At 37.5% G+C, this 72089-nt stretch overlaps 3 protein-coding genes, 1 long non-coding RNA gene and 1 pseudogene across 5 annotated transcripts in view; 3 read left to right on the forward strand and 2 right to left on the reverse strand.

Moving 5' to 3' along the window:
- LOC109836447 (WD repeat-containing protein 70) overlaps positions 1–2325 on the forward strand; it is a 9279-nt gene extending 6954 nt beyond the window's left edge. The window contains exons 6-9 of the mRNA XM_020404341.1: positions 321–572; positions 1056–1376; positions 1463–1683; positions 2040–2325. Coding sequence (XP_020259930.1) covers positions 321–572; positions 1056–1376; positions 1463–1627 — 738 coding nt within the window. The 3' untranslated portion in view covers positions 1628–1683; positions 2040–2325. The remainder of the gene's footprint in view (positions 1–320; positions 573–1055; positions 1377–1462; positions 1684–2039) is intronic.
- On the forward strand, positions 6767–9691 carry LOC109838109 (annotated as a pseudogene).
- Positions 9697–10725, forward strand: LOC109836448. The gene is made up of 2 exons (XR_002245963.1): positions 9697–10386; positions 10519–10725. It is a non-coding gene; the product is annotated as an uncharacterized LOC109836448 (long non-coding RNA).
- Positions 11639–20749, reverse strand: LOC109836449 (probable folate-biopterin transporter 8, chloroplastic). Of its 2 annotated transcripts, none has more exons than XM_020404342.1 (2): positions 20729–20749; positions 11639–12748 (listed from the first exon to the last, which is right to left on the reverse strand). In XM_020404342.1, the coding sequence occupies exon 2, from the start codon at positions 12675–12677 to the stop codon at positions 11688–11690; it is 990 nt and encodes a 329-aa protein (XP_020259931.1). In that variant the 5' UTR covers positions 12678–12748; positions 20729–20749; the 3' UTR covers positions 11639–11687. The 2 variants fall into 2 exon arrangements, with proteins under 2 accessions (XP_020259931.1, XP_020259932.1); XM_020404343.1 differs by lacking the exon at positions 20729–20749 and adding an exon at positions 18921–19007.
- Positions 35816–51447, reverse strand: LOC109836451. Its single transcript, XM_020404344.1, has 12 exons — positions 51351–51447; positions 51209–51270; positions 51079–51129; positions 50959–50991; positions 41530–41634; positions 40142–40249; positions 39935–40006; positions 39802–39852; positions 39428–39490; positions 39217–39341; positions 37981–38164; positions 35816–36698 (listed from the first exon to the last, which is right to left on the reverse strand). Exons 1-12 carry the CDS (start codon positions 51439–51441, stop codon positions 36003–36005), a joined length of 1641 nt encoding a protein of 546 aa, XP_020259933.1. The 5' UTR covers positions 51442–51447; the 3' UTR covers positions 35816–36002.

Here is a 72089-nt window from a genome sequence, read left to right on the forward strand (position 1 = left end):
AAAACGTGAGGGAACGTTATAGTTGAATGTCAAGGAAATACTTGAGTGCTTTTTCAAGTTGGATCTCTTTTTCAATTTATCTAACTCAAGCATTTTCAAATGTTAGGCTATTCACGTTTAATTTTTTTTTCAAGCGTGGGAGCATTTTTGTTGTTTTTTTCAAAGTGTGAGGGCATTTACATTGATTTTTCTAGGTGCAAGGGCATTTCTGGAATTTTAAAAATGTTGCTGACAAAGACCAAAAGGGTGGCTTTCTTAATATATAGTATAGATAATTAAAGGATAGAACATAGAATAATGTATTTCTAACTTATGCATAGGTCTGGGATTTGCGGCAAATGAAAAGCCCTCTTAAAGTTTTCGCAGACCTGCCAAATCATTATGCTCAGACAAATGCTGCTTTTAGTCCCGATGAGCAATTGATTTTCACTGGAACCTCTGTTGAAAGAGAGGGCACAAGTGGCGGGTTGATGTGCTTTTTCCACCGAAGGAGACTTGAGCTTGTATCAAGGGTGGGAATTTCCCAAACACACAGTGTAATTCGCTGTGCTTGGCATCCAAAGATCAATCAGGTAATTTCAACTTTCCAGCTTTATTTTTTTTCACACGTACCTCAAGTTCTTATGTAATCTGAGGGTGTGTGGAGGGGTTTATTTTTAGAATCTTTTAAGTTATGTTAGCTTTTGGTGGCATTTTGCTTTTATGAAAAGAATTTTATAAAACCTGTATGGATAGAATGGTCATTTGCTTTGTCACAACTAGCTTGTAAGCTAGTTTTTAAAAAGATTTCTAACTTTTGTAAATGCGACTTAACAGTTAGCTTACTTGGGGCGTTACTAAACAAATATTAAAGGAAAAGCTAGCATAAAAGCTACTATCACAAAAGAAAAAGCCTTCCAAACACCCTGTATATCTTGCAATCTAAAGCTTCTTGTAGTGTAATGATTCTTAATTTTTCTGAGTTTTATGTTCGAACTGCTGATTCCGCATATTCCGTGTTACTGGATTTGAGGGTAGAAGATTGTAATTCATGCTATGATATCTTTTTTGTGAAGGTTTTTGCAACAGTGGGGGATAAGAAGGAAGGAGGAACTCACATACTCTATGATCCATCAATAAGTCAAAGAGGAGCACTCGTATGTGTTGCTAAAGCACCACGAAGCAAGTCTGTTGATGATTTTGAAGTGCAACCGGTGATTCATAACCCGCATGCATTGCCGTTATTTAGAGACCAGCCTAGCCGTAAACGCCAACGAGAAAAGGCTTTGAAGGATCCGATGAAGTCTCATAAGCCTGAACTCCCTATGACTGGTCCAGGCTTTGGAGGAAGAGTTGGTACCACTAAAGGAAGCTTACTGACTCAGTATCTTCTCAAGGTACGCAGTTGTTTTATACAATTCTACTAAAATTTATTTAATTTGAGAAGTTAATGGCATTTAATTACTTAATGATGGATTTGCAGCAAGGAGGGTTAATGAAGGAGACTTGGATGGAAGAAGACCCAAGAGAAGCAATACTTAAGTACGCTGATGCTGCTGCAAAGGAACCGAAGTTCATTGCACCTGCATATGCTGATACTCAGCCGGAGCCTGTTTTTGAAAAATCAGATTCCGAGGAAGACAAATGATTCAAGTATTTTTAGTATTGACATAGTAAGCGAACAAACCCTGGGATGCATGCAAGGTATTGATGTTACACACAAGTTTTTTCTTACATATTGCTCATAATTGAGTCTAGACTTCTTACATATTTGTTTCACAAATAATTCATAACTGATTTGGTGACGCTTGGTCTTTAAGTTAATCTAATAAATATTATTTTAAGTTATAATTTCTCTAGACTCTTTGCAGCATTGCTTTACAAATAATTCATATCCAAATTCATTACTTTTTTAAGAATGCGTCTAATGAGGATTCTATAAATTAGTTTCTCTAGACTTGTTGCATTTTTTTAAACAAATAATTCATAACTAATTTCATGAACCATGATTATAGCTTTTATTGCAATATCTTTTACATTATCCTCTGTGATATACGCAGGTTGGATTATCAATTGCGAGGCGATGAAGCCATGTGAAGGCAGAAAAGAAGAGGGTTGAAACTTGGACAGAAGTGTGGAGAGGCTTTAGGACACTCGCTGCTTGTAATGCCCAGTTTTCTGAAACACGAACAATATTATCAATTTTCTGAATGCAGCTTGTATTTCTTGTTGATATACAGGTTATGCTGTAAACCATGCAAAATTGAGGAGGAGAAATGAGATGGTTTTGTACAAAAGTACCAAAAAAGACTAGAATAAATTTAGTTGTTGCTCATTCAGAATCAATGATCCAGCTTGTATCTTGTACAAATGACGTGAAGGTTTTACTTAGATCCGCCACGAGCTGTTCCGATAGAGAAGTAGCTCCTTAAAAGCTAAATCTACTATGTTTACCCACTATTTCTTGAAAACAAAAATGAAAGATAAAAGATACGGAGTTCCTTTAATTTGTCTGGAAATTAGAGCTGAGATTAAGGCTCTGTTTGGAAAAACTAGCTGAAACCTGTAATATTATATCTGAAAGCTGTTAAGCTAGCTGAAAGCTGTTAAATTGTAGCTAAAAGCTGATAGCTGTGTAGCTAGCTGATTGAAATAGAACTGTTTGGTAAAAGTAGCTGTACAACTAGCTTAAATTTGTTAAATAACTAAAAAGGACATGCAATATTATTGTGTACTTACCTTGATATGATGAGTTGGACAAACAAAGGAAGTCCAATGGGAGGGTCGAAACTACCTTGACAATGACCTTCAATGGAGATGAAGGAGAAACATGGTCAGGAGAAGCAGAATGGGTGTCAGGCGTGAAATGAAAAAGAGCTAGGGTTTTTTGGGTGGGGTAGACGGAAGGAATTTTTTTTTTGGGTGGGGTAGACGGAAGAAAAAAAAATTGACAGATCATTCCCAAAGACAAACGCTACTTGAGATAGTTTTCCAAAAGCTACTTGTAAAAGACACAATCTCCAAAATAATCTCTTCAGATTTTTTATCACCAAACAGCTCTACTAGCTTATTAACCAAGTCAATAAAACACAATCTCTTAGATAAGATACAATCTCTTGTTGCCAAATAGTGCCTAAGTGATTCATCTTAATGTTCCGATATTAGCATCAAAACTGTATCATTTGTGGCGAAATAATTCTTTAGGTCGGCAGATTTAAATCATACTCCCTTTAAAAGCACGAGTTCAGGAAAATCTTTCTATGGTCAGTATTACCCTTAGTTTTTTTGAATATTACATTGTTATCCTAATCTATTCTAATTTTAATCATATATTATCTAATTCCACATCAACTATCTATAAGTCAACAATTTAAAAAAAAATTATTTAGAATATTTTACTTAAATCTTAATCTATCCAAATACTAATTATATCCTATATTAACTCCATATGAACTACTATCCAAATACTAATTATATCCTATATTAACTCCATATGAACTACCTATAACTCAAAAATATAGAAAAAATAAGATTAAGAAATTATACGTAGATAACATATTATAATACATGAAGTATTATAAAAAAACCCAAAAGTTTTAAAAATTACATATAATAGCCTTAAAAGTTTAAAATTACACAAAACACTTTGACTTTTTTAAACTTAAAAACAAACATGATATCTAAAAATTTAAAAACTTGTAATTAACACCCTCAACATTTCAAAAATTATAGAAACAACCTAAAAAGTTTAAATGCTAAATTACATTTATATACTCTGTGTTTCGCTCTTGAAGCAGTTATATACTCTAAGTTACAAAATATAGCAAAAAAATACCCTGAGTTGGCAAAAATTTGCAAGTTAGTACCTTCTGTTAACCAGCTGTGAGAATATTCTCTGGAATATTAATACCCTCAACATTTTAAAAATTATAGAAACAACCTCAAAAATTTAAATGCTAAATTACATTTATATACACTATGTGTTTCGCTCTTGAAGCAGTTATATACCCTAAGTTACAAAATATAGTAAAAAAATACCCTAAGTTGACAAAAATTTACAAGTTAGTACCTTCTGTTAACCAGCTGTGAGAATATTCTCTGGAATATTTCCACGTGCTGGACCTATGACCAACTTGAATACTTCTTACCCTCATTTATTGTATTATTTACTGTATTACCTACACCCCCACCACCTCCCCCACCCGCAAATTAGATTATTTTCATCATCATCATCTTCTTTTTGTGGCCTCCAACTTCTTCTTCCTCTTTAATATGGATAGCAGTAGAAAATAAGAGCTTTCACTATGTTGGGGGGGGGGGGGGGGTTAATTCTTAAGGAGTGACATTATTGTCCTTTCATGTATTTTTTAACACTGTTAACTAAATTTAAATAGTTACCAACTCAGGGTATTTTTTTGCTATGTTTTGTATTAGGGTATATAACTACTACAATAGCAAAACAATAGGGTATATAAGTGTCATTTAGCCATGTTTAAATTACAAAAAAATATTCTAAAATTCAGAGATTTCAAAACTTAGAAACAACATAGATGGATTCTCGGGATTACCATTAGGCACATAGAAATTTAAAATTAGTAAAAAAAATAACCTCAAAGGTACAAAAATTACAAAAACTCTCTCAAAAGTAAAAAAATATTAAAAAAATTCTAAAATTTAAAACTTATAACTGATACACATCAAATTTAGAAATTATCAGCAGATTTCTAAAAATTTAAGTTTTTTAAAAACAACCCAAAATTTTAGTAATTATAAAAATACCTTCAAAATTTTGGAGTTACGAGAAATATTCTAACATTTAAAAACTTGTCACTAATACATGAAACATAAAAATTATAAGCACCAAACTTAAAATTTTCATAAAATACTATCAAAGTTTAAAAATTGTAAAATACACCCTCAAAAGTTTAAATCACAAAAAGGCTGAAATTTGGCAAAGAAAAGAAAAAATGTTTGATATTATTACATTAAGATATAATAGGTTAGCATTAATTTATTGTAATGTATAAATATTTATCTCTAATGTTGATAATATTTATTTATAAAGTAAAAAAAAATACAAGGAGCTATGTATAGAGAAACTATTAGAAAGTTCAGAGATATCCTTTAAAAGAACTAAGTTGTTTTCATTTCAAATGGAGAAGTGAAGGAAATAAACTCAAAATTCAGAAACATTTATGAATCACCTGAATTGACATTGATAAAAAGCATATCGAGCAAAGAAGCACTAACCAAGTTCTCTTTGAAGAACATATTGAACAATTATGTCCTAATTTTTTGAATAAAATCTTTCGAAGTGATTTTCATGAACTCTTTTAAATTTTTTTATATGGTTATGCGGATACTTTTATCATATAAAAGTGTAATAGAGTTAGCATTAATATTTATGTTATGATTTTTTTCTAAAGTCTATCAGTGATTAGCAACAAAATTTATATTCTCTTTAGTTTCATTCTAGCCCACTTTTAATTAATCATCTTGTCTTATTGGCTTTAACTATTCATCCTTTTTTTTATAACATTATCTTTTCAAGTGTTTTTCACTTTTACAACGTTATACCTTCTTAAGTCAAGCTTGGTTTCATGCCGGTCTAAATAATGCGAAAATTCAAATTAGGTTTAGATTATAGTTATTTCTTATCAATTCAATTATTACATAAAAATTTTAAATTTGGTGTAGCCCATTCAAACAAACATTAAAAAAAATCACAATAGTAAAATTTGAAAACATAAGTGAGAAAAACAATCAAGGTGGAATTGAGAAATAAATTTTAGTAAAGAAATAAGTCAAAAATACTTAATCATAATATTTAATCACGTGCATTGCACGTGCATAAATCCAAGTAATGTAAATAACCTCGACACCTATTCTTTAGGATGGCAGATTTAAATAATGTAAATAACCTCGACACCTAATTACAGTGCCGGAGTAGGTGGTTCAGTTGGTTGGTACATTGAGCCTCAGAGTGGGGACGAACTTCAATAGCGGCGAGTCATGTGCTCGAGTTCCTCTCTCAGGTAATTAACCCCCCCTCCCCCCCCTCCCCCCGCCAACACTCGCAGCGTGAACCAGGATTGGTCCCATCCAATTGGATGGGGATGCTTCGTGGCTCAGACCCAAAAAAATTATGGTATAAGAGTGCATATGCAAATAGTACCTGTGAGATGCATTCTAGGTTGGCCAAAGTTGGGCTTGGAGCGTTTTATATTTGGACTGCCTTTCCATGCGATCTACTTGACTCCAGCCCATTAAAAGCCCTTTTGTATTCACATCTGAAACGGTTTCACAAAGGACATCTCTACAAAATCCGACCCGAAACGTAATACCCGATCTAGTATTGTATTACCCTCAATCTAGGGTTTTTTAGCTTCCTCTTTCCTCCCGCCTCCTCTCCTGGAACCTAGGGTTTTTAACTCGAGAAGAAATTTTCAAAATTGTCTCAACAGTTTTTTTTATTAAAAAAAATAGATCTCATTCATTTTTAATTATAGAAATCGATCAACTTTGAGTTAAGTATGGCACTAATTAGTCGGGTTGCCAATCCTGATTAATTAGTAGGTTAATTACAAGCGGGGTTAAGAAACAAGGAATATTTATACTGCTAATTAGGCTACTAATTAGTCGGTGTTCGCTGCCCGACTAATTAGTATCGTAGTTAACTCAAATGGATGGATTTCTATGAATAGGGTGGATTTCTTAAAAAAAAAATTCCGTTGAGGCGATTTTGAAAATTTATTCTCTCATAAAATCCGTCGATTTTCATGAAATTTTTGCTCCAATAACAATGACAGTAGTCATATCCATGGAAGATATCGAAACCAGCGCCCAGCGGGCGGGCATCGATATCTCTTCCGTCGATCTCGACTCCATCACTCTTCCTCGTGGTGAAGATTTCGGAATCGAAAGGTAAAGATTCAAACTTTATTCATTTCAAAATTTGAAGTTCTATTCACAGTTTCTTTTCAACATTTGCAGTGATGACGATGAGGATTTGTATCAAGAGGATCCTCTTGAATTTGAGGGAGGATTTAGAAACATCATCGTTGTTGATAATCTACCAGTTGTCTAGAATTGAGTTGTCTAGAATTGAGAAGGCCTGGGATCAGTTTGTTATTCATGCTGGTGCTTTGACCAAGGTTTTCTAGAATGATCCTCGGCAGATGATGCCTGAGCTTGTTTACAGGCGCCAGAGGTAAGCAATGACTGTCACCTCTGATGAAGTAAATTGAGTTGTACGTTCACTTTCTCAGTTGAACTTGAAGTATGAAAATATATCCATCTAGTGAAATGAATGGATACTTGTGATATCATTAACTATCTATATGTAGCAATTCGCTGGGAAAACTTGTATGGGACATAGGTTTTAATGAAATGATTTGCTTTCATTCTTGAATGATAAGGAATCTCTCTTCTTGTTCGCCATGTCTTTTCTGACCTACCCAAAATGTTACAACCAATGCTTGCAGTTTAAGAAATCCTAATTTCTAACCTTGAAAGTTTAATCCCAATACTAAGCTATCTCGTTAAAAATCTAACAGCCAACTGTTACAGTTGGTCTTAATTCTTTTCAGTGCACAAGTTGCATCCTTCTGTGAATATGAAAATTCATTTTTTTATCGTGACAAAGCCTGGTAGGAGGTGGTCTTCACAGAAGTTCTTGATATTGGCTCTTGTACTCAAGGTCCATCGTGATTTACTATGATGTGAACAGTTGCCAAAGCAATAAACTATGCGGTCAGTGGAAGACCAGGATTCTAATCTGTGGAGCAGATTGCTGTGTTGAATATTATTCTCTTCATATTGCTGTTGTTATAGGTCATCATGTTGTTGATATTATTATTTATTAGACTTCCTATTTTTGTTCATTAAAATTTTGCTTATGAGTTATGCTTAAGTTAGCAAATGACTCTTCCCTTTGTAGATTGTTTCTTAATTTTATTGTGGCCACCATGTGATGTTGGCATTTTCGCTACATCGTTCTCCCTTTGTAGATTGTTTCTTAATTTTATTGTGGCCACCATGTGATGTTGGCATTTTCGCTACATCGTTTTCCTCATGTTGGAACTCTAAAATATCTATTGTGGCCACCATGTGATGTTGGCATTTTCGCTACATCGTTTTCCTCATGTTGGAACTCTAAAATATCTGCTTTGTTGTGGACATCTGAGTTAGTAGCTATTATATTACTCTGGCATCTTGAATCACATGCATTTTCTATCTCATGTTTCTTGTGAGTATATATGGAGTAGTAGTTATTTTACTATGCTTCAAAGTTTGGTAAATTCATATTATTTATTTTTATTATTGCCCTTGATCACTCTAAAGCGACAATAACTAATAATGGGCTTCTCATTTTGCAGTATTGGACTGAGAGTTTTGTCCAGTGGTCTCCTCTTGGGACATACTTGGTTACAGTCCACAGGTAGGGTGCTGCTATCTGGGGAGGTGCTGCTACTTTTAATCGCTTGATGCGCATCCACAGGTTAGCTCTGTTTCTAATAATGTCTTCTTCATGAGTTTTGATTGTATGTATAAACTATACCACATTTTTTTTACGTAAAACAGGTGAAATTGATTGATTTCTCACCTGGGGAGAAATATCTGGTTACATGCGCAGCCATGAGCCCAGTAACCCACGAGATACTCATGTAAGTAGCTTTAATTGTATTAGTCATTTAGTCCGGCCTTTTTCTTGTTTCTCCCTTTTGTATCTCATGATTTCATGGTTTGTTTGACTCAGAGGGTTGTACTGAATATTTTCAATGTTCGAACTGGGTAAATGTTGCGAGACTTAATAGGAAATGCAGATGAGTTTACTACTGGTGGAAGTGGGGTGTTTCTGGAGTTTCCTGGCCCATATTCAGGTAAAATTAACAGTATATCCCTGTCCAAATGCAATATCCTTAGTTTACACTCCCTTATTCCTTGTGTATGTATTCATATATACTTCAGGTGGGGTGGCGTAAAAGAAGACAAGTATTTTGCTAGAATTGGAAAGAATATCACATCTGTGTATGAAACTGGGACTTTCACTCTGATTGATAAGAAGTCTCTCAAGGTTGAGAATGTCGTGGACTTCAGTTGGTCTCCTGCTGACCCTATACTAGCTCTGTTTGTTCCTGAGCTAGGCGGTGGAATCCAACCTGCAAGAGTAAGCTGGAAGTTTTTTTTGTAAGTTATTGTTTTTGCAATAGAATTATCTAATTCTTTTTACCTTCTATAGGTAAGCCTTGTTCAAATTCCTGGTAAAGAGGAACTAAGGCAGAAAAACCTCCTCAGTGTCAGTGATTGCAAAATGTATTGGCAAAGCATGGAGAATCAAGGAAAGAGACATTCCCATTGAGGTCCTAGAGCTCGAGACCAAGACTGAGAAGATTGTTGCATTTGCCTGGGAACCCAAAGGACACAGATTTGCCATTATCCACGGAGATGGCCCACGACCTGACATAAGCTTTTATACTATGAGGACTGCACAGAATGTAGGCCGTGTCCAGAAGCTTACAACTCTCAAGTCCAAGCAGGCTAATGCTCTTTACTGGTTCCCTGGTGGCCGATTTATTGTTCTTGCAGGGCTGAAGGGTTTTTAATGGCCAGTTGGAGTTTTACAATGTTGACGAGCTAGAGACTATGGCCACTGCCCACTGGTGAACATTTTATGGCCACTGACATTGAATGGGACCCTACTGGCCGGTAAAGACTGTTATTTAAAGATTTCTAATTTCCTCCCATAGCCTCGATGCTCTTCTTTTGCAGATGTTGATTTTTGAGTTAATATTTGCGTTTACAGTATCCTTATGCCTCACTTTTCTCATTTATGCCCCTACTGTTCTTGTACTTTTTAAGCACATTTCTTAAGAAAAATTTCGATCAGAATTTGCGAATATGATTAGTGGCCGGCTTGCATCTTTTCTGCACTACATAAATGTTGAAGCTGAGAGGTCTGAGGAAGGGCCATTGTCCTTCCTTACCATACAATCAGCTTTATAATGTTTGGATGACATTAAAAATTTCATGAATGGTGCTAGATTCCTTGTTAGTGAATTGTTACAAAATCCAGAAGACCTATAAGAGATGGATTAACACCTGTCCTCATTTAGGGGTTGATGTTTCGCAGTATGTGGGCTTAAGTTGTAAGCCCAGTTGGAGGTCGCTATGTCTTTGCAGCTGTTTAGGTTATGGCTTTTATAACTGACAGCTTCAGCTTAAACTGAAAAAAAAGGAAGCATTGTGCAGCAGTACTACGAATTGCGACTCACTTTTAAGTTTTAACAATGTAACATAGGGAAACCTGCTCTCTTGGTTCATGCCAGGGGACAGCCTTCATATAAACTTCAGATGAAAGGGAAATGCATCAAAGCTTTCAATAAGGAACTGCAGTTCAAAAGCTGGGTAATCAAGTCAATATGACATTTTTAAGCACTTCGTAATTTAAAATTTTAACACTAGGTTGTTATAACCTCTTTTGTGAAACTTATTTGTTATCATGTGAATCATATACTATAAACACCTTTGCATCTATAGGTATGTTGCAACCTCTGTTGAGCGAACAAGACAGGAAGAAGAGGAAGATGCTGCAAGAAGAATGGGTTGCCAAATGGAAGAAAACGCACGAGGAAGACAGAACTGAGGATACAGCTTAGAGATGGAGAGGCGAGCAATGAAGAGGAAGAGTATGAAGCTAAAGAAGTGGAAGTTGAGGAGGTTTTGGAGGTTCAAGAGGAAGTCAGATAGCAGGAGTTTGAGTAGGACCACTATTTGTTTTAATGTTTTCTTTGGAAGTTAAAAATCGAGATATGGCAATATTTTACTTGAACTATTTCTTTTTCGAGGCCAGGTGATGCAGTCTTTTTGTTCTGTTGCTGATGCATATTGTCCTGTTTATCTAATGTGTGTGGATCTCTACCTTTCATAAAAATGATTGCCTCGCCATCATGTTCATGTTTACTATATTCAAGTATTTTCAATTCTTAAGTATAGTTTATGACGATTACCTGCTATACTGTTCTGATTATTGGTTAATCTGTTTGATCCGTAGTATCGCCCAATTGTGCGTAGGCGCCTTTTGTTGTTGCGGATTGATCCCTTGTATTGTTGCGTATAATCGTGCGGCTCGAACCCCACAATTGCATCGAAACGGCGCAAACAAACACTCGGAAACAAAGGGGCGGTCGACCGAACTGCAGGCGATGATCAGTCAGAATATCAAGTACAAGCTGTCTACGTTCATCCAGAAATATGTTTATCTGCTGATATGCTCTCACATGCCAGAGTTTTACTCTCGATGTTTTTAACACCTAAACCTTGTAAATATGCTGCTGCGAACATGACTTTTTTTTCCCAACAATGAATGCCAAAATCCTTACCTTTTCCTTTCGAGTGGAAACTAGAAACTTGAAAGTCCACAGTAGCTAATAAAAGAGCTATTTTCACAAGAAAAGTGAATTACAAAACATCAACTAGAAGTGATTCAGAAAAGACTTCTCTGAATGATTGCAAAAACACGCCTCAACGGACATCTTAACAAATTTGGTCTCTAAAATCGACAAAATTCACTATCAAGAATTTACAATCTGAATGATCAGAAAAAAAAAAAAAAAAAAAATTCTCTGGTCACAGTTTTCACCCCGCCAGCGGAAAAAAAAAAAAAAAAAAAAAAAAATTCTCTGGTCACAGTTTTCACCCCGCCAGCGTCAACCACCTTTTAACCTCCTCGCCCCTTTCTTCGTTACGTCACAATTCCTGACATTTGGAACACAAGAAATCCACCCTAAAGGAACCAATGCAGCTAAAATTTGCACTATAATCCCCAAAGGCAAGCTCGAATAATCCCCAGAACTTACTCCAATGAAAGAAGCCAGTCCAACACCAAAAATACCACTGAATATCGATGATAAACACAACACCGAAGCAAAAAATGCAAACAAAGACCCCTCACACCCAGATGGACATAATCTCGAGAAAAGTACTGTAAAAGGAAGGATCTTAAACTGCGCTATAGCCTCTGCTAAAGCCGAGAAACACAAGACATATATTTCATTAGAAATCCCCAATATAAGGTTGAATTGCTTCGCTAAACACAAGTCCAATAGGAAGGAGAGAGCATACACTGTTTGTACTCCAAATATAAGACTCCTCATAGGTATCCTCTTTAAATATCGGTTATAGATAACAGTGGCTGAGAGAACCATGAGCTGACCCATAACTTTAGAAAGACCAATAATCGAAGGATCAAGATTTAGACATTGGGTCTGAAAACAAAACGAGGATCCAGATAGAAGAGGAACAAGGGCAGTAGAGGCCACAATCCATAAGAGAGGATAGAAAATCCTCTCCTCGTTGATAGCTGTGACCAATTCGGAGAACTGTTTGCTGAGATTTTCTGATATTGACCTTTGAACGAGATCTGGGGAGGGAAGTGAAATTTCTTTGGTGTTTAAAGATAGAGCTAATTGGATGGTGAGCAGAAGAGCAAAGGTGAAGAACATGGATTTTGGTTCTTGGGTTTTTAGTAGGAAAAATCCACCAGAGAGATTGCCTAATAGTGCTCCAGCTGCTAGTGCTATGAAAGCATAGGATTGAAGCTCGCCTGCCTTCTGGGTTTTGCTGAACTCAGCAACAAGGGCGTCCCCCACTACCTCTGTTACTGATGCTCCGAGATTGCTCAGCAAAATGCATGCCATCTGAGTGGGAAAAGTCTCTCCCGTGGTTGGAATTAATGCAAGTGTGCCCCAAGATAAAGCCTGTAAAAGTACTGGAAAATGCATTGAAGTTAGCACAGGATTTTAATACTGCAAATACATATTTCTTCATTTAGTCGTTTTGAATGGAAATTCTCAAATTATTACTTGACGTTCTTAAATGATTTGGAGTCGCGGACAACTTAAATGAGTAGTGACAATTTTGGATGTTAAGGGGAACTGATGGTATAGATGGAAGAAGTAATGTACAATTTACCCTTGCAGAAAAACAATAGGAGCTTAGCAACACCAGGTTCTCTTTAATTATTAGAAGCATGAAGTTGTAGGAAGAAGATTAAAATTCCATCTTGATGCCTTTTCACACTGAATCAAGAGAAGACAGTATCGAGTAAAATCTATTTGCCTTTCCATTTTTAGTTCATGTCAAAAAAAGAAAGACAGGCAATACCACTGACGGTTTCTGCACTAACATAGACAAACTAGAAACAAATCCCAGAAATCATGGTGAAGAGAACCATTCAGAATGTGAACTTGACCCTTTGTTCAATGTTCACAGACTGGGGTATTTAACGTATAAAATCTTGATATCAAAAAAAATGATATTGATAGTAAGTTCTTAAATAGATTTTACCGTATAAGATTTGAGCTCATTGGAAACTCATATGACAATTGTAACCATAACTTCAAGTCACATTCCAACTTTAACAGGATAATTTTTTCTGTTGAAGGTGATTTAGCTACCACAAAAAGAATTGAAGATTATAACTGCAACTATTATATTCTTACTATTTGCTCTCTGACATGCACGTAAAATTTTTAACACTGGCTCGTCGAGAAATCTTCATATTTGTACAGCCCCAGTTGACTTTCTACAACGTTGCCTCTCATCTCTTCCATTCAAAGGCTTCTCCTCGTAGTCATTTACTACCTTACGTTTTTACCTTTCTTAGTTCTACCACTTCATTAATATTCTTTCTCCCTCTCAAGATGCCATTCGTGCATGTATGACAGTTTCATTTATCCCAACCATTTAATTTCCTGTAGGCTTATAGTCAATGTACCACCATTTAGTCCCAAATGCACATACTGATAATATAACATTCAAAAAGAACCTCCAGTTACATCATCAAGACTCCGATTCCATCCATCTAGTTTTCATTTGACTTTTGTAAGTCTACTCAAATAAAATGGCCATGCCTAGGTACCTATAATCAAAATTGATTACTCTGAATACCAAGAATGAGAAGATGCTACTAGCATCAATCATTTTTTATTTTTTATTTTATTTTTTGAAAAAAGGGATGGAGTCAAAAAAACTCCAGCCCAATTCATTACATTAGCAATTTTTATTACTATTTTTTTTAGTATCAGTCAATTTTAGCCTTTAACTTCGTCAATGTTGTGCTTTATTTTTATTGCCAGTACTGCCTGCTCCAAGCTAGGATAAGGAACGAGGGTTGCATTTGTGAAAACGGCGAAGGAATTGAGGAAAAGAATTGAGAAAAATGTGTAAAATAAGCAAGACAGACTTCACCACCTGGGGTAGTGTCTGCCACACCCAGGTGGCAGAATCTGCCCTGTTTGTCATAGGTGTGGTGTCTGCCACACCCTAGTGTGACAGAATCTGTCATGTTTACCATGAGTGTGGTGTGTGCCACAACAGAGTGTGACAGACTCGTTTTTAGAATCCTAATATGTTTGGGATTGTGTTTTGTTATAAATAGAGACATTTTTAGGGTTTCTTTGACTTTGATTGGGCTTTGATTAAGCATTGATTGGGGGATATTTGGAACACAGAAAAGAGATATTTTTGAGCTATTGGTTAGCATTTTATTTTGAAGAGAATTAGAGATTTGTTGGTGAGATTAGTTACTTGTTTTGAGTGATTTGTAATCTCAGTTTGTACTATTCTTCACTATTAGTAAAAATTCATCCCCTTCTTGCCCCGTGGACGTAGGCAACTTGTAATAGCCAACAAAAATATAAATAAATAAATAAATAAAATAATTAAAAAAAATCTTGTGGCGGAGATTTTCTCCACCGCTTTACCAAGTTGGTAAAAGTTCACCGCACTCCCAACAGTATTTAAGGGAGGAAAATGTGATAAATTCGGGTAAAAAAAGAAGAAGAAGAAGAAGAAGAAGAAGGAGGAGACAGTGAAGGAAAAAGGAAAAATCTAAGGTAATTTAATTTCTATTTCCTTTTATCTAATTAGTTTCTAATAGGATAGTGATTATGATCAACAAGTTTAATTTTTGAAATACCTATTAAGATGGTATGGAAAAAGGAAATAACTAACCCCTAGATCCGGCAAGGACCTCGTCGTCGGTCGCTCTTGGTCGCCGACGGTTTCCTCGTCGCCGTCCTGCAGCCATGGCGAGAGCGAGAGAGAGAGAGAGAGAGGAGAAGAAAACCGAATGAAAAAAAGAAGAAGAACAGAGGAAGAGGAACGGAAAAAAAAAGAAGAAGAACAGAGGAAGAGGAACGGAAAAAAAAAGAAGAAAAAAAAAGAAAAGGAACGAAGAAAGGAGGAGGAGGAAGATGATCAGTTGGGTTAATATTAAAGGAATGAATTTTATAAAAAGACCCTTAGTTATTTTTGACTTTGCTTATAAAACCCTCTTGAGTGGAAAATAGAATTTTGTGACCTAAGAATTCATTCTAAGTCCCTAAAAGCCACAAAATTTTGTAAGTAAACCCTAACAGAGAAAGCTAAAATCATATGTGAATAGAATAATTACATATAAACCCCTGTCTTATCATAAATTACTAGAAAGTCCAAAAGCTAGTATATGAGAGTTATAAAATTTTGATAAATTGCTAAAATTAACAATAAGCTCATATGTACTGTAGAATTTAATCATTATTGATTATATTTGAATTTATTAGACTCTAGATTATGAATTGATTTACCTATAATATATGTTTGTTCTGAATTAATAATTAGTCATATATCTTACATTATAGGTTCTGGTTGATATTCGGGAGACTAATATTTTGAGAAAGTCGTGACCACTAAATGTGAGTTCATTTCTCACTAGTATTTTTATAATATGAAATTGCATGAGTTTTATATTTGATTTATCTTGTGATGAAATAAATAAATAAATAATATGTCTTTTCATGTATATTAAAGATTTGACCTATGTCTATTGTGGTCTATCCTAAAATACGATGTTAGCCTCGTACGATATATGAAAAGCAAATTTGATTTCTATATAAAATATGAAAAAATAAATTTGGCTCTCATGTAATTTTCAAATACTTGTGGACTTTGTTTTATCTAAAAGTTTTTGATAAAATATTTGGAATGTATTTCAACAGTTTAACGGATTCAAAGATTTTATGTGACTTAGTATCTGATAAAAGAAAAGTAGATATCCATAAACTGTTTTAACTGAAATGAGAAGCTTTACTTTGTCAAGTTCATTTGTAAATGTTTGTAAATTCTGATATGCAAAGTATTACTCATTTGACATGTGATCTCGATGTTTTCAAACCCTCAAATAGTCCACTATGGATTGTTTCTGCCTGTCATATGGTGAATGCACTTTTATTTGGCTCTTCTGTATTGACCCTTTTGTATTGTCCCTTCTGAAATTTATTCTGACCCATCTGTATTTGGCCAGTAACCTATGACAGTGTTAGGTGCATTCGATTCCCGAGAATTATCTGTTATCTGATGCGGTTTACGCATTCCCTTGCTACTGGTCTAAAATTCGTAGCCTTAGTGTGACCTATGTGGTGACTTTTACATTCATGAATAACTCATCGAGAAATAAGATTTTTGATAATTGTTTGTGAAATTGAGAAAACAACAATTCTCTGATTTTGTACAAATTAGTAGTTCTTTTCCTTCTTAATGTTTACCTTGATTCAAAAAAGGTTTGATTCCAAGAAATTTCACAGTTTATTCAGTTGCATATAAGAAAGAAAATATAATTGTTGTATTCTTTCTTAAAGACGACAATATTATGATATTTGGATCGTATTCTGCTATCTGTGAATTTCTCATGCAAAACTTAAAATTTGTTAATTTCTGAGAACTATTCTTATAACTATTTTGTTAGTTATCTAGGAACTCTAGTGAGAAATGTTCTCACTGAGCACTAGCTCATTCCGTTGTTTTTAAATTTTTTCAGATCCGGCGTAGCTTCATAGTAGCCGAACTTTTGGTTTGAGCTTTTGGCTGAGAGACGTTATATGGATAGCCTTTTCTTGTTGATGTTACCTTCAGCACATTTTGTTTTGTTTTGTAAAAATGCTTATAACGGTGAGCTTGTGGGCTGTAAGTACCGATCATATATATATAGTTGCTCTGATTTTTATCATTAGCAGGTTTATGAATATTTTGAAAATAAACTATGTGATATGAGTTGATAGGCTTAACTCGTGCATAAGACTTCTCTCGTGCACGGGTCGCTGCTGTCGCGTACCCCGTATTTTATGAATTTTCGCTGCAGATTTCGGGGCGTGACAGTAAGGTGGTATCATAGCATTGGTTTTGACGTTAGAAACCTTGTAGGACACGCTATCATAGAATATATGCGCTAGATGAGTGTTAGCGTATGGATCAATTATGTGATATATATGTCTGTATACATATGTATATACATGTATGCATATAAATATTTTATAGTAAAGCCTTTTAGGTTCATTAAGGAGTGTTTAGATGTTTTTTATAGTAAAGCCTTTTAGGTTCATTAAGGAGTGTTTAGATGTTTATTTTGTTTTACTTTGTCCTTTTCTTTAGTGAACTAATGGATGGTTCCCTTTTTTGTAGGATGACGGGAACCGATTCATCTTCCAGTTCGTCATCTACCCTGTACAGCCCTGTGATTTCTGTAGATAGCTCCTGGGAACGCAGCTTAAGAGACTGGGGATACACTTCTGATGAAACTGATCCGAACTTGATAATGGCTAACCATATGATCCCCGACTCACCGGAGGTCGAACCCGTAGAAGTTGTTATGATAGATTCATCTGAGTCTGAGCTTGATCATGCTGAGGATGAAGATCTCGTGGTAGAAGTTGTTCCAATTGATTCATCACCTTCAGAAATTATTATGATTTCATCCGACCCCTCTGACATGAGGTCCCTTGTAGCTCAGATTCCTAGTGTCGACCAAAGATTTGCCCCCTCTGAGGGTGAGTCGAGTAACCTAGGCATTGGTTCAGAGCTCGACCTTGAAAGATGGGGGACTAGTGACATAGATCCAGATCCAATGTCCGATTCTGTTGATGGCCAAGACTCAGAGAAGACTGAACCAACTGAGGAGAAGTCTAGTTCCAGTAGCTCCTCTTCATCAGGGAAATAGAGCATAACTGTTAGGGTAATTTTGTAATATCAGTATATGGGTTCTCATAGTCACTCTTTTGATTTATGTAGGACAGTTTGGTAGAAAATATGTATATATAAACCCATATACTCAGATATATGTATGGACTAAAAAAGTTAAATATTAATAATATACTTTTGGTTTGTAAATACTGACTTGTGATATTATGTTGAGCAATGATTGAGTTCCTAATTACTTAAATTACATATATGTGACTGACTTAGGAATTTTTCCTTGTATAATAGTTGACTGAAATATTTTATTATTTATAGGAAGCTATGACTTCAGGTAATGAGCAAACCCTCCTAACGGAGATAGGGATCTAAATCAGACGATAGGTGAAATGATGAGATCTAGAATTGCTCGTGCATCCACCTCCGGAAACTCAATAGACAATAATGCATTGATGGATCTGCTGCAAGCGGTGACATCTGTAGTCACCAGACAACAAGATCAAATTGATCGTAATCGGACGAATGGTCAAAATGAGGAGCACCCAAAATTAAGAAGTGACATGGGAGAATTCAAGAAACTATCTCCACCCAGTTTTGAGGGAACAACTGATCCTATGATTGCTGAGCACCGGATCACAGAAACGGAAAAGGTCTTCACATACATGAGATGCCCTGAAGAGGAGAAGGTTGATTATGCAGTATACATGTTAAAAGACCGCGCTTACGGGTGGTGGCAAATGCAGATCAGGACGTTGGGACAGAAAGCATACAAGTTATCAAGGGAGGAGTTTAAAAAGATTTTTTATGAAAAGTATTTTCCTTCAACTGTTCGCAAACAAAAAGAACAAGAGTTTCAAAAATTAGAGCAAGGTGACAAGACAGTAGCTGAATATAAAGAAAAGTTCACTTATTTATCAAAATTTGCCACTCACTTGTTGGGTGAGGAGGAGGATCGAGCACGTCGCTTCGAAGAAGGGCTTCGACCGGACATTCGGAAGACGGTCAGTGCATTTGAACTCCCTACATATGAAGAAGTATTAAAGAAGGCCTTATTAATTGAGAAAAATAAAATTGATACAAAACCAAAGAATAAGGCGAGCAGCTCCTACCCAAAGAAGCGGTTCTGGCAAGATAATTGCGGTGGAAGATAAAAAAATTGGAAAAATAAAAAACAGAATTTTGGACGTAGAGAGGAGCAATATCCTAACCAGAAAACTTTGAGATGTGATGTTTGTCATAAACTGGGGCATGAAGTGAAAAATTGTTAGAGAAATACCGAAGCTTGTTTGAGATGTGGTCAGAAAGATCACAAAATAGCAAATTGTCCCCTACAACAATCATCTCGGAATACCTTCCAGTCTGGCCAGTCCAGTGGTTGTTTTCAGCAAAAGTTGAATTTGTTGTCGAATTCATTATATCTTCGGTTGATTACAATAAATTAAAAAAAAACAGCTTTTTTATAAGACTCTTTTACACAACAAAAAGAAAACTACAACTCTTGAGAAAATAAACGCATGATCGTTGTTTGGATCACTGCTTTCGTGGATTCTTTGCCTGTGCCGGGAGCGCGTTAGCTCGTGGACCACCGAATCACAAATCGTGAAGAGGGGTTTACTGATTCTTCCTTCGTTATCGAAGTTAGAAATTGAAACGATATCTTATCGAAGTAAGATAGTCGTTCTTCTTGACTTAGATCTCTGCTCTCTCTGCTCTGGAATGCTCTAACAAATGCTCGATCTGATCACCCCCCTGGAAAAATGGCCTTAGGAGGGTATTTATAACCTCCAAGAACAGTTGGTAGAAAACAGGTTCGCGAGACAGTGTTTGCTGTCTCGCTGGGCGAGACAGTGTTTGCTGTCTCGCTGGGCGAGACAGTGTTTGCTGTCTCGCTGGGCGAGACAATGTTTGCTGTCTCGACCCGCGAAACAGTAAATACTGTCTCGGAAACAGTAACCGCAGGCAGTTTTCGTTTTAACTGCCTTCCCACGTTTCAAACTCCGTTATTTTGGCAGTTATCCACGTGATTCTCGCCCACGACGTTTCCCACGTTCTTGAACAGTTAGTGGCCACATGTAGGACAGTTGCAAAGGTAGGTTTGACCATCTGAAAGCTGTCTCACGTGCGAGACAGTAAATTCTGTCTCGCACGGCGAGACAGCAAAGACTGTCTCGCGTGGGCGAGACAGCAAAGACTGGCTCGCGTGGGCGAGACAGAAAGTCTGTCTCGGCCCGCGAGACAGTAAAGACTGGTCTCGCACGGCGAGACAGTAAAGACTGTCTTCGCACGGCGAGACAGTCAAGTCTGTCTCGCGTGCGAGACAGTAAAGACTTGTGTTCTTCTGCCTTTTTGGATGATTTCCTCTTGAGCTGTATTTGGATATCTTTCAGCATTTTTTGACGCCTACAGTGGTGGGAACAAGCATCCTCAACCCAATGCCCGAGTTTATTCTCTAACTGAGAAGGAAGCAGAAGCAAACAAAGATGTGGTGACAGGTACGCTAACTTTTGCGTCGGTTCATGCTCGAGTACTATTTGATTCTGGTGCATCGCATTCCTTTATTGTTGCACAGTTTGTTAAGAGAAACAAATTACCATGTGATACCCTACAACAAGAATTGCTTGGTAGTACAACTGGGGCATGAAGTGAAAAATTGTTAGAGAAATACCGGAGCTTGTTTGAGATGTGGTCAGAAAGATCACAAAATAGCAAATTGTCCCCTACAACAATCATCTCGGAATACCTTCCAGTCTGGCCAGTCCAGTGGTGGGAACAAGCATCCTCAACCCAAGGCCCGAGTTTATTCTCTAACTGAGAAGGAAGCAGAAGCAAACAAAGATGTGGTGACAGGTACGCTAACTTTTGCGTCGGTTCATGCTCGAGTACTATTTGATTCTGGTGCATCGCATTCCTTTATTGCTGCACAGTTTGTTAAGAGAAACAAATTATCATGTGATACCCTACAACAAGAATTGCTTGTTAGTACACCTGGGGGTAGTATATTGGTATCAAATCAAGGTTGTAGGGGTAAAATTTATATTCTCGACAAGGAACTTCCCGTAGAATTAGTGATGCTAGAAATGCATGATTTCAATATCATATTGGGGATGGATTGGTTATCCTTAAATCATGCTTCTATTTTATGTCGAGAAAAGAAAGTAGTATTTAAATTTCCTGGTCAACCAAAATTTTGTTTTGAGGGCGAAAAGTCTCAACCACCCTTAAAAATCATCTCAGCCCTTAAAGCACATCGAGCGCTGAGGAGTGGATGTATGAGTTATTTGGCTTCAGTTGAGATGGTTGATGATGGAAAACCAAGCTTGGAAGAGATACCAATTGTCCGAGAATTTCCAGAGGTATTTCTAGAAGAACTTCCAGGAATACCCCCAGATAGAGAAATTGAATTTTCAATTGACCTAGTACCTGGTATGAGTCCCATTTCTAAGGCTCCTTATCGAATGGCACCTGCTGAATTGAGAGAACTCAAGACACAACTGCAAGAACTTTTAGATAAAGGCTTTATTTGGCCGAGTGTATTACCCTGGGATACACCAGTGTTATTTGTAAAGAAGAAAGATGAAAGTATGAGATTGTGTATTGATTTCCGTGAATTGAATAAGGTAACCATTCGGAACAAGTATCCATTACCAAGAATTGATGATCTATTTGATCAACTGCAAGGAGCTCAAGTATTTTCCAAAATTGATCTCCGTTCTGGTTACTATCAGTTAAAGATCAAGCCAGAAGATGTGTCAAAAACTGTATTTCGAACCCGCTATGGTCATTATGAATTTTTGGTTTTACCATTCGGGCTTACAAATGCACCTGCAGCATTTATGGATCTTATGAACAGGGTATTTAAACCTTTCTTGGATCAGTTTGTTGTGGTATTTATTGATGATATTCTGATATACTCAAGAAGTAAAGAAGAACATGAAGAACACTTGAGACAGGTGTTGCACACATTAAAAAAAGAACAACTGTATGCGAAACTTAAGAAATGTGAATTCTGGTTGGAGGAAGTAGCATTTCTTGGGCATGTAATTTCTAAGGAAGGGATTTCTGTGGACCCTGAAAAAGTAAAAACTATTGTTAAATGGGACAGACTGACTACTGTGACGGAGATCCATAGCTTTCTTAGAATGGCTGGCTACTATAGAAAATTTGTGGAAGGATTCTTTCGTATTGCTTCACCTCTAACTCGTCTTACTCAGAAGGGAGTTAAATTTATTTGGTCAGATGAATGTGAGAAAAGCTTTCAAGAGCTAAAAAGTCGATTAGTGTCTGCTCCAATACGTGCATTACCTAGTGGAGACACAGACTTTGCTATTTATAGTGATGCATCTAGAAGAGGATTGGGATGTGTACTTATGCAAAATGGAAAAGTCATAGCATATGCTTCAAGACAGTTAAAGCCTTATGAACAAAACTATCTCACTCATGATCTTGAGTTAGCGGCAGTAGTGTTTGCTCTCAAAATTTGGAGACATTACTGTTTGTTGGAAATTTGCAGTAAAAGAAATGAAAGAAAAATTAACTTGTATTCCTCTCAAAATCAATTACAATTTGGATTCCGATTACGAAAGAGAGGAGAATGGATTTGATTCTCCCCTTTATTTAATTCTGGGTTCTTCACGGTGGCGATGAGATGCCTCCCTCGAATGCTCGCGTCGAGTTTGCTTCTCGTTGACGATCCGAACGTCTTGATTCACTGGAACGATGTCTTCTCCTCACGATTTGACGCTGTGGAGAACTTGCGTGGCAAGTTTGAAAATAACTCTTAACGAGTTGATAACTCTGAACGAGTTTTAGAAGAACTCGTAGAGTAAGTTTTGAACTCTGATCGAGTTGATAACTCTGACGAGTTTTAGAAGAACTTGCAGAGCAAGTTTTGAACTCTGATCGAGTTGATAACTCTGAACGAGTTTGAACTCTTGAAAAAGAGTTGATTTGAACCGAAAGTTCGGTTAATAAGCCAAGGAAGAAGCTCCTGTTGCTGGTCTCCAAAACTCCTTGTTGCTGCAGAACGCGGCAAGATGCTCGATCAAGGATCCCCAAAAAGTCAGCCAAAAAAAAGAGCCCCGAACTCAGTTGAGTTTCCCACTATTTATAGGGGGTTTAGGGGTGGCAACTGCCCCCTTAATTAGCTCCTCCATGGGCTGAGTGGGGTGTAACCACCCCCTCTTAAACAGCTCCCGAAATAGTGGGGAAAACGGTTTTGAAACCGTTCTGTTAGTGCTTTGAACGAGTCAAAACGCTGAAAACAGCGTTCTGGGCCTTAACTCTGCGTCTTATTGATGAGACGCAGAGTTGGGCGCTTGTTGGGAGTTGAAAACGCAAGGGCCGCTTGCGTTCGGACCTTAACTCTGCGTCTTAAAGATGAGACGCAGAGTTGGGCGCTCGCTGGGAGTCGAAACGCACAGGCCGCATGCGTTTTAGAGATGAACTCTGCGTTTTAGGCTAAAAACGCAGAGTTGGGCCTGTTTAAAGGCTGAAAACGCACAGTTGTGCTGTTTTAGAGATTAACTCTGCGTTTCTAGACTGAAAACGCAGAGTTGAGCCTGTTTAAAGGCTGAAAACGCACAGTTGTGCTGTTTTAGAGATTAACTCTGCGTTTCTAGACTGAAAACGCAGAGTTGAGCCTGTTTAAAGGCTGAAAACGCACAGTTGTGCTGTTTTAGAGATTAACTCTGCGTTTCTAGACTGAAAACGCAGAGTTGAAGCCGAAGGCTTTGGTTCGCTTCCTCCGTTTTGCCAAATTCCTTACGGTTTGAGAGATATCTGCATTCTAATATGAAGAGACCGTCAATTTGTAGTCTCTTTTGCTAGAGCTTTGCACAGATCGTCCTCTTGTAATCTTCGTCTTGGCTCCTTGAGAATATGAGAGTCGTCAGATTGTAACTCCCGATGTTGATTGTGAAGACTGTTGAATTGGGGCTTTCATTAGTTGTTGTGAAGGTCGTCAGATTATAACCTTCTACGTGAAAGTCCTCAAATTGTAGCCTTCTGAAAGTCGTCAGATTGTAACTTCCATCATCGGTGTTTTGATGGGGGATCATCTATCTATTATGATTTTTAGACAGCCTACAATTACTTATATGGAGTACATTGTGAGATATATACTGACCACAAGAGTTTGAAATATATATTTACCCAGAAGGAGTTGAATTTACGGCAAAGAAGATGGTTGGAGCTTCTGAAAGATTATGATATGACCATCCATTATCACTCTGGCAAGGTAAATGTTGTTGCTGATGCCTTGAGCCGTAAGAATTCATGCAATTTAGCTTGCCTAATTACTTCTCAAAGAAAAATATTAGAGGACTTGGACCGTACTGGAATTGAAATTAGAATCCACAAAATTAGAGTTAAATTAGCAAATATGATAATACAACCTTCTTTGCTAGATGAAATTAAAGCAAATCAGCAGAATGATCCTCAACTGTTGAAGATAAAGAAAGATGTGGAAGAAGGCACTCGAGGAGAATTTAAGATACATAAAGATGGATCATTGAGGTTTGGAACTAGAGTTTGTGTGCCTAACATACCAGAGATAAAGAAAAAGATTCTAAAAGAGGCACATCACTCTCTGTATACTATGCATCCTGGATCAACAAAAATGTATAAAGACCTGAAGAAAATATATTGGTGGAATAATATGAAGAAGAAAATTACCACCTATGTTGCAGAGTGTTTTACTTACCAACAAGTAAAAGCTGAGCACCAAAGACCAGCTGGATTAGTCCATAACTTGGACATACCAATGTGGAAATGGAAAAAAATCACCATGGATTTCGTCATTGGCCTTCCGAAATCTTTAAGAAAGAATGATGCAATATGGATAATTGTTGACCATTTGAGACACTTCATTGGTGAGGAAACATTAGGACGACGAGATGAGATGATATTTTTGATTGGTCGTTTCTTTCTGGAGGAGGATCGACGTTTGTTGTCGAGCATTGGTTTTGGTTTTGGAGCTTCGACATATTTAGGTCATCTTATTCATAGGTTACCGACTGCTGCGTTTGGAGATTTTGGATCTGGTGGAGCTACTTCAGATTTTGGGTTGCATCGGATGTTTGGTTGCCCAGTATTTGATCACATCGAGGATGTAAGATTTGATCCGATTGTACGTTTGGAATTCAGAGGCTTATTTGGTTATTAGTTGGACGCTTCTAATTTTGTTCTGAGCAGGTATGTCACTTTTGACTCTCGACAGGTGGAGTGTGTTGATCAGATCGTTTGGATATCACAGTAGGTGGAGGGTGATGCTACTCCACGTTGGGTGGAGATTACTCCACATACTCCAGATTATACTGCGTCGTTTGGAATTCCAGCTGAGGTGACACGGTTAGGGAATTATTTGTTTCTGGGTGCAGGTGATGATTTGATTGATTCGAATATAACTGGTGGATATGATTTGGATACGGCCATTGGTTCACCTCAGGGGGAGGTGTTTGATTTGTTTCGCTTTGGGACCATTGGGAGAGCTATCAGCCACATATTTGTTGGGGAAGAGTTATAAATTTTTCTATTTGATTGAGAGCCTCTGGAGACCGTTTGGGTGAACTACGTGAATGCTTGATTCCTTGGGCAAGAGGATACGTAGGCAGTCATTTTATGATGCAGCCGATTTGGTGAGTAGACATCGACGTTTGGAGAGTGTTCGCATTCTCATTTGGGTTCTCGACTTGTCGTGGATTGAGTCCGTTGTCGTGAATTGTTTTACTTCATACTGGACGCAACAAGTGAGACATTTGGTTTGGTTGGTGTCGGTTCAGTTTTGGAAAAACTTCGTCGAGATGGAGAATTATGAAAACAGGGAAGGAATTGAGGAAAAAAATTAAGAAAAACATGAAAAATAAGCAAGATAGACTGCACCACACCCTGGTGTGGTGTCGCCATACCCAGGTGGCAGAATCTGTCCTGTTTACCATGGGTGTGATGTTTGCCACATCCTAGTATGACAGAATCTGTCATGTTTGTTATGGGTGTGGTGTGTGCCACACCAGGGTGTGACAGACTCGTTTTTAGAATCCTAATCTGTTTGGGATTATGTTTTGTTATAAATAGAGACACATTTTTAGTGTTTCTTTGGCTTTGATTAGGCTTTGATTAAGCATTGATTGGGGGATATTTGGAGCACAGAAAAGAGATATTTTGAGCTATTGGTTAGGATTTTATTTTGGAGAGAATTAGATATTTGTTGGTGAGATTAGTTAGTTGTTTTGAGTGATTTGTAATCTCAGTTTGTACTCTTCTTCTCTATTAGAAAATACCCATCCCCTTCTTGCCCCGTGGACGTAGGCAACTTACCGAACCACGTAAAAATTAATTGTTTGTGTTTATGCCGTTATCTTGGATTGTTTAGCCTTTTATCTCAACGTTTTGGTTTGGTTCCTCGAAGCACAATAATTTGACCATCGCGCACAACAGCATTAGGTAGCCAACAACCAGCATAAACCATAGTTGGATCCATATGACATGAATCCTACAGAATATTTGTTGAGGCGTCCTCACCATGATGCATTATATCGATGCCACACCGATGCAATGATAGGTAAGCAAGGGTAGTTTGCTAGGGCATTCCCTGAAAACGACGTGTTACATCGATGTCACCCTGATGTAATAACAAGTAAGCAAGGATGTTTTAAGAAATTACAGTCTTCTGATAGGTTGCCAAGTGGTGTGATGCATAGACTAAAACGCCACAAGAGAGAAAATGGTGGGAGATTTACAAGACAATATAATTAGGTTAGCTACTTGAAATATAAGTACTCTTTTCAAAAAAATAATGGAATTAATATATATCATGATTAGAAGAAAGATTAGTAGAATTTGTTTACAAAAAACTAAATGGATATATGAGAAATCTAGAAAAACTGAAAAGACTGGATATAAGCTTTGGTATGCGAGAAAAGAGAAGAATAGAATGGAGTGGGAATACTTAAAGATAACATAATAAAAGAAAGTTGTAGGAGATAGAAATATACTAATAAAAATTGTATTATGTATAGAGGTTATTAATATTTTTAGTGCTTACATACCACAAGTAAGGTTGTCCGAGAATACTAAAAGGGAAGTTTGGGATAATTTAGATGTATTGGTACAATGAATTCCGATATGAGAAAAATATTTACAAGAGACCTTAATGGGCAATGTCGCGAATGATAATAATTGATATAAAAGGGCAAATGGAGGTTTTGATTATGGAGATAAAAACTTATCGGTGAAAGGATTTTAGATTTTGCTATGTCATATGATCAATTGATAGCAAATACACAATTTAAGTAAAGAGATGAATACTTAATAACTTTTAAAAGTGGATATAATAGTAGTCACCTAGATTTTTATCTTACTAGAACGGTAGATAGGTTAACGTGCAAAGACTTTAAAATTATACAGGAGAGAATTTAACCACGTAAAATAGGTTGATGGTATTAGACATTTCTGTTAAGAAGTGGAGTAGGGAAAAAAAACTAATAGGAATAAACTAAGAACTAAATGATGGAATTTAAAATGAGAGAATTTAGGTCATTTTAAAGATAAGATGATGAAAGGAAATGTTTGGAATATAAATCAAGGGACTAATATTATGTAGAATAGTATGTCTTTCTGTATTAAGAATGTGGCTAAAAATATCTAGAAGAATCTAAATGTTATAGATTAGATGATAAAGAGAGTTGATGGTGAAATGAAGAAGTTTAAAAAGCGATTAAAGCGAAGAAAATGTTATATAAAGATTGGGAAAAGTGTAGGCATGAGGAAAACATCGAGAAATATAAACTAACAAGGAAATAAAAAGAGCGATTTGCGAGACTAAACACAAAACGTATTGGAATTTATATAAGTTTGAATCCAATACGGGAGAAAAAGACATATATAACCTTACTAAAATGAAAGAAAAGAAGAGAGTAGGGACTTGGGTAATATTTGATGTAGCAAGAGTGAAGTCATAGAGTTCTAGTAACTGACAAGGAAATATAAAAGAGATGGAGGAGTTATTTTCATAGTTTGTTTAATGATAACCAAACAGGTGAGCAATATAGAGAAGTTGACCATGTAGTGTATGATAGAAAATATAGATATTATCCGAAAATTGGGATAAGCGAGCTTAAATGCTTTAAAGAAAATAAAAAGTAAAAAAACCGTAGGATCGGATAAAATTCCTATTAAAGTTTGAAATTGTCTTAGAGATATATATTAGCTTTTTTGTTTTGATGATGTTTTACAAATAATCCCTAATATTGTTTGTCTAATGTTTGTGTTTTCTTATTAGGTATTCTAGATAAACAACGATGTTGGAGGTTGGATGGAATCGAGCATTCACGATCATATCCATTGGAGGATAGAAGGTATAGTGAAGTGAAGCAATACAATTCAAATCATATACAAGATCAAGCTTCATCCGCAACCAAGTCAAGCTATATTGAAAACCTTCAAGCTTGGGTAGTTTAGTTTAGGTTTATACTTGTGTATAGATACTTCAAGCTCAATCACATACACACATACAAGTATTGGTTTCTCATATATATATATATATATAAGCTTTGATTTTAGTTTTCATGTTTACATAAATATGAATTTATGAAAATGTTGAGTAATTGGTTTATAGACTTAACAACAATAGTTTATATCTTTTATTAAGTCTATAAAATCATTTTATAAGGTTTCAAAATATTGTTTAAGTCAAAATGTCAAAAACATGTATGTTTAGTTTTCATGTTTTTGACTAGTTTTGAAAAATCATGAGTTTTCACTATTAGAAAGTGCAATTCCAAAATTTCTTTTTGTAACATGTTTATTATCATGTTTATAAACATTTTCCAAAGTTTTATATTTTTTTAAAATTTATTTACTATTTTAAAAGGGGTTTAAAATTCAGATTTACTATTCATAATAGGCTGAATATGTGTTATCAGTCGACTCATGCAAGGGATCAGTCGACCGAAGAGCTCGCATGGAAAGTGTAAAAATTTTTATTTTTTGCGACTGATGAACTATCAGTCGAATAATGAGTTTATCAGTCGACTGATGAGATCTTCAGTCGACTGATGTGCTGTGTGCTGCCTGTAACGGTTAGATCATCAGTCGACTGATGCAACCCGTCAATCGACTGATGGCCCAACGGCTAGTTTTTTTCAGCTTTCACTGTTTTTGGTATTTTTGTCTTTTGCCGAGTTTTTCTTGAGCTTTGGGGTTTTCTATATATACCCCCTCATACCTCAGTTCTATTGATCAACTAAGAGAGTTTTAAAACAAGTTTAAAGGGTTTGTTTAAGTTTGTTTAAGTTTGTTTACAAGTTTGTTTGTGAATAAATTTTCACAAGAGCTTGAGGAGAATATAATTTGTGTTTGGGCATTCAACTCATCTCCCTCTCTCTTGTCATCTTAGAGAAGTGTTTCTAAACTCAATCTAGCTTTACATTTATATAATTGTTTGATTATCATTTTATTAAGCTAGAATTTATATTGAGTTTAGTTTTGATTTTTATTCTCTTTGTTACATACACCCACTTAAACTTTTAGTATTTTCATACACAGTATATTTGGGGTTGTGAGAAATTATAACATTGAGTTGAGCTTAATTGAGTTCTCACATTGTTTAGAGAACAAATCATTTGTTGTTGAGCTTTTATTTGTGAGGTCACATTGTATTGCACAAGTACACCAAGAGGAGTGTAGAGGGAGCTTTTATTTGTGAGGTCACATTGTATTGCACAAGTACACCAAGAGGAGTGTAGAGGTGAGAGACGTGGTCGGTCCCAAGAGGCACATTGTATTGCACAAGTACACCAAGAGGAGTGTAGAGGTGAGAGACGTGGTCGGTCCCAAGAGGAGTGACGTCGATAGTAAAGTCTAGTGAGATGTAGTAATTCCGAGCACTTGAGGGAGACACGTGAGAGGCCAACACTTGAGGTGGTATTTGTGCAGTTGCATTGTGAGTTATTGTGAACGTTGATCGGTGAGTGTTAAAAACTGATATTGTGTGGTGTAAGCGTTTTCTGATGAGCGTCGAAAACCCGATTGTGATACTGGATTTTTTTTCGGGAGTGGGGAGCGAAGACGTAGGTCGGAAGGACCGAACTCCGTGATCATCTTTGTGTGTTTGTGTTGATTATTTGCACACTATCACATTTGCATCGCCCTTTGTTTATATTGCTTATTCTTGCTCAAAATTAGTTGTATATCATTCTTACAAGAATAAATTGTTACTAAGTTTTAATTTGGCATTACATCGAATTAGATTAGCATAAACATTATTCACCCCCCCTCTAGAGTGCTTTCAATATAAGCTTAAAATGCTTGACTAAATTATTTAATAAGACTATTGAGACAAGGAAAATATCCGATGAGTGGAGGATTTTCACATTAAAACTAATATATAAGAATAAAGGAGATATACAATGTTGTTTAAACTATCATGCTATTAAACTCATGAGTCATACTATAAGACTTTCAGAGAGGGTACTTGAGTAAAGACTAAGAAATAAGACAAGTATATCCAAAAATCAATTTGGTTTAATGCCCGGGGGTCAACTATGAAACATATTCATATATTGAGACGATTGATAAAAAGATATAGAGAGAAGAAAAAAGATATACATATGATTTTTATTGATCTAGAAAAAACTTATGATAGATTGCCTAGAAAAATAATGTGGTGGGTTTTTGAAAAGAAACATGCATCTAGTGGGTGTGCGTGTATATTAATGTTATTAAAGATATGTATAATAGAGTAACACCTAGGACAAGAACAAAGGCAGAAGAGACTAGATCGTTTCATATTACCATTGATTTACATCAATGATCGGCCTTAAGTCATAATCTTTTTGCATTAGTTATTGAACAACTTACTAGACATATTCAAGATGAAATCTCATGATATATGTTATTTGCTGATGATAGAATATTAGTTGATGAGACTAGAGAGGATATAATATCTAAAGTAGAAAGGTAGAGACAAGCCTTCAAAAGGTTTTAGAATTAGTAGAATAAAAATAGAATATATAAATGTATATTTAGTAAAACTAAAAATAGAAAAGAGCATATAGTACATATTGATGACCAAAAAGTAACTAAAAGTAACCGCTTTTGTTATCTGGGATTAATGATGCTGGATTGAGGATGATATTGTCTATCAAATCAAATTCATATGGTTAAAATTGAGGAGTGATTCGGGAGTCTTATGTGATCACAGAATACCTATGAACTAAAAAAAATTATAGGACAATCATATGACCAACGATGCTTCATGGGTCGCAATGTTGGACAATTAAGAAATAACATGTACAAAAAATGAGCATAACAAAAATGAGAATATTATGATGGTCTTGTACGTATACACTAAAAGCTAGGATAAGAAACAAGTGCATTCGTAGTAAATAAGAGCTTAGACTAAGGTGGTTTGATCATATACAAAGGAAATCTCTTAATGCACCGGTTAGGAACTGAGATAATATTGTAGTTAATGAGACAAAGAGATCTAAAGATAGACCCAAAAGAACTTGGGTGTTAGCAATTAAGAAGGATATGATAATTGTTGACCCAAACAAAACAGAATGGAAGAATAGGATTCATGTAGCCAACTCTAAACATTTGGGATAGCAGCTTTGTTATTGTTGTTGTCAATTTTAAGCTTTTATTACTAATTTCTTTAAAATGTTTTACTAATTTGTTTCCGTAGCTTCTTACCATTTTCCCGCTACATTGAAACATACCCAATTGTATTGATACCTATACAAAATGATGAATGCCATGTTTCTCATCTTCAATGCCAATTGTAGAGCGAAACCTTTCTGTGAACTAGGTATCCCTCTTGTAAGTAAATATACAAAATGAATCCTGATTGCAACAGAATTATTAGTCTACTAAAATTATTCTCTGATAATGTAATTAGACGCGAGCAATCATAAGAAGGTTTTTGGACAGCAGCAATTTTCTCAGCTCTTTTCTCATTTTACTTATAACCGTTGATAAACAGACTTTCTTTGTTAAACTAGCTCGTTTATCAATCATCATTAATATATCACAGAGTATTTACTATGGTTATTATATAGATCACAGTGATACAGGCCTAATTGATCAGGGCTTGTTTGACTATGAAACTTAATAAGCTCATAGTTATATCTTTACAAACTGTACTCCGTAGGCTGCTAGCTGAAGTTTTCTAAGTTGCACTTTAATTTCTCCATTTCACTTACATTTTTTACTGATGTAAAATGCACTTTTTGACTAGATTTTCAAACTGCAGCCAAATATGCAGTTTAGTAAAGTGCAAATAATAGACCTAAGTTTACTAACTTGAAGTAAACTAACTGCAAAAAAAGTAGACTACAAAAGCAAACAGGCTTGTCCCGTTGCTTTGTTCACCTTGTTTAAATGTGTCGCGTGCTATCAACTTAAAAAGTGATTGGTCTTATATTCTAGAGTTCCTTTCCTCTTTTTCTTCAATTTATCCCCCTTATTCTACAGCACCTTTCTCCAGATAAATTAAAAAATATGTGATTCGTCAATTAAATTAAAACCCCCACACACCCAATCATCAAAGTCTATAGTCCTCGATCGAGCAGAAAGAATAAAGCCCTTATTCTAAATTTTTGTGTGGGTTACATGAATTCTATTCTTCCAATCTTCTCTAAATTATGTTAACCTATAATGTTGAGTAATCAAGTCTGTTATGTGTACCTCTAGCCCTCCTTGCTACATGATATAGCCTTATTACGTGTGTTTTCTATTCATCGTTGCCGTCACCAAACCATCTCGACTTGTACTCTCATTTTATTTCTACTATCAACGTATTGATTCTCATCCTATCTTTTAGTGTACATCCATGAGTCGACAGTAAAATTCTCATCTATGCTATGCCCCATTTTCTTACATGTTTCCTAATCATGTCAAACCTCTCTACTACACAAACTCTGAAGTTGTAATGAGGTTTATAATTTTATACTCTAACATGCGCCGCGGGTTGAGCGTCCCGTATCAAATTCTTTTAATCCGCTTTAAATTCTCGAGGGTAAAGCATTGTAATTTATGCTCTAACAAACCACCCAACGTCGTGGTTATTATAGTCATCAACCTGCTGAGGAATCAGTTTTCACAGCAAACCGCTACCTACAAAGCAACAGAAGCACCCAACCCCTCGCCGAGAATTGTAAGGCACCCTGTGGGCCGCCGCCGATGTACACCAGCGTCCGAACAACAATCCCTAAATCACCGGCTTCGCCACCAGCGAGGCAGTTCCCGGCGTGGCTGCGCACCAGCCTGGGCAGCGCCGCCGGGCTTGAAGGCCCAGCGATGCGGCCAAGTGAAATACTCAGGCGCCAGCCACCGGAAGCACGCTGAACCCTGGCACCCAGTACCCAAACCCACACAGGGCACACATCCGGCCCGCTTCCCCCACGGCCGATGGCCGCCGCCGCCGCCGCCGCCGCCGAGCTTCGGGCTGGGCTTTTTTGGGTTGGGCTTGGGAATGGGCTTTAGGATGTGGGGCCTTGTTTGGAGGGAGGAGCTTCAGCTCCTTCCTCTGCTTTTTCTTGGGGTTTGAGCCGTTGGGGGGCTGAGGTGGAGAGGAGACGGGGCGGCGCGAGGTTTTGGGTAGGTGGAGAAAGCTAAGCGGGGATTTGTCGGGGTGGTCGTGAGCGAAATGGCCGGTGGGCTCTCGCATACCCACATCATCGGATCAAAAGCAGAGCGTGTTCGGTTTGGTGTTCTTCGCTTTAAACAGAGCGAAAATCTGAGAGGAAATTTAAAGTCAAGACCTAGAGAGACATGTAGAAGAAATGAGGCACTTTTCGATGGGGGATTCCTAGAATTAAGAAGAAGAACAACATATTATTATGTCAATTGTTTAATTGTTTAATTGTTTAAAGAGAGAGAGAGGGAGAGAGAGAGGGAGGAGTCTAGAAATGGGGTGGGTTTTTGGGGTTTTGGAGTCCTCAAAGCTTTTTTTGTTGGGAATTTAATTGCTTTTCACCGTCTTGTGATGGAAGCGAGAACACAACAAGAGCATGTGATTTGGCTTTCAAAGAAATTTTGTTTGAGAAACAGAGAGAGAGGGATCTGAAGAAAGTGATGGGGGAGGTACTATGTCGGCTCTAGAGGATCTAAGATGCTGACATGTGGAGGGCCGAGTAGTAACAAGAGAATTTATTAATAGGGTTCTTTTTGCATATATATACCCTCCTCCGTATCTTTTTTACCTACAAATTTACTCCCCAAATCTTTGGGGATGGGCTATGTTGACTCTTGAAGATCTAAGATGCTGACACGTGGAGAGGGCCGAGGAGTAACAAGAGAATTTATAATAGTAGGGGGGGTTTTGCTTATATACCCGCCAACTCTTTCATATCTACAAATTTACTATCCGAGTCTTTGTATTTGTAAACTGCTCCACAATTCTCTCACATTGAATTTTTTTTCCTACCATTTCACTTACCGGCTTCAGTTTTAAATGAGAAATTGCTGTAAATTCATTAAAAATTATTGAAAAACTTGACATTGGCTTCTTTAAAAACAGCATTCTTAAGTTGGGAGTTGTAGAAAGACCTTATGTGCTAGTTTTTAGTGGTAATTTTGAAGCACCAAGAGTTAAAGGGTAAGTTCACAAATATTAAAGATGTGAGGGGTATATATGCAAGAACCCCTTTATAATATTGCCATAGTGGGTACATCTTTAGCCCTTATCGCTAGGACTTATGAGCCCCAATTAGGGGTGTTAACGGAGCGGATACGGCTCGGATATGGCACTTACCATATCCATATCCGCTTACCCATCTCGGATACGGATACGGATATACGTCGGTAAGAAAAATTCATATCCATATCCACCAAAATCGGATACGGTTACAGATATAGATGCGGATATATAAACGGATATGCATGCGGATACAAAAAGGATATGAGAAAACTAGATAGTATTCAGAAAAATATAGTCATGTGATACAAAAAGAGTTCGTTAATATGTTCATTATGATTGAAAAGCTAAGATTAGACATATTGATCATCAAAATTAACCACAAATCCATAATCTAATAATCGAAACTATCGTAAGAGTATTACCAATATGTATTCGGATTTTTTCGGATACGGATACGGATATTTCACTACAAAACCATATCCGCAACCATATCCTATCGGTAATAGATTTGAGTAACCATATTCGTATCCTAACGGATACGGTTACGAATATTTCCTCGGATACGGATACGGTTTGGCACCCCTAGCCCCAATAGATTGGGTACATCTTTTGTGTCTCAGGATATTTTAGTGAAAGAAAGTTTTCTTACTGCGTGGGGCTGTTTGGTTGGCATTTTTTGCCCTTGTTTCCCTGTCAAAACTGACAAAAGCTGTCGATTTTGACAGCTTTACTTGCAAAAACGCCCTAAAACAAACAGCCCCTATATGTTCCGCTAGAGTGACCGACATCTATTTATGGCTACTGTAAATTGTGTATTGTTTTTTCCATTAACATACAGCTTACTCTCTGTGAATCTGTGACTTTAAGCGGAAATATTGGAGGAGTTGGTATTAGAGATCAAGTAACACATACAGATACTAAAATTTATAGAATTTATGTGCATTATTACAGTTGAGCTAAATTTGACTCCTTTTTACTGCAGATGCAAGAATACAAAAAATAATCCCAGAACCTTGGATTATCTAAGGACACCTGATAATTTCTGAGAGAGAATTATTTACATATCATGAATTTTTACGTCAAAGTGAGCATGTAAATTGTAATGTGACACAGCCAGTTTACCTGATTTTAGTGTTCAACAAGCTCATTGTGAATCAGAAGAAAACAGAAAATTATGCACGAGTCCAGTAACGACTGGCCAATGTTTCAGATGGTAGGGTAACTAGTACATTCATGACCTTGTTTAATTCAATCAGATAATTTAGTCGCTTCAAAACCTTCTCAATCAAGAAACTGTAGGAAACAAGGAGTTGAAATAAATCTCTAACACGGTACAGGAATCCATGAAGCACCAACAAAGAAATACCCAAGGTACTCATGCTCCCACTTCAAAATACAAGATACACAAGGGTACATTCTTAAACTCGTTCATCCAAGCAACATTTGAGAACCAAGAGCAGATGATACCGACGTTCGGGTTAATCCCGTTGATCCATTTATCAACTAGCTTGAATCCAAATTCCGCTGCAGCTGAGAGTATACAATCTTCATCAACTCGCCTCTGCATGTGACACAGAATGAGACCTGATCTCGTCTCTGTATCATTATTTGCTATTAAAGCACTTGCAGTCTCAAACAGAGGAGATATAGCTTCAGCATAGTAGGTTACATCTGTTCCAATGATCAGATTAAAATCTCCGAGCTCTCTGATGGTCATGATATCCTCCTTGTTTCCCCACATTAATTTCTTGATAACCATTTTCTGAATTAGCCCTGGATTGGCATTTAACATAATGTTTTCATGTAAGAGCTTTAAAGCCTTCACATCTCCATCAGTACATACAACGAGTTCGGCAAAGGCTACAGATATCATCGAGCAGATGCCAGTGGAGCCACAACCGAGCTCTAGTACTCTTTTTCCTGAAGTAACAGAAGGGTTTTCTGCCAATAGATTACACATGAAGCGAGCAGATTCCCACAGCATTAGGCCCGTCGATTTGCATGTGTGCTGATATTCTCTGGGGAGTGCTTTTATCCTGAAGGCGTGGCCTCTCACTTTGATCTCAGTAACCTTTTATAACCATAGATAGAAACTTAGAATTGCTTGCATTAAGGGTTTTAGAGATGAAGGAAAATAGAAACTAAATGATAATCACTCAAAAAGATGAAGTTGGATTCTAGAAATTTCAAGTATAACAGATGAAGGTAGTAAGAGGATCACTTAAGAGGGTGTACTCGAGCCCCACAAAAATGAGATGTCATGGTGATGCTGATTCAGATATTAATTTCTTTGCAACATCGCATGCATTCTTGCCCTGGTATAACCTTACTTCACACAATGAAGGCATATACTGGGGCTCAAGCTAGAGGAAAAAAGTTTATATGCATATACTGGGGCTCAAACTAGAGGAAATCGTTAATATATTGTTATTTATGAGTTATGCCTTTTCAAATACCACTTATCTAGGCCTTCTAATTGTCGGATCATTGACAGGAAGATCTGAAGGATTTGCCCATAATTAGGGAAGGTTAAGCTAGCAGATGGATCCTTTTCTTTTATTACTGAAGGAGTTTGCAATATTAGATTTGATCTTGAACCGTGTTTGAGTTTTGTTATTCATTCCCTTTGTTTCTCTAAAATCATCTTCCAGTTAGCCTTTGTTTCTATATAATCTTCTTTCAGTTGGTAATCTAATAAAATAGCTAAATTCGTTACCTTCTTTCCTTATCATTGTGTTTTTCAGGACATAGAGATGAGGAAGATGATTGGTAGTGGCCATGAATACATTCACACCAAATGGACCAGATTTGCTTTCTTAATGATTATAACAAGGAGTCACTTTAATGGCGTTCAGTTAGGCCATGCATCAATTAAGTCTTAGGCTGTTGTCTCCAGGAAAAATTAGAATCTATACATATTTCCTCTCTTTCACTTGAAGCTTGTCAAATATCAAAACATTGTCAAACACCATATGCATCAAATTCTACACAAAGTTCAGTTCTTTTCTAGCTAATTCATTCTCATGTTTGGAATATGCCTATCTCATCTATGTTTGTGTTAGAATATTTGGTCTCATCTAGTGATGATTTCCGGCACTTACCTAGCTTTACTTGATGAAAACTAAATCTAAGTGAGTAACATTTTACACAAGAAGGTTTCGCCTCATTTGAAACAAAAAAATTAAGCTCTTAAGTAACCAATATATCAATATTAGTTTCTCATAAGTGCTATTTTTCGGATGTGAAATCAACGAGAGAGATAATAGCAGATTGATAGATAACATTAGAATCACTTGCTTGTTGGAAACGAATATATACAAGAAAACAATTCAACTGAACTCTGAAAATGTTACCTCATCAATAGGCAGAGAAACATCAAATATCTGAATTATACTTTCGGATAAATCAATTTCAGGATTATTTGCAGGGTTTTCAGAAGCATTCTTGTTGATCACATGACCATTTGCTTCTTGATCGAGCTTTTCAGCAAAGTTTGAAGCATTCAACCGGAGAGAGAAGACAGCTTGAATCCAACGTCTGAAAAGAAGAAGATTTGAAAGTAAAACAAGGGGGAAATGAATATAATTGAAACTGCTCACAACGGACTATTATTTTCAAGGAAAAGTTCACGTTAAATCAGAAATTGGACATGGAATATCTGCATGGGATGCTGGAATATCTGCACGAGATGCTGTCAGTATGTCAATACAAATATCAAAAGCAGTCTACAATCAACCATGGGTTGAACTGCTAGTATAACTAGCTTATTTAGTGCTCAAGAAAAGTTCTGCAGATCACCATTTACATTATATTAAAAAGGAAGCTGGTTTTTGCATGCGATTTGCACGCAATAATCCACTCATGTAATAACATTTACAATGCAAACGCATACTAGTCAAGATAACATTTCCATGATCACATAAGAGGTCTCCTCACTCTGCATTAATTATGGCAAATATTCACAAATCACAACTACCAACTACCAAGGGTTGGCAATGTCGAAATTTGAGTCACCTCTGATAGTTAAGTGGTTGACAGAGAGAGCTACACTGAGAGGTCGGGGTGGACTGAGAGGATATAGAAAAATGTTGTGTAGCCTAAATCTAACATAACTCCGAGGCTGTTTGTAAAGTGAATATTTGTTATGGCCCTTGTGTTTTAAAATATCACGGGAGGTGTAAGCACAGAGATGAGAGAACCATGGGTTATGTTAGACACGTAGGCAAATGTCATAATATATGCGGGCAATTGACCCCTGACATAAAGAAAGTATCAATCATGGTATCTCCCTACCAAGAGCTACTAGATTAGTTAAGTCTAGTTGATTGATATTTAGCTTGCTTTATGCTGCTTAATATATATAAAAATGTATGTTTTCTTGTGCACATGGATAAGGACAGTGTGCCGGCCATGGATATGTTTGTGCAATTCCTTAAGAGGTGTCACTTCTATAATACGCACATACATTCATACAAGAAAGCATACACATGTATAGTGGAACCTATTTAATAGAAAGAAATGTGCTTAGGTTGGGTTGTTCCTACACCAAACGAGTTATCAAAATTTAGAAATCATTGCGAAATTACTACCTCTTCATGACTAATTCCAGAGACCGATTTTCCACTTGTTTGTCGCAAATGCCAACTTCTTCGACATCAAATCCATTTTCTATGAACAAATTTGACAAAAAATCTTCAGAGAAGTAATATGCCCTCTGCATAAAAAATTAATTGTAAGAAATTGGATTGACTGTGCCCTGATTTCTTTAGAAAAGTAAGGACACGGTTAACCAAAACTTACAGTTCCATCACCTCTGACATAAAAGTTATCGCTGATTTCTTGCTCCTTGGATGTGAGCCTAGCCTGTTGATAGTATCATGTGAGCATGGTTACTTGCAAGAGAAGGATGTCAAAAACCAAATAATTTGTCAATGTGGAAGAAAACTAGTTAACAAATAAAAGAAATGGGTACCGCAGAACCAGTAGCTCAGTTGGGTATTACAATAAGATATTCTTCGTCTGTATGGAAAATATTATAAGTACCAAAAGGGATACCCTTTTGTCTACTACGAACTTCATTACATAACCTTTGTGGTTATAAAAGCATCTTAGCAGGCCATAATACACCAAATTGAAGTTATCTAAATTATTACCAAATAGAATATGAAACTAACCTGTGCAAGATCTCCAGTGGCATAATCCCTGAGAAGCACACGACCATTCGGCTGAACAAAGTTGTGTTAGGGAAAACTTGACCAGTTCATGCAATTTAAATTTCAAATATTAAGCCGCATAAGCAAATATTACCTTGAGAACTTTTCTTATATTCTGTAAAACTAGAGGCATCTTTTCTGGAGATACTGCAGACAACACGAAAACCTACTTAATATGTCAGCTGTCGACTATTCGATGACTAAGATAATTCCATCCAAAAACATTGACGGAAGACCTTCACGAAGTCCTCTGAGAAGCAATGAAGCGTCAAAGCTGAAAGGGAGAAGTTGACTTAATTACCATGGTCACTATATCCACCGATGAGGGTTGTATCACATCACTAAGATTTTGCACTGTGAGATCACAAACAAAAGGATTGATCTGATTGCTTGAGAAGTCCTTGTGTGCCTGCCAACAGAGAACTTTTCAAATGGAAATACGAAAAGTAGATGTTAACAACATCATAACATAAAATAAGTGGTATCATAAGCCCCCTCTGAAAATCTTAAGTTCATATTGACCAACTAATTCTACTAAAAAGAACACTGTTCCATGACACGGGAGATGGAACAGAGAAAGCATCCTCATCATAATAAGTCATAAGAAATGGAGAGAGAGAGAGAGAGAGAGAGAGAGAGAGAGAGAGAGAGACAGACTGTATAAGCTGACAGCTGTCCGATAACCTTATCAGTCATCTTTCCAGGGAACCTTAAAGGCATTGGCAAGCTCAATCTATGTAGCAAATGTCATAGAAATCCAATAACATCAATAATATAGGTATTTACTTTTATTATTTTTTAGGAGCATATGCATAACATTGTAGGTGCATTTCCTACCAGAACACCCCACCATGTAGGGTGTTCTGATCCATCTAGGGGGGCACTGAAATACTGAAGTGACCCCCAGCTTCACATTCTGCGGCTCAGAACGCCTGCATATTGCAGAGCATTCTGATAGGAATCGCACTCATTGCAGATTGTTATACTGAAGCCTCCATTGACATAACTGAATATGATGAAACCTGCAGTGAGCGCACAAGCAGTATGTCAACCTTATAGACCTATACATGCATTACACTTGCAGCACCACTAGGGACAAAGAAACTTGGCTACAATATTGAAATCCAGACATAGTCAATGACACTAGAACATTCTTTTATCACTGATTTTAAAGTTTGATGTCTTATAAATAGCTTAATTACAGAAAAGTAACTCATACCCGGCTAAAAATTTTCATATAACTATCCCATACTGGATTTGCCTTCAGTATGACAAGCTTTCTAACATAACATTAATAAACGTGCACCAACTTGAAACGCATAACTGTTTTAGCCTACATATACAGTTCTCCAATTTAATAAAATAAAATGATTACGACCCAAAAACATCCCCTATGATACAGCGTCATCATAAATACCCATCAAACTAATATAAGCCTAACCATCTAATGCAGCATTCAACATTAGGGGAAAAAACACTAATGCTGTTATATCAATAGGATAGAGACACCGCTCATTGATGCAAGTTTAAAGTCCAACACTTTAACTAAATGGTGACAATGAAATGATAACAGCTTTCCCCATTATTTCCTTAATTACCTCTCATATTTGAGAATGTACAATTACTCACTAGTTACATAGAAGTGAAAAGTAAAGAGAATGAGAAAAAAAATTTTGGAGGGATCCAAACCTTGACGAGATCAATTGCACGTGGTGAGAAATCACAAGCATGGACAAACATGTCTGGGTATGTTGAAACTAGAGGGAAAATAGAGTTTCCAGCACCGCAACCAACCTGTCAAGTGAATTTGCTCCATTAGACTCAGTTACACTCAAAAATCCTTCATAGATTCATAATAAAATAATATTTTGACAAATGATTGCAGGTGAGAAGCCAACATAGCACTTAAAACAGAGAAAGTTACTGTAATAATTCTAAGTTTTCTTTAGATAGATATATATAAGGAAAAGTATAGGGGTTTTTATGTAAATTTTATTAGACGGTTTTATTAGCAAAAAGGGGCTTTATAAATACCCAAAACCCTACCCAACTCCTTAATTCCGTCAGCCGCTTCTCCTCTTTCCCGTCTCTGTTCCGCTCTCACAAAAAAAAATTGGTCTTTAGCAGTTGGATTGATCAAGAACTTTGGTCAAGGTATATATATATATATTCTCCCCACTAAGAAGCCTATGTCTATACATCATTGTTTGAGGCCATGGCGGACCAAAGTTGGTCCTGCTCCCTTTTAATTTCATTTTTATATCCTCTGTTTTCATCTTAGCACATGACCATGATTTATATTATTAAATCCATAAGCTACAGATGATAGATCATAGATGCACGCAGTATTTGACTGCGGACTATAGGTCACAGTAGGATATTCTGGTTGATTTTAGATTATATGTTAAATTGAAAAAAATGTATTTTTAGCCTATGTGTTGATTAATCTAATAGACGCTTGAATCTTAAGGTATACAGTAGCATTGATGGTTATTTATATGTATTCTTTAGGGCTTCGAGTGGCTTCGAGGAGGCATCGTGACTGGTATTCCAATAGTCTTTTGTGTTTATGTAAGTGATGAATTTGTACATTATTCGCTGCGTATTTTTCATATAAAATTATATTAACTATGTATAAGTTTGTTCTGATGGAATATATTCTTTTTTATGGTTGCTCGTATACTAATTGTTGATTGGATTAATGCACATGGTTATTTGGTATAAGCCTATGCTTATTTTTTTGTCAATTGTTGTTATTTTCTTTGTCAATTGTTATGTCTTTCCATATAGTAGTAGGTTGAGATGCATATGTGGTTGATTGATTTCACTATTGGTTGGTATTTGACATTTTTGTATAACATATTTAGCTTTACGGACTTCGTTTAATTTTCTTAAAGCATATGCATCTCAGGTCAATATACCGGTATATGTCGGATATAAGCAAGTTATTAAAATAGGGCTTAATGTGCCTCTATGAGGTTTTTATTTTAGCGCTAAGAGCCCAAGTTTGGGTCTCACCGTCCGACCACGGGCTATATAATAGTGGGATTTGCCAAATCAACAGGAGTATCGAAGTGTTGCCGCATTGAGACATGACTTGCTTATTTCCATTGCATGTATATATTTTGAAATGTTGCATTATAATTTTTTCACTATTTTAGTACTTTGCTTATCAAGTCCAATTATTTTAGTTTTACAAAACCAGTGTCTAATGTATGAATTTATCCACTTATTGAGTTATGAACTCATTGTGTTGTTTTCATTCTTTTTTCAGAGACTCGGGATTAGGTGGAATTGAGGATTTGTCAAATTCTTAGAACAGAGCAAGGAATATAATTCGAGATTGTTATTGATTTCTAGATGAATGTTAAATAAAGTCATCGATGTTTAGTTGATGAATTGAGAGTTTTGTAATAATGTGATTCTCTCATTTAGGTCGAGTTTTATTTCAAGTTGAGGAATATTTGTTTTTATCAAGTTAATTGGAGTAGTTTGACTTTTGCGATTATAGACAATATTTATTGTTGATTTTAGTTCGATTAAGAGTTTATTTTGATGGTCTTTTAATGAATGCATATTTTGGAGGATTTTTCACAGGTTTAGTACGGCTCCAATATTCCTTTAAGGTTCGAAATTTGGGGTCGTGACAGATTGGTATCAGAGCTTAGGTTGTAGGTCCTAGTTGATTTTGGAGATGATTAAGTAATGAAAGAAAAATATAGTGGATTTTGATGCATAGAAATGAAGGTTGATGTTTCATTTTGAAGTGTGATCGAGGACAACATGAACACTATTAGATCAAATTTCAGGTATAGGAGTATATAAGCTTAGAACCATGGATCACGTAATCTCTTAAGTTTTGTTGTCTTAAAGGTAAAAGATTTAGTCTGGGTAGTTTAAGGTATGACCAGTGTATGTATTTCATGAAAAATATTATTTGATTACTTATGCTTGTGATGGGGTAGTTTAAGGTATGACCAGTGTATGTATTTCATGAAAAATATTATTTGATTACTTATGCTTGTGATGAATATGTTATGAATTGATTGTGTATGTATTTCATGAAAAATATTATTTGATTACTTATGCTTGTGATGAATATGTTATGAATTGATTTAGTAATAATTAATACGATGAATATTTTGTACTAAATATATTTATTTCTGGTAATGTTAGATTGAGATGGCTCGTGGTAAGAGAGGTTCTGGTGTTGCAGCGAGCCGCTCTTCTCCTAGACTTGAGGCTAATGCAGGGGTTACGCTTCCTTCAAATATATCCCAATCGAGTAGGCGTCCCCGGACTAGGGTTGGTGGAAATGATGATGCAGGTCAACAAAAGATTAAGACCCCTAATGTTACAAATGAGGCTCCTGATGCGAATGTCAGGAGAAGATCAGGACCCAGAACTGATGGAGGTATGGCTACCTGTATTGCTAGGACTGCGAGAGGGATTACTGGAGCTCAGTGGGGTGTTGAAGGACTCGCCAGTTTTATTAAAATACAGAGTGGTTCCATGGAGAGGCAAATAGAGATCCTTAAAAAACAGTCAGATGCAACTGAGAAGCTGAGCGAAGCACTAAATACACAAAAGAAGACTAAACCTATTGGCAGTTAATTTGAAAATTTTAAGAAGATGTCTCCACCATCTTTTCAGGAAGGTTCTGATCCAACGATGGCACAAGAATGGCTGAAGAAAATAGAGAAGTACTTAGAGCCTTGGGATGTTCAGAGGAGCAAAAAGTTATTTATGCTACCTTTATACTAGAGGGAGATGCAGAGATCTGGTGGGAAACTAAGGAGGCCAGTTTATCACTTGAGGGAGAGGATATTCCTTGGAGCAGATTTGTTAAATTATTCAGGGAGAAATATTTTTCCTTGTATGTCCGATCTCGCAAGAAGAGGAAACTTATGGATTTGCAGCAATGTGACATGACAGTGGAAGAATATGAAGCTAAGTTTAATGAATTATCTCGATATGCACCTGAGCTAGTTGCAAAAGAATTTGATAAAATAGAGATGTTTGAGAATGGGCTGAGGCTAGAAATTCATCAGAAGGTTACAGTGGTCATGTCAAAGACTTTTGAGGAGATAGTGGAGCGAGCAAAAAGGGCTGAAAAAGCAAGTAAGGGAGAAAAGATTGCAGATGAACCAAACAAAAATTAGGACCAGAAGAAGCGGATCAGGGACGAGAATAATCAGAAAGATAAAATAGCTTTTAGACCTTTTAAGAAGTCAGCATTTCGGACGTCAGGAGTTCCAGTATAGAGATCGGGGCAGTTTGTGTAGAGGATGGGTCCTCCTATTCAGAGACATAATGGACAGTGTTATAGATGTGGTAATAATCACAAAGGCCGTTTTTATCCTTTATTTCGAGGTTGTTATGAGTGTGGCAAACAGGGACATATTACGAAGGACTGTTCAATAAAGAAGGGACCCAAGACCATGATCAGAAAGTGAAACCTACACCTGATGATGGCCAGAGATCTAAGGCACAAGGGAGAGTATTTGCTTTGACGAAGCAGGATGCTCTCGCATCTAACTCCGTTGTTACAGGTGTACTTGTTATTTCCTCTCAGCTCGCACATGTGTTGTTTGATTCTGGTTCTTCTTATTCATTTGTATCTCATCGTTTTGCTAGTAAGTTGGGTAGAACTCCAGAATTTATAGAATCTGAACTATCAATTTCCACCCCATCCGACGATTGTATGATCACTAATCATATCTTTAAGGGATGTGAGGTTGTAGTGGGAGATCGAACCATGCTTGCGAAACTTGTGTTACTTGATATTCATGATTTTGATGTTATTCTTGGAATGGATTGGCTCTCTACTTATCATGCATATCTAGATTGTTTTCAGAAGCGAGTTTCATTCAGAATTCCTAGGGAGTCCGAGTTTTCTTTTGAGGGGACGGGTGTTAGTGTACCTCCATGTGTTATTTCAGCTATGCGAGCTTGTAGACTTCCAAGAAAAGGTTATCAGGGTTATCTTGCTAGTGTAGTTTGTACCGAGAAGAAGGAAGTCATTTTGGATAAAATTCCAATTGTTCGAGAACACCCTGAGGTTTTTCCTAAAGACTTGCCAGGGCTACCACCTGATAGAGAGATTGAGTTCGCTATTGATTTAATCCCAGGAATAGGGCCGATCTCAAAAGCACATTATCGAATGGCACCAGTAAAGATGAGGGAGTTGAAGACTCAATTGCAGGAGTTGTTAGATAAGGGCTTCATTAGACCGAGTGTATCTCCTTGGGGTGCTCCAGTACTTTCTGTGAAGAAGATGAGAGTATGAGACTTTGTATAGATTACCGAGAATTGAACAGGATGACTGTGAAGAACAAATATCATTTGCCTCGGATTGATGATTTATTTGATCAGTTGAAGGACGCCTAGGTGTTCTCGAAGATTGACCTTAGAACTGGTTATCATCAGCTCAATATTAAGCCTGAAGATATGTCGAAGACTGCATTTAGGACAAGATATGGACACTATGAATTTTTGGTGATGCCATTTGGATAGACAAATGTCCCGGCTGCTTTTATGGACTTAATGAATAGGGTATTCAAGTCTTATCGCAACCGGTTTGTAGTTGTTTTTATTGATGACATGTTGATCTACTCTAGAAGCCGGGAGGAACATGAAGAGCACTTAAGAATTATTTTGCAATTACTTTTGAAACACAAATTGTATGTAAAGTTAAAAAAGTGTGAATTCTGGTTGGAGAGAGTCTCGTTTTTAGGGCATGTTATTTCTAAAGAATGGGTGTCGGTTGATCCTTCAAAGATAGAGGCAATTGTTGATTGGAAGAGACCTAGCACCGTGACCGAGATACGAAGCTTCGTTGGATTGGCTGGTTACTATAGAAGGTTTATCGAGGGATTTTCCCGCATTACAGCACCTTTGACTCGATTGACTCAGAAAGAGGTCAAGTTTCAGTGGACAGAGAAGTGTGAACAGAGCTACCAGGAGTTGAAGGATCGATTAGTGTTCGCACTCATACTCACGATTCCTTCTAGGTCAGGTGAATTTATGATATACAGTGATGCTTCTCATATTGGCCTCGGTTGTGTCCTTATGCAGCATGAGAAAGTAATAGCATATGCATCCAGACAGCTTAAACCTTATGAAAAGAACTACCCAACACATGATTTGGAGTTAGCTGTTGTTATCTTTGCATTGAAGATTTGGCGGTACTATTTGTACCGGGAGACTTGTGACATCTACACAGATCATAAGAGTCTTAAATATATTTTCACACTTAAAGAGTTAAATATGAGACAAAAGCGATGATTAGAGCTAATGAAGGATTATGACCTTAATATTCATTATTATCCCGGTAAGACGAATGTGGTAGCTGATGCTTTGAGTAGAAAGTCCAATGCTAGTGTTGCCACTTTGATCACAAATCAGAATCATATGTTGGAGGACTTGAGGAGACTTGATATTGATGTTCAACTTCTAGGATCTGGAGTGGTGTTTGCTCATCTTAAAATTCAGCCTGCTTTGATTGACAGGCTTGTGGCTGCACAAAGCGATAATCCAATTCTTGTAAAAATTAAGACAGATGTGGAGCGGGGACTTCAACATGATTTTACAGTTCATGATGGAGCTTTGAGATTCAAAAGCCGCTTATGTGTACCTAATGACCCAGAATTGAAGAAACAAGTCTTAGAGGAGGCGCAGTGCTCGGCATATACAGTTCATCCTGGATCTACGAAGATGTATAGAGATTTACGAGAAACATTTTGATGGAATGACATGAAGCAGGATATTGCAGAATTTGTGTCTAAATGCTTGGTGTGCCAACAGGTCAATATTGAACATCAGAAACCTAGCGGACTACTTCAGCCTCTTCCAATTCCTGTGTGGAAGTGGGAGGAGGTAACAACGGATTTTGTGACCGGTTTTCCTAGGAGTTAGAGTGGTAATGACACAATATGGGTGATTGTTGATCGGCTTACTAAATCGGCTCATTTCTTACCTTGTAAAATTACTCATTCTCTTGAGAAGCTTGTTGAATTATATGTTAAGGAGATCGTGAGGTTGCATGGGATACCGGTGACTATTATATCAGATAGAGATTCGAGATTTCGTTCTATATTTTGGCCAGGTCTGAATAATGCTTTGGGAACACAATTGGGTTTTAGCACATCTTATCATCCCAGACGGACGAGCAATTGGAGAGAACTATTCAGACATTAGAGGATATGCTTTATGATTGTGTTTAGAATTTGAAAGGTAGCTGGGAAAAACATTTGCCTTTGGTGGAGTTTGCATATAACAATAGCTATCACTCCAGTATTGATATATCCCCTTATGAAGCATTGTATGGTAAGAGATGTAGATCCCCTATTTGTTAGGATCATGTAGGAGAAAGAAGGCTGCTCGGTCCTGAGATAGTACAGATTACTACTGAGAAGATTCAAGAGATACGTAAGAGGCTTCGTATAGCTCAAAGAAGGCAGAAGAGCTATGTCGATAATAGAAGAAGAAAGTTGGAGTTTGATGAAGTCGGCAATCATATTTTCCTTAGAGTATCACCTACTATGGGAGTGATGAGATTTGGAAGAAAAGGCAAGTTGAGTCTGAGATGTATTGGATATTTTGAGATTTTGGAGAGGGTTGGAGCTGTAGCATACAAAATTATATTGCCTCCAGAGTTGGCTAAAATTCATAATGTTTTCTATGTATCAATGCTGAGGAAGTATGTACTTGATCCGAGTCATGTACTGAATTATGAGTCTCTTGGGATCAGGAAAGATTTGACATAATCAGAAGTATCCAGTTAGAATTTTGGGCCGGAAGGAGCAAGCTTTAAGGTCAAGAATTATTAAGCTAGTGAGGGTTTTATGGAAAAATCATTCAGCTGAGGAAGCTACCTGGGAGCATGAAGATGAGATGAAGGGAAAATATCCTAATTTATTTGAAGACTCAGGTATGTCCAAGTTTTAAGGACAAAACTTCTGTTAAGAGGGGTAGTATGTAATAATTCTAAGTTTTCTTTAGATAGATATATATAAGGAAAAGTATAGGGGTTTTTATGTAAATTTTATTTGAGGGTTTTTATTAGTTAAAAAGGGCTTTATAAATACCCCAAAACCCTACCTAACTCCTTAATTCCGTCAGCTGCTTCTCCTCTTTCCCGTCTCTGTTCCGCCTCTCAAAAAAAAATTGGTCTTTAGCAATTGGATTGATCAAGAACTTTGATCAAGGTATATATATATATATGTATTCTCCCCACTAAGAAGCCTATGTCTATACATCATTGTTTGAGGTCATGGCGGACCAAAGTTGATCATGCTCCCTTTTAATTTCATTTTTATATCCTTTGTTTTCATCTTAGCACATGACCATGATCTATATTATTAAATCCATAAGTTACAGATGATAGATCATAGATGCACGCAATATTTGACTGCGGACTATAGGTCACAGTAGGATATTTTGGTTGATTTTAGATTATATGTTAAATTGAAAAAAAATGTATTATTAGCCTATGTGTTGATTAATCTAATAGACGCTTGAATCTTAAGGTATACAGTAGCATTGATGGTTATTTATATGTATTCTTTATGGGCTTCGAGTGGCTTCGAGGAGGCATCGTGACTGGTATTCCAATAGTCTTTCGTGTTTGAGTAAGTGGTATTTGTACATTATTCGCTGTGTATTTTTCATATAAAATTATATTAACTATGTGTAAGTTTGTTCTGATGGAATATATCCTTTTTTATGGTTGCTCGTATACTAATTGTTAATTGGATTAATGCACGTGGTTATTTGGTATAAGCCTATGCTTATTTTTTTGTCAATTGTTGTTATTTTTTTTTTGTCAATTGTTATGTCTTTCCATATAGTAGTAGGTTGAGATGCATATGTGGTTGATTGATTTCACTATTGGTTGGCATTTGGCATTTTTGTATAACGTATTTAGTTTTACGGACTTTGTTTAATTTTCTTAAAGCATATGCATCTCAGGTCAATATACCGGTATATGTCAGATATAAGCAAGTTATTAAAACAGGGCTCAATGTGCCTCTATGATGTTTTTATTTTAGCGCTAAGAGCCCGAGTTTGGGTCTCACCGTCCCCACGGGCTATATAATAGTGGGGTTTGCCAAGTCAACCGGAGTATCGAAGTGTTGATCGTATTGAGACATGACTTGCTTATTTTCATTGCATGTATATATTTTGAAATGTTGCATTATAATTTTTTTACTATTTTAGTATTTTGCTTATCAAGTTCATTTATTTTAGTTTTGCAAAACCAGTGTCTAATGTATGAATTTATCCACTTATTGAGTTGTGAACTCATCGTGTTGTTTTCATTCTTTTCAGAGACTCGGGATGAAGTGGAATTGAGGATTTGTCAAATTCTTAGAACGGAGCAATGAATATAATTCGAGATTGTTATTAATTTCTAGATGAAGGTTAAATAAAGTCATTGATGTTTAGTTGATGAATTAAGAGTTTTGCAATAATGTGATTCTCTCTTTTAGGTCGAGTTTTATTTCAAGTTGAGGAATATTTGTTTTTATCAAGTTAATTGGAGTAGTTTGACTTTTGGGATTATAGAGAACATTTATTGTTGGTTTTAGTTCGATTAATAGTTTATTTTGATGGTCTTTTAATGAATGCATATTTTGGAGGATTTTTCACAGGTTTAGTCCGGCTCCAATATTCCTTTTAGGTTCGGAATTTGGGTCGTGACAGTTACACACCTAAATTACTGTTTAATAGAGAACAAATAGAATCGAAGAATGTAAAATAAATATGTAGTAGGATATCATCACCAAATAAAGAGTTCACTTGTGAATTATTCACATGAAAATTGTTCAAATTTTGTGATAACACACTCCTAATTGCCTTTGATTCTAGAACCATAACAATGCACTGAGTATCTGATAGTCTTAGTATGATCACACATATGCCACAAGATATTAGTCAATGAAGTATATTACCTACAACTAGCAAGACACCACATTGTTATAACAATCACTACAGGAAGTAAATTCACAATGAGAAAATACATCAAGTACGAAAACTAACAAGAAACTTCATAAATCCATGACAATATGCATTAAGGAATAATTAAAAGTGAAAAAAAAAATTAAAATAGATTACCTCCAGAATCACCAGCTTTTCTCCCTCTTGAGCCTAGTTTATATAACCACAATCAAATGGGCAAGTCAAAAACCCATAAAAAACAAACAAAAAACCCAAAAAAAGGAAAAAAGATCAAACCTTGAAATAGTTTCCCCATTCCTTGTCAAAGTAATGCCGATCCTTGAAGAACTATTAACCAAACAACAAAGACATTTACTTTAAACTCAACCACGAAAAACAAAAAAAAAACAAAAAAACCAAACCAAACCTTGTCCTTGTGGCGCCTGTAGAATACATCCCAGTATTTCTTCGCGTCCCTCTCATACTTCTCTGCAATTAGGACAGAAAAACAAGCAATTTGATGAAAAAGCAAGGGGCTTTTCTGATTAAAAAAATAATAAAACAATTACCTTTCCAAAAAGGGGTAACTTGTCTTGCTGCAGACGACGATGATGAAGGGTAAATTTCAATCTTCTTCTTCTCTCCCTCTTCAGCCGCCATTAGAGAGCGCTCGATGATGAAGGGTAAATTTCAATCTTCTTCTTCTCTCCCTCTTCAGCCGCCATTAGAGAGCGCTCTCTTCTCGTTCTCCCTCTTGTTTTGCTTCTTTATTTGTGTTTGCAGTTGGGCTCTTTGGGCCTGAATCTAATAAGGTTCTATTGGGTTTTCTAAAATAGAGTTCAGCCCAGTTGATGTTCGTTTTTCAGAGTTAAGAAGATTGGGTTAAATTGGATCAGAACCGTACGAAGCGAACGGCCTAATGTCATATAAAAGTTATGGCCCACTGCGAATGAAACGGCTAGTTTTAGGGGCTGTTCGTTTGGCCATTTTTTTGGGGAAATCAAAGAATAGAAAACCTATTTCCTATAATATTTGTTTTGAGGTTGTTTGGTTGGTTTAAAAAAGAAAGAAATTGTAGAATAGGAGATAAGATGAGATGAGTTGTCAACTTATTATTGGATAATGTGAGTGATTTTAAAAAAAAATTGTTTTGAGGTTGTTTGGTTGGTTAAAAAAATAAGGAAATGAATTGGAGGTATATTATTGGATGATGTTTTGAGGTTGTTTGTGTTTAGTTCGTTTTTAAAAATAGGAAAATAGATGAGATGAGATGAGTTGGAGGTATATTATTGGATGATGTGACACGTACTTAAGGAAACCAATTTCTTGTTTTTTTTTTGAGGAAATGGATGGAAAGGAATGTTTAATGAGATGAGATGAGTTGTCACAATATTATTGGATGATGTGTGTGATTTTTAAAAATGGGATAAGATGAGTTGTGATGAGTTGGATGATGTGACACATTTCTTGTGTTTGGTTTATTTTTAAATGTAAGAAAGGAGATGAAATGAGATGAGTTGGAAGATAAAAATAATATTTTATTAGATGTTGTGGGTTAGTTTTAGGGATGGAAATGGGTAAAAATATTATTTTATTGATTTCCTTGTACCGATTTCCTTTTCTTGATTTTTAGGAAACCAACCAAACGGGCCCTTAATGAAAATTGCATTTCTTTCACAACTGACCTAAAAGGCTAAAAGGGCACATAAATACCTTATAGTTCCACTTCCGTAGCGCTTATATACCCTCAGTTATATTTTATAGCATTAATTTAACTCAAGTTAGTCAAAAACAACACATTAATAACTTATATTTTTCAAACGTGAAAATTTAATTTTATCCGAAAATTCCCCCTATAACATTTATATGCTAATATTATTACTTTCTGTCTATTAAGTTTTTTTTATATTTTATTGTTAAAAATTTTCCAAATTCTATTTTTTTAAATAGATTTATGATACATTTAAATTAGAATTTGGGTAGGTTTAACAGTAATTTAAAAAATATTAATGCTTAAAAAGCTCTGAAATTAACATATGAATATTACATGAAAATTTGTGGATAAAAATTATTAGATTTGCGAGACATGGGTATTAACTTGCCAATTTGACCAACTAAGGGTATATAAATGCTAAGAAATACAACTAAGGGTATATAAGTGCTAAAGGGGTGAAACTATACGATATCTAAGTGCCAACCTAAAATGGTCTAAAGTACTAACCCAGTTGATTATATGTTAATAATAATTTTACTTTGAGAGAGAATACATAATTAACCAAGTAGCATAAGGTCCAGCCTTGATGCAGATTAGACTATATAGTAGAATATTCCAATCAGATTGCATAGTGTCGATCATTGTCTTTTAATGACATAATATCAACCATTAAGCATTAATTATTTCTTTGTGAGCGTATGCACCACTTGTCAGTTCTTTCGAATCCATAATATCTGGGTGAAAGACAATATTTATTAATCCATAATCGAGTTTAATATTGGGTATTATTCATTATTGCTTAAAATAGAGCAGAAGGTTAGTTTTGAAAGTGACATTAATTCTATTATAATTAATATTCTCAGTGCTTAGTAACAAATGTACCACACAAGAGGGTTTAGTGGAGAGTCACGGCGTGCTCCTACCTTTTCAATTTTCAAATTGCATTAATATAAATATTATTATTAGTTGAGAAAACAATGACATTACCCTAATAATACACTATATTAACTCTTGATTAATCCTCTCTCTTGTTGTTTTCCTTAGAGCGCTCTCACATTGTGATGTGTCTTCAGATACCCACAAAAGGATCTGCTCATAATAATGCTCCATCCTCTAACCTAATTAGATTTCCTTTTTTTTTTTCTTTAATCTTTTTTTTTCCTCCCCCTACTTAGAGAGATGGAGACTGAATTATTATTTAATGGGAGAAAGGGATACAAGAAGAATGGGCAGCATGTACTACCAAAATTTAAAAATATGTTCTCATGATATATGTAAAGGGTGTTGTTACGGGGATCACAGAATAGAGGACCCCTGATGGGACAGGTGAGGTGTCATCCTCTGGGGGCTTGATGTACTGTTCATGAACAGTGCATCAAGCCCACAGGGAAGGACACCTCACCTGTCCCATCAGGGGTCCCCTATTTTGGGGTCCCTGAGGAGTTTTCCATATGTAAATTATGTTTGATATCCAGAAAGTGTATTTGTGAATTTTTTTTTTCCTTTCTTTTCATTTTGGAGAAGAAGGACAGGAGGTCAATTATTATGCTTGTCCTGATTATTGTTATTTTTTTCAGAAATACAACAATAAAATATTTTATATTTGGGGATGGGATGCAAACGGAAAGGTTTGTGCTACAACTTTCTACATAAGAGAAATTTATATACCAATATACCACTTCTTACTTCTTAGGCTTAGCTTGTTTAGAGAGAGAGACGGAAAAAATTGAAGTTCTTTCAGTAGAAACTGGAACAAGTTTCTTGAAAAGTTATTAAGTAGACAAAGTGATACAGAATACACATGAAAAAGAATGTGTAGAAAAGGAAGAAGTATAAACAATCAAATTTTAAGATAAAAAATTAGAAGACGAAAATGTAATTTCATTAATCAAGCTATCATAATGTTCCAACTTGATCATCGATCTACTCCGAAATACAATGTTGTCATACCATAAGGAAGATGAACATGTAATCATACCACGTGAAATTAAGTTTATGCATCTCTCAAGGTACTATAAAACACACTCAAGTTGCAATCATTCAACCAAAAGCTGCTCTCTTCAAGCCCTCGCCAAATGATGAAGCTGATCATACCAAGAACAAAACTGCACCTTTTGTTAAGGTAGTCCCCCATCAAATCACAATTGCAAAGCATGGTGACCACACCTAACAAATTATCATAATTGGATCACAAACCTTTGAGTATTATTTCTTTTTTTTAAGTAAAAACCGGGCTAGATGCCCTGTTCAAAAGATATATAGAACTTATAATATACATAACTACACCAAAAGAAGGAAGATGGGCAAATAGAATGGAAAGAGGGAGAGGACCATAACCATCACCACTTCTGACAAACTAAAGCCCAAAATCCGAACTATGGGTAGAAAATGAGGAAAAAACAAGAGTATATATGTAGAGAGCTAATAAACCACTAGCTTAACAAAAAAACACACTCAAATGTGCGAAACAAGAAAGTATCAGAATATACATCCAAAAACCAAGAATCGTGTTATATGTTAACCATTATCTTCACTAGAACTCAAAAGTCCATAGATCATCTCTTCCTGAAAAATTGTTTTCAACTTGGTGGCCTTCTTGTGATGAGAACTACCTGTCCAGAATAACAAGAAAAAGGCTACATTAGCAACCAACTTAGAGAGAGCTCATAACTCGTCATTAAAAACTTTGTTGTTCATTTCTCTCTATAAACACTAGCACAAGGTAGGCAAGAGGATGGTCCAAAGCATACGATATTTCTTATCCACAATAAACTGACTTTTAGAGCTCATCATTTAGAATAGATCATGCTCAAAAAGATTAAATGTTGTGCGCTGCGGAAGCCAAAAATAACCAAACCAATGTGCTTCGAGAACATACAAATGTCGAGATAAAGGCCAAGCCAACCAAATCAATACCATAAACACAAACAAACGATTTTAACGTGGTTCGACAAATTGCCAAAAATCCAAAGACTTCCCTGTGTATGTGCACGTTCGCGGTCGACCGCAACGTCACTCGCGGTCGATCGTGCAGCACCCAAAAGCGTTCCTACGTCCAAAACCTGTTCTGATCCAAATCTGTTCATCGTTTCTTCAATTCTATAATTCTTCACCTCGGTAAAGTTTTTCCAAAACTGAGCCGACACCAACCAAACCAAATACCCCACTTGTTGTGTTCAGTACGAAGTAAAACAAAATCATGACAACGAACTCAATCCACAGCAAGTCGAGACCCAAATGAGAATGCGATCACTCTCCAAACGTTGGTATCTACTTACCAAATCGGTTGCATTATAAAATGATTGCCTACATATCATCTTTCCCAAGGAATCAAGTATTCACGTAATTCACACAAACTGCCTCCAAAGACTCTCAATCAAATAGAAAAGTTTGTAACTCTTCACCAATATCACCAACGGCTCTGATACCACTTGTTGTCCACCACGCAAATAGAAATGTCCATCAGCTGCACTCAAATCTAAAACCAACTCATCATCTATATTCAAATCCAAATGATCCCTAAACTGTATCATCTCAGCTGGAATCCCAAACGATACAGTATGATCTGGAGTATGTGGAGTAATCTCCATCCAACGTGAAGTAGCATCACTCTCCACCAGCTGTGATATCCCAACAACCTGATCAACAATCTCCACCTGTCGAGAGTCAAAAGTGACATACCTGCTCAGAATAAAATCATAAGCTCTCAATTGATAATCAAATGAGCCTCTGAATCCCAAACGTGCAATCGGATCAAATCTTACATCCTTGATGTGATCAAATGTTGGGCAACCAAACATCCGACACAATCCAAAATCTAAAGCAGCTCTACTAGATCCAATAACTCCAAACACAGCAGTCGGCAACCTATGACTAGGATGACCCAAATATGTCGAAGCTCCAAAACTCCTCTGTAATCCAGTGCTCGACAACCAACGTCGATCCTCCTCCAGCAAGGAACGACCCATCAAAACTGTCATCTCATCTCGTCGCCCCAATGTCTCCACACCAATGAAGTATCTCAAACTGCCATGAGCTCGGCACAAATACAAGAAAGAACCCCTACTAAAGCTAAAACGACGGGTTACCTTTCTGCCAATACACTTCTTTCAATTGTTGTTGACTTCTAGAACTTCACACCAACGGAACCAGGTTGCAACCCACCAATGCCTAAAATAATCCCTAACTACGGAAACCAAATACCGATTACCTCCTAATGATGCTTCCTTGGAAGCCCCCAAATGCCTGAATGAACACCACCCAAAAGACCCCTCGATCGATGGATAGAAGTGTCAAACTCCACCTCGATCTTCTTGCTCATACCAATATGCTCAAAGGACTTCAATCTGCAGGTCAAAGCACTCCTCAACAAATCATGCACGCCATAACCAATCAAATATCCTAGCCTCAATAAATGCCACAGTCTAGACAAATCAAAAGAAGTCATCAACTCTCTATCAATCATCGTGCTCTTAATCAAATAATACAAATTCTTCTTTCTGACGCCCTTCATCACAATCATGGATCCAAATATGACCTTCAAACATACATCCTCTAAGGTCATCCTATAGCCTACCGCCTCCAAAACTCTAAGTGAAATGATGTTCTTCTTCAACTGATGAACGAACCTCACTCCAACCAACTCCCAAATCACTCCGTCACTCATCCTAATCCGAACGATACCGATACCACCAATAGGGTATTCATGATCATTATCCATGAGCATGATATCCCCTCTTTCTAACTCCTGAAAGCTGGAGAACCAATCCCTCCTAGGAAAAATATGGTAAGAAGCATCCGAATCCAATATCCGCTTTGTAGAGTCGATAATACAAACTGACGGCAATGTAGATAATAAGTAGCCCGATGAATCTGAATCTAAATTGTTACCACTAGTCTTGACAATATTCACCTCCGAAGCTTGAATAGCTTTCCCCTTATTCTTCCCGGCTCGATCAACCAACTTTGGGCATTCGACTTTTCAAGTAAGAAGCATCCGAATCCAATATCCGCTTTGTAGAGTCGATAATACAAACTGACGGCAATGTAGATAATAAGTAGCCCGATGAATCTGAATCTAAATTGTTACCACTAGTCTTGACAATATTCACCTCCGAAGCTTGAATAGCTTTCCCCTTATTCTTCCCGGCTCGATCAACCAACTTTGGGCATTCGACTTTTCAATGTCCATCCTCTTTATAAAAAACACACTGATTCCTACGAACTCCAAGATGTGCTCCTCTAGACTGTGACCTTCTACCACGGTTTGGATTATTTACTCTTGCGACCAATGCCCTCGCTACCGGCTCAACTAAAGTCTCATTATCCTTCTTTCGAAGCTGATAATTCATAAGTGTAGTGGTGATCTCACTATACGAAAGAGATATCTTCCCATTAATAATAGTAAGAACGAATGTCTCATATTCCTCGTCAGGCAAGAAACTCAACAATAATAACGCATTATCCTTATCTTCAATCATCACATCTACATTCATCAAATCTGCAAGAAGCTTCGTGTAGTGGTTCATGTGATTACCAATGGAGGTCACCTTCTTCAATTGAAAGCGATAAAATCTCCTCTTCAAATGCAAGCGGTTCTCTACATTCTTAGTTAAATTCTTACCCTCTAGGATCTCCCAAGTCTTCTTAGCCGAAGTCTCATTGATCACATTATATTTTAAATCTTGAGTCAAACAAGGTCTAATCACACCACATGTCATTCTATTCATCTTCTTCCAAACCTTCTCCTTAATGTCGTCCGGTTTCCCGTCTAACTCCAATGTATCCTCCAAATTTTGTGTGTTAAGCGCATCCAAGACTTCACATCTCCTTCTTTCTCGACCATATTTCTCAAAGCACCAAAACAAATGCGGAACAAACAAAGAATAAATCCAAAACTTAAAAAATATAGAGTCTTTACCAAAAAGATCCCACCTTTATCACCAAACGAAGCCCTAGACGAGCCTCCAAAGCGATCTACTCCTCCAAATAGCCCAATCGTAGTCTGAGCTCTGATACCATTTGTTGTGCGTTGTGGAAGCCAAACAACCAAACCAACGTGCTTCGAGAACCAAAACAAACAAATGTCGAGATAAAGGCCAAGCCAACCAAATCAATACCACAAACACAAACAAACGATTTTAATATGGTTTGGCAAATTGCCTACGTCCACGGGGTAAGAAGAAGATGAGGTTTTCACTAATAGAGAAGAAGAGTATAAACTGAGATTACAAATCACTCGAAGGAACCAACTAATCTCACCACAAGGCTCTTAATCTCTCCAAATAAAATCCTAAACAAATAGCTTAGAAAATACATCTTTTTTGTGCTCCAAATATCCCCACAACAAGCCTTAAGAAACTCTAAAATGTATGTTGGTATTTATACCAAACACAAATCCCAAACAGAACAGGAAATCAAAAAATAGCCCAAACCCGACTCACGGTCGACCGCCGAACCCATCGTGGTCGACCGAATCGAAGACAGAAACCAACTAATCCATACAGGGTCTCGTGGTCGACTGTTGCGCCACACACGGTCGACCGTGCAGCACCCAAAAGCGTTCCTACGTCCAAAATCTGTTCTGATCCAAATCTGTTCACTGTTTCTTCCATTCTACATTAAAGACTCAACTTAAGCATAAAAAATTGCTAAATAGATTGAGCATAATGGCACTGAATAAAAAGATAATCCGTAGTTTCAGCAATTTTATGACAAACAAGACATAAGGGATCTCCTACCCAACCTTTCTTGATCAAATTGCCTTTGGTATATAGCTTGTCCTTTGAATATTATTTCAGCGAGATGTCTACGTCCACGGGGCAAGGAAGGGGGAGTTTTCACTATTAGAAATCAAGGGGATACAACTAGGGTTACAAATCTCACATAAAACCCTCTCAAATCACTCTTGATCTCTCCCAAATGCTCTAACAATAGAAGCCCAAGAAATCCCCCACAATAGCTGCTAAAACCCTTTTGCCTTAACCTTAGAACCGTGATTTTGGGTATTTATAGAAAACCCAAACGAAACGGGTCTGCAAACAGAACCAGCCCAAAACCGCTACGATGGTCGACCGTGGCGGTCGACCGCGATGCCATCGTGGTCAACTGTCATGGTCGACCGCACCAAATCATAACAGGCCCCAAAGTCCAGAGAAAACCATGGTCGACCGTCGCGGTCGACCATCAAAGATGCAGACGCACAGAGAGGTCTGTGCACGAACGCGGTCGACCGTCACGGGTCGACCGCCAACCTGTCGACTGCCATATGCCTGATCTCTGCCATTTCTACAAATCTCTACCTCGGCGAAGATTCTACCAAACTGAGCCGACACCAACCAAACCAATTGCCTCACTTGTTGCATCCAGTATGCCATGACAACGAACTCATGACAATGGACCTCATCCACAACATGTCGAGACCCAAACGGGAGTGCGAACACTCACCCCAAAACAACCGTGTCTACTCACCAAATCAGCTGTATCAAAACTGACTGTCTATGTGTCCTCTTTAAAGAATCAAGCATTCATGTAGTTCACCCAATGGCCTCCAAAGGTCCTCAATCCAAAAGAAGAGTTCTCAACTCTTCACTAATACCAACATCTAAAGTGCGACTGATAGCATCACCAACGGCCCCATACTAAAACGATCCAAACACTTCCACCTGAGGTGAACCAATGGCCGTATCCAAGCTATATCCATCAGCTACACACTGATCTACCAACTCATCATCCGCATCCGAATCCAAATGACTCCCACGCTGTGCCACCTTAGTTGGAATCCTAAATAATATAGAATGATATAAAGTATGTGGAATAAGCTCCAACCAATGTGGAGTAGCATCACCCTCCACCCACTACGATATCCCACTGATCTGATCAATACTCTCTACCCGTCGAGAGTCCAAAGTGACATACCTACTCAGACCAAACTCAGAAGCCCTCAACTGATAGCCAAAAGAGCCTCTGAATCCTAAATACGCAATTGGATTCAATCTCACATCCACAATGTGGCCACGTACTGGGTAGCCAAATATCCGACGCCAATCAAAATCTAAAGCAGCTCCACCAGATCTAATAATATCTAACGTAGCAGTCAGCAACCTCATAAGATGGCCCAAACCTGTCGAGGCCTAAATACCAAATCCACTGCTAGACAACCAACGCTGATCCTTCTCTAGAAAAGAACGGCCCACTAAATCCACCATCTTATCTCGTCGCCCTACTGTCTCCTCTCCTATGAAGTGTCTCCAACTGCCATGAGCTCGGCACCAATGCAAGAAAGAACCCCTACTAGAACTAGTACGACGGGTAACCTTTCTACCCATACACCTCCTCCAACTGTTACGGACTACTAGGGCTTCATACCAATGGGACTTGGTTACAACCCATAAATACTTAGTACAATCCCCAACATAGAAAATAAAATACCGATTACCTCCCAATGATGCCTCCTTGAAAGGCTCCCCAATGCCTAACTGAACACCTCCTAAAAGACCCCTCGATCGGTGAATAGAAGTGCCAAACTCCACCACGGTCTTCTCGCTCATCCCAATGTGCTCAAAGGACTTTAATCTATAGGTCATAGCACTCCTCAATAATCTATACACGGTATAACCAATCATATATTCCAGCAACAAACAACGCCACAGTCTAGCCAAAGAAGTCGTCAGTGCTCTATCAATCACCGTGCTCCCAAGCACATAATATAAGTTACTCCTCCTGACGCCCTTCATCACAATCATGGACCCCAATGTGACCTTCAAGGGAGAATCTGCCAAGATCACCCTATAGCCTGCTGCCTCTAATACCCCAAGTGAAATGATGTTCTTCCTCGGTTGAGGAACGAACCTCACATCAACCAACTCCCGAATCATCCCGTCACTCATCCGAATCCGAACGGTATCAATACCATCAATAGGATATCTGTGATCATTACCCATAAGTACAACATCCCATCTTTCTAACTCCTGAAAGCTGGAGAACCAATCCCTCCTAGGACATATGTGGTAAGTAGCATCTGAATCCAACATCCACTCGGTGGAGTCGGCCACACCAACTGACGAAACAGTTGGGCATGAATAGCCCGAAGAATCTGAATCTGAAACATCGCCACTAGCCTTGACAACATTCAACTCTGAAGCTTGAATAGCTTTCCCCTTATTCTCCCGGCTTGCAATTTTGGGCATTCGGCTTTCCAATGTCCATCCTTTTTATAAAAGGCATATTGATTCCTACCAACTGTAGGATACCCCCCTCTAGACTGTGACCTCCTACCCGGTTTGGACTTCTAGCTCTTGCAACCAATGCCCTCGTAACCGGCTCAATGGAAGTCTCATTGTCCTTCTTTCGAAGTTGATAATTCACAAGAGTCACGGTGACCTCACTATACGAAAGAGATGTCTTTCCATTAATAAGAGTGAGGACGAATGTCTCATATTCCTCGTCGGGCAAGGAACTCAATAACAACAATGCTTTGTCCTCATCTTCAACTATAACATCTACATTCGTCAAATCTGCAAGTAGCTTCGTGTAGTGCTCCATGTGATCACTAATGAATGTCCTCTTCTTCAATTGGAAGTGATAAAGCCTCCTCTTCAAATGCAAATGATTTTTGACAAATATTTGCCCTCTAGGACCTCCCAAATCTTCTTTGCCGAAGTCTCATTCATCACATCATATTTTAGATCTTGAGTAAGACAAGACCTAATCACACCACACGCCGTTCTGTTCATTTTCTTCCAAACCTTATCATCAATGTTATTCGGTTTCCCGTCCAACTCTAATGTATCTTCCAAATTTTGCGTATTTAGCGCATTCAAGACTTCGCATCTCCAAAGTCCAAAATTATTTGTGCTATCGAACTTCTCCACATCTATCTTCATAGAATGGAAATTCAAACTTTGGACGGTCTTCACACTAGAAGAACCCTCCCCACTTTTATCTTTCTCGGCCATATATCTCAAAGCACCCAATAATAATTGTGGAACAAACAAGAAATAGATCCAAGATTGACCAAAGATAGAATTTTTATCACAAAGATTCCACCTTTATTACCAACCGAAGACCTGTCGACTGCCATATGCCTGATCTATGCCATTTCTACAAAATTCAGAGTAGAAAGTAATTTATAATATTGTGATTTTACATCTCAACCTAACAGCAAAATAATGTTATTTGAGAGATGCAGTGGTAAGTGCTAATAAAATTATTAACAAGCCTACCCCTCATATCATTTAATTAATCCTTTGTTTAATGAACATGAACACTACAAGGTCTAATCCTCACTGCTATGTGTCTCTTTTCCTTTGGTTCTCCTTCTTTGATTTCTTCCAATGAGAAGTGAAGGTGACCGACTAATCCCTCCCACTAATAAAAAGCTCAAGGAGAGGAAACACATATATTTGAGAATCGATCAACCTATATACTTGCTCCTCTCTCTCTCTCTCTCTCTCTCTCTCTCTCTCTCTCAACCTATATACTTGCTCCTCTCTCTCTCTCTCTCTCTCTCTCTCTCTCTCTCTCTCTCTCTCTCTCTCTCTTCATCCTCCTATGAATTTAAAGTCAAAACTAGACAGCTTAATATTTCCCAATCTTTCTTGGGAAAAGCTATGGCAGCTCTAGCTCCTGATTGGCTCTCACAAAATCGTCGAATAATCCCATTATCAGCGACGAAATTTGGAAGCCAAGAAGAGAAGAGGAAGAAGATGAAGAGGATGAAGGGTTGATTAATGGTTGGTTGGGGTTTTTAGGCAAGTCTGTGTCTTGGCTTTAGTTGCAATATTTTTCATGCATGTTTTCCCTTCTTCTTCTTTTTTTTTTTGTATTTCTAAAATTAATGTTTAGAGGCTCTTGTTTAACCGTCTTCTGGCCTCCTTTTGGGTGTACTAAGTAATGTTTCTTATATGTATGATCTTTGACATAAATAAAGTTACATGAGCAGGAAGTTTACTCCTGCTTCTTCAGTTCAAAAAAAAATTAATGTTTAGAGTAACTAAGCAAAACCTGCGGTTTGCTTTGTGTTTCTGCATTAATGCAGTGGTTATCTAGTTGCATAAGTTGATTACTAAAGGAGAATATGCAAGTTTTTCATTGTTTTCTTTTATTCTGATATAATTGCATATTTTATGGACAGGATTTTAATAAAATTTTAGTAATATTCAGATCTCTGTGTAAACAAGATCAGATGGTCATGATATATATATTCTCTATATGTAGATGTTAATGATAATTTCATCACAAGTTCAGCATCTTGGACTCAATTTCTGAGTTAAGAATCCAATACAATTAGGTTTAGGGATAATTTTTCTCAAAAAAATTTTTTTTTGAAGGTGTTAGCAAATGTGCGGGCAAATAAATTCATAGCTATGAACAATAGATTAATTAGTCACAATGATGAAAACATCTGAATGACTAAAATATTATAGTAAAACAAGCACGTTACATCTTGTAGCAAGACGGCTTATTGGTTATCGGATACTCTCAATTCTCGAATGGATACAACAAATAATATTGTCCTCCAATTATTTTATTTTATTTTATTTTATTTTATTAAGGGAAAACTGAGAATGCCTTAACAATAAAAAAATTAGAATTAGTGTTCAGTACAGCAGACGAACAGATTCCACACAAACATAAGAACTAGTAAATTTAAGAGATAAATGTGCAATAACGCCATGTGCAAAACTCAATTTCTAGCTAAAGCATGTCTCTCTTTTTTTCTTTTTTTCTTTTTTTGAAAAATCTCAAATTTCTCTCCTTTCAAATACATACACCACAATAAACTGCGCACAGAGATATATATCTCATTTCAAGTGATAATCCTTTGTAATATCGGTATTCTTCCAAGACTATAATTCAGCAACCTCCTCATAGAGCATATTAGGTACTGGAAATTTGAATAGAATAGAATTCCACGTAGACCTAACGACGAAATAAAAAAAATATATTGTTAATTATGATCTTCATTTTCTAAACCACATAGAATACAAATAGAATTTTCCATGACTTCCCATGCACATATCTCACTCCTCCATCAATAAGAAGGTTGTAATTAAACAGATTGATTTCCCAAATCCATATTCTTTTATCACCAACCCTATTGCATTAATATTTTGTAGCAAATCAATATATTGAAACACTATAGCTAACTCTCCTTGTAATTGTCTTCCAAAGGGAATGTACCAAAACCAAATCATTATCACTCCATTTTCTAAATGAACAAACACTAAATAATATTGGGATTAATACTGGCTAAAAGAAATAACTCACGTAAATTACAGAAACTATAGATAACTAACTTCGTATTTTTAACCTCCAACATGTTATCATTCTCATAATATCTATATATACTGCGTCACTATTTCCATAGGGACCATTTTGCTACTATATATACCAAATCCACGGTCATTTGCCTAACAAAGCATCATTCATATAGTACTGATATCTAACACCTCAGGCCCCCCTTGATTCTTAATTTGCTCATCTTCAAGCATAATTCCAAGGCACTGAGTTAGAAGAATCAGGATTGTTCATGTCCACTAGCCGTAGAAATTTTCTTCTAGCTTTGTCTTTTTTCTCACGTAAGCACCCAGGAAATTTAGAGTTGGGCATCCAGAGTAATGGAATTAATAGCAGTCTGCAGTACTGAATTGATTAAAAATCAGCCTACCCCCCTCTTGATAAAACATTTACTCTTCCCCACAGCTAGCTAGCCTTCTCTCAATCTTTTCCCACAAATTAAGGATACAAATCAACTTTCCTCAATTTATGTGGTCTTAGAGGAGCCCCAAGATAAGTAATAGGGAAGGTGTCTGATTGACAACTAAATATTTGAGCCACTTGTTCTTGCATATCATAGGTTATCCTCAAGAAGCATCTCAGAGCTCTTATGGAAGCTGATTTTTAAACCTGATAATGTCACACCCCGGGCCCACGGGCCCGTTGGCGCACGCAAACCGTCCAAAATGCTAGCACTAGTTGTTCTTAGGCCTTGGGTTTTTTCTATTTAAACCACTAATATTTCTTCACACTAGTCTATGTGAGACTAAAGTGAGGGTGTCACAATCACCCCACCTTACAAAGACGACGTCCCCGTTGTCACGACATGATAATTAGCACATTCCAGTGTCACTGTCAGGCGATGTGGACTCTAGAGGTGGCTCCTACCGTATCCACGCGGTATAGCACTTAGCCTTCGTATAGCACTTAGCTCCACACTTCCGACCGACAACTGTTCTGATACCATTTGTCAAGTCGTGGACTCACCGAGAACAACTCGATGTTGGCTAAAATCTACTGCCAAAATACTAGCTCTAGTTGTTCTTGGACCATGGGTTTTCCTCTATTTAAACCACTAACATTTTTTCGCACTAGTCCATGTGGGACTAAAGTGAGGGTGTCACACATAACATATCAAAGCCATATAAGATCAACTTCAAAGCAATTATATGGTCTTTATTATTTTGACAAAATAATATAGTATCATCTACATACTACAGGCACAGAACTTTCCTCTCACTTGGTTCAGGTCTCAAACCTAAGCCCATTATATTATGCCAAAAACATAATTTTTGTAAAAACATCAGCAACAAACACAAGCAATGCTTTTCACCAAAATAGCATACTTTCATCCCTATAAACACATTTCCATCCATTTCTCCCCAAACCCCAATCCAACATATCACATGTCCTTGTGTAACCAAGTTTCAATAAGATCCCTTCTTTTTTCTTGTTTTGATGACAATCATTAATGATCTCTTGGGCTGTAATCACACCGTTAAAAAGCAGTCTGTTCTTAATGAATCATATGTTTGCACAGGGTTCGTACTCATTTTATTTTACAAGTAGAAATCGGCATTGAGACTGTTTTATTTTAATAAGAAAAATCGCCAATAGCAAGGCTATGTAATTGTTACGCAATCTCCTATCAAGCAAGAAAGAAGCGACTCTTAGTTACCCTATCGTCACGTTTACAACCAAGAAACTGACAGCAACATTGCTGATAACAGACTGAAGAGGCTAGGCACAGCTAGCTACCACCAAAAAAAAGAAAAAGATGAAAAACGAGAGAACCTAAGTGACAAAAACTCTTCCTTATGCCGCTGGGAACTAGGCTTCTAACTGCTAGAAGGATTATCTCCCGCGACCCCTGAAGGAGGCTTCTTCGCCATTTCCTGGAGACCGAGATTGAGGGCTGCCCTTCGCAGCCTCCTAGCCGTCCTATCATCACCATCACCTGTCCAGAAAATTGAGTATCTCGCAATATTAGTTGCGACAGATAACGAGTTGGGAATATCATCTTTAAAAATTAGAGAGTTTCTAGTGAACCATATCCCCCAACAGAAACATGGCAACAGGATCTTCCAAAAAGTTTTAACATTCGAGCAAGTGTTGGGAACTTTGTAGAGCAGCAGCAGTTCCTCCATGTTTGAGGGCCAACGGTTAGCTGGGAAAAGAGGAAGAAGGAGTTTCCAAACTTTACGGGCGAAGGAACAGTGGATAAAAATATGATCATGAGACTCTGTCTCCTTGAGACAAAAAGGACATCTAATGTCTCCGTTCCAACCTTTTTTGCTCAAGTTGTCTTTGGTGTTGAGTTTCCTTTTCGAAATGATCCAGAGGAGAATTTTTACCTTGAGAGGGATGCTGGATTTCCAGATCAAATTTGAGAACTGGGATTTTAGCCCCCCTGAAGAAATGAACGAATAAAAGGATTTAACTGTATAGACTCCCGAAGAATGAAGAGGCCACCAAATAGCATCCTGCTCTGATGAGCCACCAGGAAAATGGTGCTCAAGGAATGCTTGAAGATCGGAAACATCTGCTCTCTCTCTGGGGGAGGATCCCCTACGGATAATTGGGTGCCAGACCCATGATCCATTGGCCCATCTTCCTTGCTTGTCAAGGCTGCAGTTGCTCGAGAAGGCAAGATTGTGAGCATAGGGGAATAGACTGCTAAGAGAGTTAGCAGATGCCCATTTGTCATGCCAGAATCTAATCGAGGCACCATTCCCCACTTTCCATCTGACCAAGCTAAAGAAAATGTGATGAGATGCAAGCAGATCCTGGAAAAGTCTTGAGTGTGATATCTTCGGCTGATTGGCAAAAGGGTTAGCTCCATGTTTGGAATATATGGAGAAGAAAACTTCACTAATTAAGGATGATCTGTCAGAAATTTTCCAAATCCATTTGGAGAGGAGGGCAGAGTTAAAGGTGGGGATATCAATTACCCCAAGTCCTCCTTCCACTTTGGATTTGCATACTGTTCCCCAGTTAACTAGGCATTTTGGTCTTGAGAGGCTGTGGCTACCATTCCAAAGGAAATTTCTTCTGATTTTATCAATGGATTTAGAAACCCAAATTGGCAACTTGAAAAAAGACATAATTAATCAAAGAGGATAGAACGAGCAGCAGCAGAGTTCAGCAATGAGTAACTCTGCCCGCCGAATGGAGATTAGCATTGTCAATTTTTCCATCAAAGAGAGCTTCTTTTTGAAAGCATTCGTTCAAGTCAGGGTTGCACTCTCTTCTAGCATAGAGATTCCCTTTCGTCGGCGAAGACCCAAGGTAAGCGAGAAAGGTCGCAGCGGTGCCCAAACGCGCACAGTTAAGGATCTCAGCCAGCCTTATGCCTTTGTGGCGGATGCCCTAGATAGAAGAGATTGGTAGATATCACAATAGTCCAGATATGTTAGCCATTAGATGAGAGAGAATTGATTTTAATCGGTAACCATAGTCTGAGGCTTTTGGCTCTTGGAGAAGATAAGGGTTGTCATCCGCAAATTAATTTGTTCCTAAATAGAATTTTGAGTCATTACCCTTTCAACGTTAAGATCAGAAAGCCGTCACCGCCACTTGCACTGCATTTTTGAGCATCTTGCTAAGAACATCCGTCCACTAAACAGAAAGAGCGGAGAGCGGCGAGTAGGGGGTCACCCTGCTTTAAGTTCCCCTGTAAGCATTTGAAGAAGCAGAGGGGGGCAGCCTGTATAAACCAAAACAGCTGATTTGGACGGAAGAGATGAATTTGCGTAACAGGAACACCATTAGCGGCCAAACCCTCTGGCTTCAGAGTATCGGAAATGTGAGAAGGACCAATTGACACAATCACAATTGCCTGTCCTAGAAATCCACTTTTGGATGCCACACACTTCTTTTTCCCAGAAGAATCAGAAGTTTGATCATTTCATGACCTAACAGAAAACTCATTCCAGAGATATTACCTCTTGGAAAAGCCGATTGCGGAGTCGTCTATAAGCAGAGAAGAACTTTCTATTAGCCTGTTATGATATGACCCTTTTAGAAAAAATCTACATGAGCCTTGACTTTGACCAAGTTATAGGCCGAAAAATCTTTAGCGGGAATTTGGCATCTACCTTTTTTGGGCGAATTAAGGCAGATTATAACGTCGGCAGTAATGATGGTTCTGTAGAAGACTTAGGCAGGGTGAGAATATAAACTTGGATGAAGGCAGAACACATCAGGATTTGATGACAGACCAAAATATTTTGCGAAAAAAAAAGACATGGGAAGACCATCTGGTCCGGGAGCACTTGTCTGGGTGAAGGCCAAAAACAGCTTCAGTTGATTTCCTGCTGGCTCGAGAAAGGAAAGATCAAGAAGATAAGATTCGGAGTGGCGAGGGGTCTATAAGCTGATTTCATGCGTTTATGAAGCTTGGTTCTGAAAGAACTGTTGGTAAAGATTATAGAGAAAAAAGAGTGGAAAGATTGTTTAATTTCCCAATCAGAGCGCAGATGATTGAATCATTTATAACTGAGGTGTGGATGAAATTTTTTTCTACGATGCCGAAGATAGCTACTTTGTGGAAGAAATCTGTCAGTTGTTATTACCCCCTTTCTCTCTTACACCACTCGGTATACGCGGATCTCTTGCCTCCCACTTTAATCTCTTCCAGCCAATTGGCCCAAGCAGAGAGGACCTGATCCTTAAGAGCCTGCTCTGGTAAGAATCTCTGCCGGAGGCATAGGGTCCTAGATTCCTGCCAAGACGTCTAAAGATGTGCTGCAATCGAGACATTTAGATCTGCGAAAGATGATGGGAGCGATTTAAACAGAACCTATTCCACCATTTAATCCTCCTTTTTGATGCGAGTTGAGCTGGCGGATTTAGAGACAGCGAGGGTTATTCCCCCTTAGGGCAAGGAAGGATAACAACTAGGATTCTATAAAGCGATTAGCGAAGGAGGCGGACTGTTAGCCAACATTTTCTCAAATCTGAACAAGGAGGGGGGGAACACACACCGCAGAGCACATTTGTGTTCCAACATGACTGCTGACAGTGATCTGAACATTGAGCAGGAAAAGCAAACTGAACCATAAGGAGGCGAAATTAGCCCTTTCAAAATCAGAGAGAACAAAGATATTCTCATCGAGTCTAGCTAGGATGGAGCCGATCTTATGCAATTAGACCAGTAAACATCTTCTGCCACTGAGAGGCCGAGATCAATAGAATGAACCGGAATCGATGAGCCTCTGGCAAGAATTATTTAATATCTCTGAAGGAGTGCACTCCTGTGTGGGAACGACCACTGTCTTTCTTCAGAGCTCAAGGTCACTATTAAAATCCCAAATCAAGAACCCATTGCGCAGAGAATTGAGAACTTTCTAATTCCTCTTGATTTCCCACCAACAAACTTCTCCTACGCGCTGGATCACCAAGGGACATAAATAGAACGAGTAACCCAACAAAACTCCAGTTGGGAAGGCTTATGAGTAAGGCGTCGCCCGCAAGACTGAGAAATATGCTCTGATGCATGCAGGAAGCGAGCCCAAGAAAGATGTCCTCATTCCCACCCCCAAGAAAGAACACCCCCCCTCGAATCCTGATGCCACTCTAGAGATATCCAAGCATGTAATGGAGTTTCCCCCAAGGATTTTGAGCGAAAGAGGCGCTAGGAGATGATTTTTTTAGAATTCTGCTTGGAGGCCAACCTAGATTACACTTTAGCAAGGGTAAAGACATTTCCTTGGACTCAACCATTACGTTTAGCTGGCTCGTTTAACCCACCAAACATTCCAAAGATTATCCAATACGCATGGATAACAGGGAGGCAGACAACTTTTAGAATGAGAGGGGAGAGGAGGCTCAAATGGAAGGCACCCTGATAACAACCTATTTTGATTTCCTTAAGACCCTGACTGATTCCATCCGCGTTCTTTGGATACCGCAATTAACGATATCTCTTCCAAGGAATCCAAGTCTGGAGGAGCAGTAGGCGGCGGTAGCAAGCAGCACAAGAGGGAAGAACTTAAGCTTGCGATTACCTATATACTTACCCTTACTTGATCCATAGCTAGATGCTTTCTAAACGCGCCGAATGCTGAGCGATTGCCTGCTAGAGGCCTTATTCTTGCTTCTTCTTAGTATTTCTTCTTTGGGAGGTTCGAAGCCAGGCGGCGGCAGGTACAGATGACGAGATCTGATCCTTGGTCAGTCTTGAAGAGCTAATTTGTGTTGGCAGAGACTTCTTTAGCGCCGAGAATAAGGACGGACGTCAACCAAGTGGGGAGGCCGCTTTGAGGGATGACCAAGAATCTTTAGACCGATGTCTATCATCGATCCTACTAAAGCAACACGCCATGAGCTCAGGCGCCGAACTGCGCATCTGGAATGGGAAAGAGATGAGAAGGTTAGTCCAGCCTCCATCTTCTACCATGGGGCTTTTCCCTTTAGATGTAGCTTGGCTAGGCAGCAGAGGATGAGATGTTAAAATCTGGCGAGGATCCCGGTAAGACTGTTCCTGAGGCGAAGAGGGAGGGGCTCCTTCTTTCCGAACAAAGGCTTCAAACAGGTCTCGATCTCTTCCCTTTTCAGCTGGTAAAGGCTCCCCAGCCACTCTCAACTTAACCTTACCCTCCAAGATGTGGACTCCATTATCTGCCTCATACCTGAAGATAATTTCTTGGGGGATTTCAGAGGGATCCCTTACATGCAGCATGGCTTTACAGGCAAGTGCTTCTTTCTTCAGCAGAATGTCGTCTGAGAAGGCAATGACATCTCCTATGTCCACAAGAATACTCGAAATGAACTCAGAATCCCATAAGTGAATAGGTAGTCCGATTACTTCCACCCAAACATAGAAGAACTTAGGAAGCACTTTAAGGTCGCTAGCTTCTGACCATGGGGAGAAGGTGCCCCCAAATTTACCCAAATTGAAGAAGGGTTTAGAGCATGCATGGTCCAGAGTCTCCGCGTCTGGGAACTGGATGAAGTAAGAGTTATCCGAAGATTTCCTAATCACATGCTTCCAGTTCGCCACCTTTAGGTGAAGCTCCAAACCCTCCACCAGATCTGCGTATGAGGGCTTACCGGACCTTATCTGAAAATGAGCGTATCTCGAAAACTCCTCCAAACTGGAACTAACTGAGGGAGGGAGAGGGACTTTAGGAAGAAAAAGAGGAGGGGGGGGAGGAGGAGGTAACTGCGGAGGGAGGCTGAGCAAAGGGGGCTGTTTTATGTTAGGGCAACAAACGGAAGTATGCCCTACAAGGTTGCAGGCGAAGCATTTGAAGTCACCTAAAGAGCAATTTTTGGCCATGTGATCCGATCTACCACAGAGAAAACACCTAGG

The sequence above is a fragment of the Asparagus officinalis genome, chromosome 4, assembly GCF_001876935.1.
Source record: "Asparagus officinalis chromosome 4, Aspof.V1, whole genome shotgun sequence".
Classification (NCBI taxonomy): Eukaryota; Viridiplantae; Streptophyta; class Magnoliopsida; order Asparagales; family Asparagaceae; genus Asparagus; species Asparagus officinalis.

Excerpts from the sequence above, each read along its gene's own strand:
- LOC109836449 (XM_020404342.1), bottom strand. The coding sequence starts at position 12,677 with ATGGCATGCATTTTGCTGAGCAATCTCGGAGCATCAGTAACAGAGGTA.
- LOC109836451 (XM_020404344.1), bottom strand. The coding sequence starts at position 51,441 with ATGGCGGCTGAAGAGGGAGAGAAGAAGAAGATTGAAATTTACCCTTCA. Across the intron at positions 40,007-40,141 it reads CGGTGGATATAGTGACCATG|GTTTTCGTGTTGTCTGCAGT; the intron begins GTAATTAAGTCA and ends CATATTAAGTAG. Across the intron at positions 39,491-39,801 it reads CCACTGGAGATCTTGCACAG|GCTAGGCTCACATCCAAGGA; the intron begins GTTAGTTTCATA and ends TACTATCAACAG.